This window comes from Ammodytes marinus, assembly GCF_949987685.1.
Source record: "Ammodytes marinus genome assembly, chromosome: 10".
Taxonomy (NCBI): domain Eukaryota; kingdom Metazoa; phylum Chordata; class Actinopteri; order Uranoscopiformes; family Ammodytidae; genus Ammodytes; species Ammodytes marinus.
Window position 1 is genome coordinate 8,361,988 of NC_137214.1, and position 72,089 is coordinate 8,434,076.

The following is a 72,089-nucleotide window of genomic DNA, read 5'->3' on the forward strand; positions in this document are numbered from 1 at the left end:
AATGAATAGCATGATACAAAAAAAAAACGTTTTCACACCCTACCTCCGGAGCGTATGCGCCCAAACTGCGTCGCAGTGGGATCCTTTCTCGGCCGCTTATTTTGGACAGTAGATCAGAGATGTGTCTTTGCCCCGAAATGAAAACACTTCCCCTGCATGTTTCCCCCGCCCTCCCACCCTCCTGTACCCCGCCACCAGCAGCAGCAGCAGCAGCAGCAGCAGCCCGGGCCTCCAGTAATAGGCTATAGCAGGTGGACGCGCCTCTCAATGATGGAGACAGCGCGACTCTCCTCTCCCCTGCCGCCGCCGCTCCATTTTTTCAATTACGGAAGAATTCGTATTCCAGGAAAGGCGCTATAGTGCGGCCAGCATGTCCTATATTGTCGCCTTCTTCTTGTCTCGGGACGAAGAGGGGCCGTCGCCTCTCAAAACTCCCCGATTCGCGGCGGGCACCCCCTTATCTCCTGTGCTCTACCTCCTATGAGATGCTTGATGTTGCCATTGTCACGGCGTATTTTTCCTTCCTTTTCCCTTTTTTTCTCTTTTTTCTTTTTTGCAGCTGGACCTCTCCCCCTGCTTGCGGCGCGCAGTCTCGTAGGCGCGCACTTTGCTGCCTTGCCTGCTCCCCCTCCGCCGATTCTTCTCGGTCCGACCTATGAGCGCGCACAGCCAGCCCGACGCAGGGGCACGCACTGCTGAGACGGACGCGCTGAGCAAATCAGGGAGCCCACTCCAAATAGGACTGTATCATAACAGGGGCAACTGCAATGACATGAATAATGAATACGCTACTCATGTATATGCCTATGCTGGGATGGATGATAGTCCCACTCATAGGCTAACACTTACCCGGACTGGAAGAAATATTTGGATAGACTCTGGTGAGTCGCTCTCTCTCCCAGTATGAACGGGGATGTGCAAACTGCAAGAAAGAGAATTGTAAATCAATGGGAAATCGATCGAACAATGGAATTTTCCCAGCCCAACATGGGACTTTGTGGATGCGTAACTGTTAATTGTAAACGAGTCTTTCTGAAGTTGCAGTGCACAGTTGTGTTGTAGGCTGTGAGAGCTCAGTGTGCAGGCTACCCCATGTGTGTCTGACAGTCAATAAATTGATGACTCAATGTAGTGAGGGGAATCAAAATTGATCAACAACTATTCTGTTAATCGATTCATCCAATTTTTTCAAAAAATACACATTTCAAAGATATAGTCACCTAATATGCAATATGTACTTTTCATGGTTTTCAAAATAGTTTTGACTGACTAGAGACTATTAGAATAAAAACAACCCTCTCTTTATTTCTCAATCTCAACCTTTCTGAAAATCTGTGTTTCAAAACCCCAGTCAGATTGATCTCCCCTTATGACATCATAAGGGAATATGCCACTCCCCCTTACCAACCAAACTTAGCACCTCCTCCACCAGTGATAAGCATGCCACCACATACCCCTGGCAGTTAGGTTCAGGTCCAATCAGAGCAGACTGGGCTTTTGGAAGGCAGGACGTGTTTTAGCAAAGGGTTAAAAAAGAGGAGATTCAGCCATTGCACTGATTGATTGATTGATTGATTGATTGATTGCTCATAAACATTGAAAAACGGGTTTTTTCATCTTATTTAAAAGGAATTTTTAGTGTTGGGTATTTTATTGCCATCATTTCTCACACATTATGAACAAGTTCATAACCACTTAAGTGATAAAATTGCTCCAGTTAGATTTTCTTGAGTAGTTTCAATTTGTCCAGGAATGTAAAACTGGTAGGCAAGGGGACTTTAAAAAACTTGAAATCCTTATTGTAAGGTGGTGAAATTACAAAACAATATGTTGATGTTATTACCAACATTATGATGTCAACACAACTTGCAGACATTTTTTTTTTGTTAATCAATACATTTGATGGTAAACCTCGCAACCATTTGTGGTCTTCATAAACACAGACAGACAGACAGACAGACAGACAGACAGACAGACAGACAGACAGACAGAGAGAGAGAGAGAGAGAGATATAGAGAGAGAGAAATTACCTTAGAAATAGATGAGAAGCATTTTTCTATTTTATAAGCAGTGCTTTCAAGTACAGGACCTTTGCTTTTGAGCTTAATAGTGACTCAGGAGTTTGAACAGGAGTTCTATCCAATCTTCTTAAAATACCCTTTTAACAGCAGACAGTCATCATTGCAGATTTTTTAAAGTAGACACAATTTTTCTAACAGCTTCAGTAAATTGATAAGAAAACTGTCTGACAAGAGCAGAACAATTCCACGCTGGCATAATTACAGAACTTCTTCATGTCCTTACATTTAACAGAGGTAATCACTACAGCAGTGCGATGAATTTAAAATTATATAACGGGCTGAACTACAGAAAAGTAACACTGACGATGGCAGCCATCAATCATCTGCATAGTCTAAACCATTGATCACCTGAGATAATGTCATACTCTCAAAGGCTGTCACATTTGTTGCCGCAAATGTTTACCAAGTTTCACGTCCAGCCAACTGAAGACAAAGGGAAAGGAACATCTGTGCCTGTATTCGTCTCCCATTATTATAACTGTGGCATAATACGGCATTTGAAAGATATTAGAATTATCCTCAGCTATCAAGCAAAAAATACATCTCTTTAAAATGAAATACAAAATATAATTAAAGAAAAGTATATCTAAACCTCACTGCTGCACACAAATGTATAACTTTGATTGATTTGAGTTTTAAAGGTCCAATAGCACTATTTTTCATTGACTAAATTCATTTTTTCATCCAGTCCGTGCAAAAAAAAGTTCATCATAAACTGATTTCACACTAAACATACTGTATCTTTGAAACGTAACTTTTTTTTATTTCAAGGTTATTATTTTCTAGGATTTTTTTTAAAACTGATCTGTGGCACTAATTACTCTCTGACGCAAATGAGAAGAAAGAAGAAACAAAGAGTGACACATTGTTTGCACATCCTGTGTTTCAGAGAAACAGTTCCCCTAGTGTGACGCCCGTGCAGCTGTCCATCACAGCTGGGAGCTTCACAGGTTCTGATTCTTTTCACACAGATGTGAGGGGATTTGGTTGAGTTTGGGCAGTGTTACTGTTGTGAATGTGTTATGGTTCATATACATGTTGTTCTTCCTTTTATTGTGAGACAAGAGTCCCCCACACTACATTACTAACAATGTAAAGAAAGGATATTACTTGTACTTTCTTTACATTACATTCCATTACATGTCATTTAGCAGACGCTTTTATCCAAAGCGACTTACAACTGGAGCACACATTCATACATCGATAGCAGCAGCTAACACGCAGGGTGCAAGCTAACTATCTGGAGAAATTTAGGGTTCAGTGTCTTCCCCAGGGACATGTGGCAGGGAGATGGGGGAACGAACCACCGACTCTGCAGATGCGGCTCGACCACCCTACCCACTGAGCCCTACCCTTTATCATCCTCTCAATTGTCTTTGTCTTTATAGAGGAAATATTTGTGGATATCTCTGTTAAAATGTTTTGGGGTGTTATGTTGTTTCTTAATAAGCAAATACTGAAACAAAGGCTTATTGCTTTATAAAAGGGTCAGTGCACACCAACTCTATTCAGCATTAGTTATTTGGTACTGTGCTGTCTGCCGAGTTTAAGCCAAATGTTTCAAATGCAGCCACTTACTTCTGAAAAATAAACTCCCTGGAAATTGAAAAAAGATGATTGTGACAAAAGTGAGTCAAGCCTGAATTTCAAATAAAGTGAGGTTTCTTCAGGCCGAGCAGCGGGAAAGTGCATCTGAATGAAATGTGAAAAATGGGCAGATCCTTTCATAACACAGTTTCAGGTTCAAATCAATCCACAGGAGGCGTCTGTGCCGTTCAAGCCCGTGTAAAATTAAAGTCTGTGAGGTGCTGAGAGCAGAATGTTAATGCTGAGATTTCAGGCTGTGACGCTCACCGGGTCGGACAGTCGGTGTGAAATATCCAATAAGATTATGACACTTCTAACCTGCATGCATCCATTTTTTTGTATTCGCATCACCGCGCCTGACCAAACAGACGCAGGATAGGGGTCATTTTCCCTGATTTGTCGGCTCTGTCTGCGGGTGTGGTGAGCTTGAGTAAAAAAAAAAAAAAGGCTCACATGCAGGTTCACACGGATTCATGTGAATCCATCTCAAAGGTCTTACAGGCCATAACAAACATGTAATATCCTCCTCACCATGTCCTTGGCCCTCAGGCATTTGATCCAGTTTTACAGTTTAAAGAGTTCTGGGATATTTGCCAAATCATACTCACACCCGGTACACCCATGCTCTTTCAAGGTTTAATGATAATTTCATTTCGATAAAAATGTTTTACAATAGTGGGAATGGCTTTTTAAAAATCAAAAAATAGTGTAAGACATGAACACGAATTGTGATTTCAAATTGAACCCTCGAGAATATAGCCTGAAGTAGTTATTTCTCACCTCAAGAAGTCGTTTCTTTGACAGAGTCGAGAGACGGACAGTGACGATGATGTCATCCAGGCACAGACCCCAGGGTCGCTCTTACTGAAGTGAATAATGGAACAACTCCTGTGGGACTCTTTGACAGCAGCCACAGTGCTTTTTACTAAGACATGGGGACATTTAATCTCATGATATCACCAGCTCTGATTTCCGCCTTAGACAGAGATATTGTGACTTTGCTGTCCAAAATCAGTCGATGAGCACACAATTTAAAACACAGCAGGGCTTGTCTTTTTTCCCTTTTTAGTATTCTGCTTTTGAGAACTACATGCTTCAAGTATTTCATATGCTGGTTGCATCCTACACACAGAAAACAAAGGTTTGGAGTAAAGGAGTGGAACATTTTTACAAACCAATCAGTACACTCTCACAAGAAGTTACCTTATGGAACATAAACCATTTCACTTGTAATGATCACAGGTTAAATTGATTCAGTTTTTGTATTTGTTCTAAAAAGTAAGAATTCTCCCTGTGAGTGTTGAACACATTTTGTTATTATTATTTTTTTTTTTAAGATTTTTTTTTGGCATTTGTATGCTTTATTGATAGTGCAGAGAGACAGAGGTGAAATGGGGCAGAGATTCGAGTGACATGCAGAGAACGACCGTGGGCGGGAATTGAACCCGGGTCTGCTGCTGGGCCCGGCCCGGGGGGGGGGGGGGGGGGGACGCCCTACCAACTGAGCTAAGGGCGCCCCCCAACACATTTAAATTCATGAGACATTCTTATGAAATGTTGTATCTGCAGCAAGCACACTGTACATATTACAAATGTGTGGCCATGCTCTCCTCAGAAGTTGCATCATCTGCAGCAAAAGAGTGTACTTGCAGGGATGGGTAATACCACTACATCTGTGCTTATTGACATTAGAAGGCTGTGCGCGTGCGCCGGTGCACGCGTGTGTGAATATTCATTCTCCTTTTGACCAGGAGCATTGATATAGTACACGGGGATTACGCATATAAATCTACACTCCCACACAAAACGGTGGAAATAACTACATCTCCTCCGAGGCACCGATGCATATTCATCGAGGCGTAGACGCCCTTGGTCACACACTGGTTCCATTGTCTGCAGATGGGAGAGAGCTGACTGTCTGGTGCAGGGGGATGGCCCTGAGTCTCTGCCTGCTGTGCAGTGTTATCATTATGAATAAGAACTCGGTGGACTTCAGCAACAGGCCACGGAAAGGTCGGCAGGGATTTGACGTGTGTGACTCAACCCCTATTATCACCTGTGCACTCTCAACAGCTCTCTCAGGGGAACCGGGGATGTAGCTCTGTGGCCATGTTTAGAAGATCTAGACCTTAAACCCATTACTGAATCACCACACAGGTCAGAATTAGCAACATATAGACTGAAAGAGTGCGCTCGGCAAGGAGATATTCTCCTATCTTCACATCGGTGGCATGTTCTTTGAAAATCTCTCCTTCAGCAGAAGAAGGTCGTGGTTTGAATTAGGAGCCGTCTGCGGTGCTGCGGTCCATATTAAGGACGTTATTAAAAGGCCTGCAGACTGCTGCATGGTAAACAAGGAGACAGCTTCCTCATTACCTCCTCAAGACATGCAGACAAACAGCTCCCAACGGCACTAATCACATGCACGTCGCCACACAGAACAATTAAGGGTCATTGAACTAAAGATATTGCCATTCGGTTTTTTAAACATGAATAGCCAGAAAGATGTGTTAGTCCATCTCGTATTGCACAGTGTAACTTCAATACTTAAGAGCGGTATGTCCTTGACCGTGTACTGTATATCCAACACATACATTACACACACACACACACACACACACACACACACACACACACACACACACACACACACACACACACACACACACACACACACACACACACACACACACACACACACACACACACACACACACACACACACACACACACACACACACACACACACACACACACACACACACACAGCTTTGCCTCAGCAGAGAAGGGGAGCAGCAAAACATTTGGCTCCGTGGTATCTAAAGCTCTTTCACAGAACCCGTTCAGATCGCGGTGATTTATGTTCACTGAATAATTAGCGAATAACCTGTTAGGGGCAGCAGCTGAGCGTTGTTGGGAGTCGCTGATGAATAGTCTCATAAGCCCCTCCTAGGTTAGATTAGAAGGACGCCATTAACATCAACTCATCTGCCCGGACATCTGACGCATGAAAGGAGAGCCATCCAACCAGTAATCATCGGGTTGCTCTCCTTTTAAGCAGGCCTTTATCAAAGCGTACTTTCATCTATAATGTGTGACTTCCTCAGGAGGTGGTATAGGCTCCACTATGCAGCAGCAGCAGCGGGTCAATGTCTGTCACATGTTTTTGTATTTTTTATTGTCGGTATCAATTATAATCATGAGGAAAAAGGCCCTCATAGAAAGAGAGGTCTAATGTATCCGGTCCCAAAAGGAGGATCGAGGGAGGTCTCCAGGGGCATCCACTGTCACTTCTGTCCGCCAGACAGTCAACACAGTGACAGAGTGCAAGGATTCAAGGGACACCACATCAATAATCCATTAAATGCTTAATCTTAAACAATTTCCAACATATTAGGCTCATTTTCAGGTTCAATTATGTAATTTGGGTTTCTACTAGAAACTGTTTAAATGGTGTAGTGTCCAAAACATCCTTTATATTTCTCTAAGTGGCATTGATGAATCTCCTCTTTTCAGCCTCTGTCTGAAACTTAATGTCGTGACATAGGTACGAAGGCGGGGACTGCTAACTTCAGTCACTGACAGGAAGTTAGCCAAAAGAACCATTTCGCTTACTTCTCCTTTAAATACGCAGTAATCTTTCCTGTTGGGGCATCTAAAAAATGCTCAAAATATACAAAGTGAAAAAGGTAATAGTTAAGCTAAGCTAACAGCTGTATGTAGAGTTGTATCAATATTCTTATCTTACATTCAGCGAAAGTAAAGTGAATAAAAGCAACCCTACTAAGAATAACATCATAGAGAGATTATTAAACATTTATTTATCCATCTGCAATGTACTCACAAAAGTCCACAAAGCGGGTCATCCCGATGTTCCCACAGCCCTATGTTCCTGAAATTGGTGATTAGGTCCAGGCATCACAGCTGGGGGTAAGGGAAGAGGTTTAGAATAGGAGTGAGACTGACACATACGCACACTGACATACTTTTCTGTATTATATAGTTAGATAACGTAGAAATGTGGGAATATAGGGCAGTGGGAACATAAGACACGCTCTCCACAGTCAAAATAGCCTTCAATACAATGAAACACGCTTTGCATTGTGTTTATAGTACAATTGTCTTTTTATTTAATTTATTTATAGACACAACATTGTTCCAAGGTTCCTAATAAAACACATCACATCCAAATAGCCCTCGGAAAATGAGGACACACGTACATGTACTGTCAGTGTTGTTTAAATATCAACATTTACATGGTATCCTCAAGAGGAAGTCTCTATCTTCTGATCAAACACTCCAAAAAGCTGTCTCAGAACAGTTAACAATCAGATTAATAACATTTCATTAGAGGAGGCTGGTCAACCAAAGCTGAATGTTATAACTGATAAGGATATGACTGGAAAATGTTCCCAGAGGAGGCTTTGAAAATGTTGCCGAGCAAATGTGGATCCAGTAGTGGTGAAAACCATTCATGATTTATTCGAGTGTTATATTTATATGAATGTGACATACTGTATACTGTAAGTGAGTCCAAACATCCGCGTTATGTCGGGATTGGTCAATAAGACTTGATTATCTGCCAAATGGGGAAAAAATATCATGGCAAATGTGCATTATCCCATTAAAGTACGTGCTTTATGAAGATGTTCCTCTAACGATATACTGCAAAATGACACAAACTGCAAAACAATCTGTCACTCAGTGTTTGAACTGTGATCGCTGAAGCACAGAAAAATTATTATTATAAAATATTATTATGTGCACATCCTTGATACATTAAAAAAACTATTGGTTCTGTTTATTTTCAAAATAATTAAAACAATTAAATCAATACAAATTTTGCGTCAACAAACACCAAGGCATATGGAAGTTATTATGTGTACTCTCATCCATTTCCAGTGCAATTGAAAATGTCAATAAACCTGATGTCAAAACTGAGGAGGAGGAGGGGCAGCCATGTTGACTAACAGATGTCTTACACACACGTATGCGATATACAAGGTCTCTTATGCTTGGCTTCAGCTGAAGCAACTGGCATAGAAGCTCCATCTCTGGACACCAGCCAGTGCTAAACACACTTGCTCCCTGTTCTGCTTCTCCTCCTTCACTATGGTGAGCGGTGGCCTTTATTCACATTAGTAGGAGGAGATAGTCACATGAGGTGGGGGGCTTGGCTGGAGTGGGAGTAGGTAGTGGGGATGTGTCCCTACCCTGCTCCCTCCCCTTTACTGATTCCAGGGTACGCCATCTGTGAAGGGATGGCGAGACATGTCTGTGGCAGCTTCTCTCAACAGGTGCAGTTCCCACAGCCCTTCACACTGTTGACAATCTCCTCCTGTAATTTCTTCCTCTCCTCCTCCTTCTGGGAGATGCGCTCGGCCGGCTGCTTTGACGCAGGCCCATTGCTGTTGAGGATTTTGCTGTTCTGGGTGTTCCACAGTTCTGAGTACAAGCTGCCCGGGATACTGAGGAGAGTGCTGTGGTCGCCTCGCTCTGCAATTTTACCCTGGAGGAAAAATGGACAAAGGAAAAACAGAAAAGTATGAAACCTAAGCTTGGGTATTGGCAAGGACTTCTCGATACGTTACACATCACAATACATTGCGATATGCCAATGTATTGTATGATGCAATATATTGCCATATTCCACGTAGTTTACTGAAAAGGTCAAAACAGAGCTGGAATACAAGTTGCTGTGTACGATCTGGTTGATGTTAATAGATCACATTGCACTATATTGGTAATTCAGCGGACAAATTCAGTCAAAACAAGTTCATTTAAAACTTGAATTCAGATTCAGAACCCAGACATTTCAGGCAACTAGCCGTACTGGGACATCTACAGGCGCCTTGGATGCAGTTCACACCCGGTTTATAACGTTTTCTTTTTACATTTTTTACAAAAAACGATTTTTGGAGCTGACGAGCTCAGCCCTTATTAAACTAAAATATATTAAAAAAATGCTGCAACAAACATTGAAGTTAGAATGACGAGGCCATGAACACAGTCCTATAGTTAGCATCACTTCATGTCCACACAACACTGACCACACTCTCTGCGGAGAGTCAGCGCCCCCCTAGAATTCTTCCGCCTCCCCAACAACTGTTGCAATATCTCTCGCAAAAACACGACCTCGCAGACACACACAGGCATCCACAAGCAACAAACACACATCCCTCCCACACAGTCAAACACAAATGAAGCCCCCCCCTCCCTTCCCCCACCTCCCCTGAGCATGCAGAGGTGTTGGCATCATCTTTGGTGCACCCAAGATGAGCACGTGACTGCTTCCGCTCGTTATTTTAATGAGCGCCCCCCGGCAGTCCTCTGCTGGCGACACCAGCAAACGCCATGGCGACATCACACGCAAACATGCCTCCTCGCCACGACCCTCTGATCCCTGCCATCTGACTCTGGGAACATGGAACCACACATGCTCACTCGCCGTAGTTCAAAGAAGCCTCTTCTCATTTCATCCTATCTTGTGGCCTCAGCACTGGTGGAAACTGTCACTTGATCTGCGACATTACATATTAAGTCTAACGTTCCAGATCATAACCGACTTCACTGTGTCTTTTTGTGCTTTGCAGTGTCACACTCTCAGTACCCAATGCATTTGGCTCCTCACTTACTCCTCCGTGTTACAATCGGCCTAAGATATTCGGCGTCACCACATTCTGTAAAAACATTCTGTTTTTAAGTCACTTTAAGCGTGACTTAAACACATTTGTCCATATATATATATATACATATATACATATATATATATATACATATATACATATATATATATATATATATATATATATATATATATATATATATATATATATATATATATATATATATATATATATATATATATACATATATATACATATATATATATATATATATATATAACGAACGAGAACGGTGATCTCCATTAACAGACATGTTTAGTCCTGGATGAGGCCTCATCAGTGTCTGGGAAGCTGGCCCATACATTATTAGTCACCGAGACAAACAAGACACGCCATCTGACCAACACAGCCAGACCAGTCAGACTGCTTTAATGAGCCCTTATGGAGAAAATAATACATTCAATTCTACCAACCAGTGTCCTGTTGTTGTTGAGGTTAATGAGAAAAACTAAAAGTGTGTTCACATCACGCACATTGTGGAATAGGTAACTCAAGAATAAATGAGTGGCAAACACAGAGGCTACTTGCTAAATTTCTGTTGGCTGGCATATAGGGTGCACTGAAGGTCATGCAGAGTGCAGGTCACCATCCTAATTGGACTGGCAATTAACACAGCACATGTTTATACTCTGAAAACTTATTATTATTTGCTTTTTATGAACCTGACATTACAACTGGAAATGTTCATCAGGGAAGGTATTAGATATATTAAAAAAGTGGATAAGTTCTTACCTCATTGAGGACTATAATCTCGTCTGCGTCCACGATTGTGGAAAGCCTGTGGGCGATGAACATTGACGTCCTGTCCTTCACCAGCTCCTTCACCGAAGTCAGGATGTTCTGAAAGAAACAAAAGATGAATAACTGCCTCACTCTGTTGAGCTTTACAAGAGAATCCTCGAATTCAGATGAAAATAGCAGCCCGTGCCTGCAATAATGGAGGTCTGAAAATACAATAACAGTGTATGAATGACAGGATATATATGAAATGTACTCCCAAACTTTGATTTGAAGGAGAAGCTAAATCAACAGAATGTTGCCCGGCAACATCCACCTTCATATGCTTTTCTTTCCAATATTTATTTATGATAATCTGAAGACGCCATCATGGTGAAAGGCGACAGAAAAATCTCAAAAAAACAACCACAACGACTGCCCTACTCTTTTTACAAAGATTGAATGAGGGCATGCAGCATTTTCTTATTAAATGTAACAATTGCAAAGACTGTGGGGTTTAAGCCGAGCTGGAGATTAAGAAGGAGAGAACAGTAGCAGCTGGCAAGGGAAATTATGGGGGTGGTGTGTGTGTGTGTGTGTGTGTGTGTGTGTGTGTGTGTGTGTGTGTGTGTGTGTGTGTGTGTGTGTGGGGGGGGGGGGGGGGGGTGGAGGGGGTAGGGTGTTTGTCACAGCAGGTATGTGACGCAGGAGTTAACTGAATTAGCGTGTGCCTACTACAGCAGGTGACTGAGTGGGTGTTTGTTCTGCTTAATGCGAATGAGGGAACGGCGACGTGTCAGGTGCAGTACGTGCTTCAGAGAATGGGCATTTGTGGGTATGTTATGTACGCATGCCTGTGTCTGTCAGTGTGGATGTGTTCATGCACTGTCAGGCCCACCTCTTCAGTGATAGAGTCCAGGGAGGACGTGGCCTCGTCATACAGGAGGATGGGCGGATTCTTCAGGATTGCGCGAGCGATGGCGACCCGTTGCTTCTCCCCCCCTGGAACAAATCCACACATGTCATAAATAAAAGCAAAGCAGGGTACAAGCAAAAGGTTTGAATAACGTGAAGGTACAGCAGGTCTCTCTCTTGGCCCTTCTCAGAAGATAATAGCGACTTTAAGCAGCGACGTTTGAGGGAGGGTTACAGCGTCCGGGAAAGATTCCAACGTGTTGCTGTAGTAGTGAAATCCGATATCACTAAGCAATTCTCATAACTGCTACTTGCTGCAGAAACTGGCTTCTGAACATTTTGGCTACAATGTCTCTTAAAGTGGCCCGATCCAAACATCCGTTCCTCCGTTCTAGACCTACGGCGACGGGAGGTGATGACATGAATTTCAAAAGTTGTTCTCGACCACCGTAGCCATCCACTGAACTGTCGCTGCTTAAAAACCTTAATGACCTCATGGGGTAAGCACACAGACAACACCAATGCTACAGGCCTTGGACTAGTGAAACAGACTTTCGTTTAATTGAGGGGAAAAATCAGCAGGACGCAACGATTGCTCCCACTGTGTCTGACTTGGCCCTTATTACATTCAGTATGAGCTGTGTGTGGCCTCTTGAAAGCAAGCGTCATTTAGCGGATACATTAATTGCTGGCAAAGGAGAACAGCAATGAAGAAAGTTAGGAACCACACAGCCCAGACTGCCCCCCCACTTCCCCCCCTTCCTCTGAAAACTCAATGGCAGCTGTCAAGTACAGCAGCCGCGAAATTAATGAGAAGTTAGCCGTGTCTTTAATTTGTCCGTTCTCTCACTCACTCAGTCATTCCACATAAAGAAATCTGTTCCGCCAGTAATTGCATCTTGAATGCTGAGTGAAAGTGCTCTCACACTCTGCTGTGTTTACGTAGGTTAAATGAGTTGCAGGGTGGCGGTAAGAGCCAAAAACCACAGTATTGTGCTTTCTCTGCAGATCAAATAAGGTATTTCGCCGTAAAACAAGTTCATACACTAAGAAGAATAAGACAACAGCTAAAGATAAAAGAAGAGAATGCTGCAGCTGCAGATCAGACATGAGTAATCTCACATAAGGTCAAATTTGATAGTTAACTCGAGTTTAATTGTTACTTTTTTTCCTCTTTTAAGAAAACATCACCTCATAATCACAATCTCAAAAGTAATTTTCCATTGCCATAGTTACACAGAAGTTTTTAAAAGTCTAGAGCTGTGCAAACCAAAATATTCCTTTCATTCTTTTCCCAAAGCATACAGCATGGCAACTAGCATCCTGATATATATTCTGGGCACCAGATGGGGGACAGAAGCGCATTGCTTCATTTAATCTTGATTAACTGTATAGAAAGAACGTGCTGTAACAACCTGACAATGAAATATCAAAACTTAAGACTCAATACTTAAAAAGATCAATGATGAAACAATCATTTTGATAGGAATAGTTCTGCTCTCTAAAACTATTTGGCGATACCATGTAATGAAGGTAGGAGTTCAGCGACTTACAGACAGATAAGGTACAATCCAAAACAAAGAAACCATTGGAAAAAAATTAATATTCAAGCCATATTCTGTTAAAACTATACCTTAAATCTCACACAATGAACAGCCTAATATCACAACATCAATGTTATATTAATATAAAATTATCAGTTGGTTAATCTGCAACAATTTTGATTATCAATATATTGCCTAGTTAATTGACGTAAATCCATTCTACACAATCTCTAGTCCCAGCATCTATGAGAGGATGTGATGCTTTTCTCTGGTTTACTAAATAGAACATGTCTTGATTTTGGACGGGGGGGATCAGAAAATAACCTTTTTGAAGGTTACCTTGGGCTTTAGGAAAAGGGCCTTTTTTCACAATGTTCTTAGGTTTTATCGATTGAATGATCAATATAAAAAACAGAAATGTCAGATCAATGGATAATGAAAATAACTGCTGGTTGCAGCCACCTTATAGAACAACAATGTACTCAATGCACTGTATACACATTGGAATAAGCCAGTTACAATATTAAATTCTGATCTTTCAATGTTTGAGCTTAGTATACCATCGGGGGAAATATACAGAACACACAGCTCTATAACTGGCTTCTGCAGAGGAGATCATATCTAAACAGTAGTCATAATAGTGCAGCAAACCTGACAGCTTGAGGCCCCGCTCCCCAACCTGGGTGTCATAGCCATGGGGCATCTTGAGGATGGCGTCGTGGATGCCTGCTAGACGTGCCACTTGGTAAACCTCCTCTGGTGTGGCGTTGATGTTGCCATACTGCAGGTTGTAGAAGATGTTGTTGTGGAACAGAACGGCATCCTGACAACAACACAGTCACAGAACAAATAGACGTAAGAAAAATGAGGCTTCAGAGAGTAAAATTTAATGCGGCGGAGAGACAGAAACAGAAGACTGTATATGCAAAGACAAGGGAAGGAGAGGGAAGGACGCAAATGACAAAAATACTGTTCATGGACCATCTGTTCAGATCAGCCTCGGAGCTCACTGCAGTGAAAACCTAACTGATTTCAGCATATTCCTAATGCTGTTGTCAACTATCCATGTTACATTGTTCTATGCTGCCCCCTTGTTGTACATAATTATCAGTAATAACTCCCAAATAGATTACATTTTCCATTATCATATCTAGACGTGCACGTTTGCGGTAAAGAAGCTCCAAATAGTATTCATAAAAAAATTATGATTAAAAAAAGACATGTGGTTTTGATAAAAAATTTAAATAAATCCTAGCTTGTTTGTGTTTATTTGACTGTGCTGGTGTGCTTCAGACCTGTGGTACGACTCCCAAAGCCTTCCTCAGGCTATCCAGGCTGACGTCTCGGATATTCTGCCCGGCGATGTAGATGTTCCCCTGCTGAGGCTCATAGAAGCGGAACAACAGCCGCACAATGGTGCTCTTCCTGAAACCAGACGTGGAACCAATCGTCAGCATCATTCTGTCTGTGAGCCGCACCCCCCACAGTCAATCATATCTGATGATAAGAATGTCTGCACATACAAATGAGCTGACACACCTGGCTATGGCTTTGTGTGTACACACTAAAGCACAGCGTGCTTCTAGGAAAGGTGACCTACCCTGACCCGCTGCCACCTACTATGGCCACCTTCTTCCCAGCCGGCACTTCGAAGGACACTCCGGTTAAGACTTTCTGGCCCTCCAGGTATTCAAAATAAACGTCCTCGAAGCGGATGGTGGCCTCCTGTGGTGCGATGGTTAATAGAGGGGCCAGATTCTTCTCCTAGAGAAAAGCATCAGAGGGTTGAGAGAGACCAAAAGAAAAAGGAGACGGATACAGAAGAGCCGCCGGCAGCTGATGCAACGTGACTCCAACCCCTTGTAAAGAGGGGTAACGGTGGAGCACAGAGCCAACACTGCCTGCATAAAGCACAGCCATTCACAGCCAATTCCAGAGGTGGTTATAGAAATTTGTCTAAAAACCTTCACACGCTGCCCTTCACGGTGAATGAAGAATCAATAGGCGTGAAAACTTTCTGTACATACAGAGCTGAGCCATAGTGCTGAGATGGAGCCAAGGTCAGCAGTGAATAAAGCGCTGTCCTTAGCCTGAGAGGAAAAGCCTGCTCTGCTCTGTGTATATACTGCCTAATAGCAACATAATCGCCCTCAAACCACCTCAGCCAATTAATACAAATAACTCGCAGTCCATTAGTATAAACACATGATAATTTCAGACACCCCAACCTGGAAATAAGCCAAAATCATTTATTTCTTTTCGTGGAACAGTTTCAAGTGAGGGGGAGTTTTAAATTATCTTACATCTACATAATAGCCCAATGGCTTTAAAAAAAAAGAAAAGAGAAAAGTATTCAGACAGTAATGTCCTACTGGGCAGTGCCATTCCACAGGAAACACAATGGAGAGGAGTATTAGTGATGAGAGAAAAATCACCAAACAGATTCATTCCTGCGACTGTAATTACAGGCTGCTGGCCAGAATAGCATTCATATTTTTAGGCAGCAGGCGCATATTTGCACTTAAATGTGCTCCACTGGCGCAAAATGGGCTGTTGCGTTATGAATTATAAAATTCGGAAAAACTTTTGATAGCGATTAACAATTGAAACATACAATATTGAAGAAATAGAGAATGTCTAACATCTGGACCGATATGGACAATTTAGTGTCTAGACCATATAAAAGGCAAAACATAATCAATTAACAAAAAAGGGCCAACCGACACTGAAAAAGAAGGAAAGCAGCTTTTTTAAGATACTACTGGATCTGCCAAATTAAGGGGCTTTAATTAACATGTATTGTGTTCTGATCACAATTCATTTATAAGTACTCTGCATAAATGAAAATGAGTCAGAATTCCCAATTCCGGTAAACAGATCACACCGACGCAGCGAAGTAATGTCACGCTCCACAAGTGGCAAAAGATGAGGAAGCACCTGGGTCACATCAAGCATGTAATTACTATGTTACGACTGCAACCTATCATTTTCTACAGCACATGTGGATTGATTAGCTATGTCATGCAACCGAGAATAACTCAGTCCTGTGTTAAAAGTATTTTACCATTAGTCCAATTGTACATTTATGTGCTGTAGTTGGAGAAAAGTCTTGGTTAGAAGGCATTCCTCGAGTTCTAGGTTTACTTTTCCTGAATAACTAAAAACATATATATTTAAAAAGGAGAGAACACAAAACAAGTTACCTTGATCTTGGTGTCAATGTTGAGCAGGGTGAAAAGAGTGTTCATGTCTATGAGGGCCTGCCTGGTCTCTCTGTACACTGTACCCAGGAAGTTGAGGGGGAGGGAGAGCTGGAAGAGCAGGCCGTTTACCATCACCAGGTCTCCCACGGTCATCGTACCTACCCGACGGCAAAAGAGAAGAAAATGTACAGAGTTCCATATAATTAGCTCTATTGTGTCATGTGTGTGTTTCTTTGGATACGAGATCCAAGAAAAAGTAAATAATATGCAAACCATTTCTTCTTTTGAGTTTTGGAAGCAGACAAAGCTCGTAACAGTCTGAATCCATCTCCACCCACTGTGATTTCATTTTCTGCATCAAGGCTGCTTTATTTCCTATTCATGCCACTTTTTCATGCTTGCTGTGCTTTGTTCTCATTTTGTTTTTCGTATTATCCAGTTCAGTCTGGATTTTCCTCTGTCCATTTTATTTTGGGTGTTTTATTATGATCTTTCTTTTTTCCAAATGCACATTCCCCCCCCCCCCATTGTGCTTTGGACACAGATCATGGGCATGAAGAAGTAAATTGAGGTTAGAGATGATTGGTATTTTGCATCTCATCAGATATTTTCATGGTTTACATTTTTTTTTAGAAATTCTTTCCACCGTCACCTAAAACTCACTCACCTGCCATAATGCCCTTGCTAGCCAGCACCATCATGCTAGTGAGGCCGACACTGAAGATGGCACTCTGGCCAAAGTTGAGCATGGCGAGCGTGGACGTGGTTTTTAAAGAGGCAGCCTCGTAGGACTTCAGGTAGCCATCGTACCGTTGGGCTTCATACTTCTCATTGTTAAAGTACTGTGGACGAGAGCAGAAATATTCAGAGGAGCGGAGGGAGCACAGGGCAGCGGGACAACAAAGTGTAGAAAAGAGAAAGAGGGAGAGACGCAAAATATGGTTAAGGAAGGAGGTTAAGAAAGCATGGAGAGCGGTGTCAGGCAGATGGACACTTTAATGCAGCCTGCCTCTAGGCTGCATTTGTTCTCAGTGACCGCTCTGGGCATAGTATGGGTCTCGGTTGGCCTCTAAAGCACTTTTCATGTTTGCATCTTCATCTCCTCCCCACTGATGTTAAAGGGTGCGCAGGGCCATAAAATAAAAATCTAGCATCTGCTTTGCTGAGCTGCATCTGAAGCATTGCCCGAGGATGGCGGTTATGGCAAGAGAACAGTTTAGAAAATATTATGCAATTATAATTGTAGCAAAAGCCTAAACATCCCTCACAAGTCTAACAAGAACGAATCAGTTCTCATCATTGGCAGCATCATCGGCATGCGTTGTTACATCTGTAGCAGCTTACACTCCTACCAAAAGAACACAGAGAGCTATGAAGTGTTACACCACACAAGCAGCACATATTTAAGATTAAGACATACAGCATGATCATCATCATTTAGAGGAAGAAAAGCCTTATGAATGAGCAACTAATAGCATTATCATAACAACAACCCCTCCTCAACTCTGCTTCCAATTACCTAATATTGTTGCTTGTTTTAGTTTGCACTATTGTTCCCCTGCTCTGGTTAAGTGGGCGATTTGCTTCTCTAGCTAACGGCAGTGGTGCCATGCTGCTATTGACTTACTACTGATTTGCATATAGGGAAATGCAGGAAATCAGAGAGCGAAGAAAGTAGCACATGGAGGACAAACAGAGCCAGTGCAAGGCACCGTGTACGGGTTCTCATACAGCCCTTTGTGAAAGTGGAACGGATTTCTGAGTGGGCGGAGATCTAATTACATATGCACACTCACAGCTCAGTGTGATGCTAAATCCGGCCGCATTGGCACAGATGACACAAAATAACACAGAACAAAATGTTGACGAAAACAGGATGCAAAATAATAAAGCGAAAAAAATAAGATAAAATAAAACAACACAGGTCCCAAAATATCTAGAACAGCATACATAGATCCCAAAACTGGATGGTGATATGTTTGTATCTGTAATGTAAAATGATACTATCTAGAAAGAGGATTGAAACAGCAAGATGTGTTAACCATGTCAATGAGAAAAGTGTTCCATGGCTCGATGCTCTTCTTCTAATAGGTCCATGCTCTGACCCATATTGCGGTCATGGCTATCGTCATCTGGCATAAACCCTGCATTAGACTAGCCAGCTCTAACTGTGCTGACCCTAACCGAGCCGCACCACTCAGTGGAAACAAGGTCAGAGAAGAGGTGTGTTTGCATTCAAGTTACTATCTATGAAGTTTACCTTCGTTCAGAAAGACAACACTTTATAGCTAAACAATATGGAGGTAGAATATTCACAGTCAACCTTATTGTTTATGTCGTTTAAAAACTTGAAATCTCACCAAATACTTAATCCTTGCATAGCAAAAACACTGCATTTTGAACATCATGGGTCTGTGGGCATGCTTTGGTGTGACCTTCCTCGGTAATAACTAAGGGGAATATGATAATATTTAAATAAAAGTATAGTAGGGATTGGTAGTGACTTTTTTGTGAGAAAGGCAAAGAAGGGTTATTGATTAAAAGGCACATTTTGACAATCATGCCAGTGAATATCCGTTACTAGACACAAGTAAATATTTGTTCACGTCAATGTGCCTGGATGAAGTGAAAAGGAAAAAAAAAGGTCTTGAAAGGAGGAGACAAAAGGGAAGGATTGATAAAGGGAGGGGTGTGGATGAGCCGGAGCTGTGTGTGAGTGTGTTGGGGCCGCTGGATCTCACCTTAACAGTTTCATAGTTAAGAAGGGAGTCGATAGCTGCGTTGCCAGCTTCATTGTCTGCTTTGTTCATTTCTATCCGGAATTGAGTCCTGTGTGCAGAGAGACATGCACGATCACATAAGCACTCTCTTAAGGATGAATTCAGAATACAAGTAAACATTGTGATTGTCGGCATGGAGAGACCCAGAACTATATTTGCTGAATTGATTTTTAAGTAATAAAAAACATGAGCGATATTACAACCAACTGAACAACAGACAGACACATGTCAGACGCATGTCTAGTCCAGAAATCCTCGTCGTTACCTCCACTGAGTGAAGAGAACGGTGTAGGCGGTGTATGCTGATAAGGTACCCAAGGCCACTGCTGCAAACTCTACGCCACACTTGTAATACTGCAGGAGAGAGAAAAGGCAGATAAGACACAAAACATATTTTAACTGTGACTCAACAGTTTTGTGATAAAAAAAACGAAAAAGACAAGCGACCACATCAGACAACTGGATCCCAACTTTTGCGTCACAAAGCACGTTGAAGACGTACTGTTTTTAACCATTCCACTATGAAATTGAGTGTTACAAATGAAGGGGAAACAAGAACTAATCGTGCTAATGCTTTAGCTATTTGGGCAATGGTGTATGCCCTCATTACAGGCAAGCTGACATAATGGTCTAATGGTCTAGAGTGGAATAATGGCACAATACTATAGGGTTTTAGCGGTGGCCAAAGACGGGGGGGGGGGGGCATCTGTGCAGAACATACTCCACAGGAGGAGATTAAAGCCTTGGTTCCACTGAGTGATGCGGTTCGTTTTGCTACAGCACGGCACGCGTTTATTTGCGTTTCCAATGTCAAAAGTTGGGTAGGGAACTTTGCCGTACCTATTTTAGTCACCAAAAGGGTGGAGCTTCTGTCGACAGTGGAAACACAAGAAGACATATCCGTTCCTAACCAAACCGTGCCGTGACGAACCGATCTGTGCTGCTCGAACAGGGTATAAGCAGCTACACAGCTTGGGATTCATCATTGACATTAATAGGCCCTGTGTTGCCACCAAAAGTTCCTGGGCATTCATTAAAATACATTCGACAATTTCTCTGAAATGAATTTCCAGACCATCTGTTTTGGAGAGTATCAAGCTGATGGAAGGTCCTGAGCTTACATTAAGGGCAGAAACAGTAACAGCAAATCATAAAACAAAAGCCAGAAAATTTGAAGAGGTGTGATTTCCATTGTTAATATCCGTGTGCGTGGATATAACCATGAGACTCACCAAAATAGTAGTGACGAGGCCCATCTCGAAGATTGTCGGCCCCAGGTTGAAGACAAGGGCGCTGAGGACAAAGGAGATGCCCCGTGTGCCGCGGTCGATGGCCTTGGACAGCGCTCCTGTCTGCCGGCTCAGATGGAAGCCCAGGTCCAGGTTGTGCAAGTGGAGGAAGACGTTTTTGGCGATGCGTCGGATGGAGCTCTGGGCCACCTTGCCGAACACAGTGTTCCTCAGCTCGTTGAAGAGGGCTGCGCAGGCCCGCGACACGCCATCTGGGATAGCGGAGGAGACGGGAGAGTTTAGCACACACCTGCTGTGAGAAGCAGGGAGGCTCAAACAGCGGGGACTGTGGGGAGCTATCAAGTGAGAATACATCCTCATCCTAAACACTTAGGGCTGTTATGTAGCTCTGAAGCGATATGAGGCAGCAAAGAAATAAGAATCTGACCGCTCTGGCTTGTCAAATGCAATGCAGTATTGAGACAGATGAGAGTACACAGGGTTGAGGCTTGTCAACTGCTCTATAGTGAAGGCTTGTATGAAGTGGCAGGACAGGTTTTTCACCCCATCATCTCTGGGCTGCAAGCACTGCAGTGCTACAACAACAGCAGTCTCCCCTAGCCTCTGTAATTACAAAGCAGGATGCTGTCTGAAGCCTCACTACAGTGGCAGGCCAGTACAAGTGTAGACTGAGGGGGAGGAGGGTATATGTGGTTGCACAAGGGGTGTTCGGTGTTCGGTGTGTGTGTGTGTTCGTGTGTGTGTGGTTGGGAGCAGGCTCCATGTGTGAGCAGAATACTAGAAGAGGGGGAGGTGCTATGGAAGTGTGTGTCTATTTGGTGCTGGTGAAAGGGATGATTTGATTTCACCACTGTTTGAGTCTAGACATGTTCTGGCTGATCAGTATGATTGAGCTGGATGTAAGCAACATGGCCTTTCTTTTGCAAGGATTCTTGATATGCAGCAAAAACCAAAACAGTCAGTAAGAGTGTGAGTTCAATTAAATTGGTGATGTAATTTCTAGACTTTTCATTTAGTGATAAACGAGCAGATGGCTAGCAGGACTGTCACAAATTAATATTAGTCTGGGTTTGAATGACACGTGGCCTTCATGTGGCGATTTCACCGAGTTGTGGTGAACACTTGACTTCTGCTGAGACCAAAGTCAGTGTAATAATCACTGTCTGCCGGTCTTCATGGGGCTGTAATGTGGCGTTAAATAGGAATGCTCATCTAATGAACAATGTGTCCACATCTGACAAGGTAGGATGAGCACTGTGCAAGCCTTTCAGCCAAATTACACTCGTCACCGCAGACTCCAAGAACCAGGTCCTAGGAGCCGCAAAGAGGGAACAAAAAAAAGAGAGAAAAATACAATCCTTTTCTTTGAGAGCTTCTCCTTGATTCTTTCTCGTCACATTAATTCGTCCTGTCTGGAGTCCTGTTCATGTCTTCCAATTATTAAACAGGCAGCATTAGTGTGCAAGACCTAAGTGGGCTCATTAAAATAAGTGCCTACAGGGCTAAGTGTATATCGCATCCGAGCTGATCTCACTCGAGGCCACACTGACTTGCGGTGGGTGTCAGGTTCACCACATTTATTTATTTATTTGAGCTTTTTCATCAGCAGCTCAGTGGTCAAAAAAACATGTATACTGTAATCAGGAAGAAACTCCACACGTCACCCCTGAAACCTCTTGTATTCACAGGGCCAATTTGGACATGGAGGACGGGAAGGAAAAGGAGGCGCTCTCAAAGGATCGAGTGAATGAATCATCCCTGGCCTTTGCATAAAACCACTATTTAAAAGAGAACGTAAGCAAAACTCTTCCCCACTCTTTAGAAATGTTCTGCCTTGGGAGTGCAAAGGTATCGCGCTGAAGTGTCATGTGGGTCATGTGGATTGAAAGAACTCAAATGCAGGACGAAGCACATAATGTGTGAGGTAGAGGTAGAGGTAGCAAAGTGGCATAGATATGAATGTGTTGGGAAAGGTCAGCCTGTGTAGATAATAGGCAAGTCCCACAGTCCCCCTCTGATGAGCGCGGCACCTGCCAGTGCAATACGAGTCTGGGACTTACAGCCAATCAGCACGGTCGTTGCCATGGTTGCCACGGTGCTTGGCGCGTCATTCAGGTTCAGCATGTGTCCCGACATCTGGTTAAGATCGTCCACTGCATACTTAAACATGAAGGGCACCGTCACATTGGTCATCTGGGAACGCAGGGAGGGGGGGAGGAAGCATTCAGAAAAGAAGAGGAGAAAAAAAAAGAAAAGAAGAGGGAACATTTTCAAATAGCCTATTAGACAAACATATGCTCAATGTAGTCCAATGCCATTTTTCAATTATGCTGAGGTTCCTCTTTATGCAAGTGCTTAGAAAGATGAATGTCCACTATTGTTAGGCAGCACTATATCCAACATTACCTCTTCAGGTGTCTTAAAAAGGGATATACCGTATATGCATAGTGTGTGTGTGTGTGTGTGTGTGTGTGTGTGTGTGTGTGTGTGTGTGTGTGTGTGTGCGTGCGTGTGTGTGTGTGCGTGCGTGCGTGTGTGTGTGTGCTTCCTAACTGGCTGTGCTGGTGAGGTGGCTGGTGCTTCTTGCTAATGGCTTTGGAATGGTTATAAGGGCTAATTAAAAGCACAGGGACAGATGTGTGACTCAGACTAGGCTGTTCGCTGTGCATTAGGACGACCAGAGAACACAGCAGCACACTGCGAAGCAATTTCATTTGAAACCCATTTGATTTGAACCCCTCTACCTCCTGACACACGAGTGGGCTTTTTTTCCAACCGTTTTTCATTTATATACACCTTTTTGTTCCTTTACTTCATTGACATACTAATAAGAATAATAGTAACAGCAATTATAGAAACAGTAGAGAATTAAATAATTTAACCTGTGTCGACCATGCTAATGTGAAAGGACACCTTAATAATTGACCATTTACCATGAAAAAGCCAGATCTCTTGGGTATTATACTCAGACAAGGAACAAAAACAATATATTTGCTACCAAGACAACAGAGAACAACATAAAAATAGCCCGAGCCTATTACGACAGGGCCATAACATGTCCTCGATTTTACCACTAATACATGATAATGATTATAATGTTCTCTTTCAATCCACAACTGGAGATTAAATCAGCACCATGTCAATCTGTACCTGGCCCTATGTCACTCTCAACAGTGTCAAGAAGTGAACAAGAGTCTTGAGGCTATCAATTAGTAGCTTTAGCTTATATACTCAGGGCTGTACGCTTATTTTTTTAGGTGGTAGCACTGGTGCTAGCAAGCAAAAAAAATCAGTAGCACAAAAATAAATTCAGTAGCACACGAAGTATGATCAAAAACTTGCATAACCTTAACCCATGCATTTCGCTCTAATTACCTTTTAGCCTGTCATCTTGGTCTCATTTGAAATTCTCAATTAATATCATATCCTAGTGTGTGCAGTAATAATTGTAGAAAAATTAATAGGGGTGCACTGATTGTAATTTAGACTAAAGAATATAATCTGCCAATTGCAATTTTTTGCTGATTCAGAATTATTTCTCCCCATAAAATGAATATCTATATATTTTTTGTATATACATATCATTATTATATTCATAATAATAAAAATGTTTGGTAAATGTCCTTCTGTTAATTAAAACCTAACTTTAAAACATATAGCCTATTAAATAATTAAGTATACATATTGGTACAATTTAGGATAAGTTAAATAGGTTGTTGTGAATGTGTTGGGAGTTGTTCTTCAGTGGCTTATCAGTTATTTCAAACTTTGTTTAAATAGACTACTGTTGACTGCTCTCTGCAGCTGAATGAGTTGCCTTTCAAGCTAGCGCACTGCAGGGCTGAGAAGCGCGAACTTCCTGTTCTTACCGGCTTCAAAAAAGTAAACTGACGTTTGGCTAGTAACATGCTTTTAATGTGAAGGCGCACAGGAATTTGGAGAGTGTTAATGTAGAGCCCTCTAAGCAGTGTTGTGCATCGCTCCTCTGTGTCTCAAAGAGACAGCATCTGCTCATTAGCACGGTGCGAGTGGACTTGTATTCATCATCGCATTCGCACGTGATCAATTTCAGTAGCAAATGCTATCAAAACTGTCGCACTGTACAGCCCTGTATACAGAGAGGTATAGCAGCCAATAATATAAAAAACTTCCAACAGCGTAATAGTTTTTCAGTTTTTAATGAAATAAAAGCCGATAATGTTATTGTAGTAACTTGCCACTAACGTAATTACATTTCGGTCCATTACCGTAATAGCTTTTTGAATATAATGTAATAACTGATAAGCCCGACATTACTGGCAGGTTGTTAAATTTTTGTCTGGGTTTTTAAAAATCCTAAACATGTATCAAAAGCAGTTTTACTGCGAATCATTAACATATCCTAGAGTCTAATTATCCCACTCAAAAAAATCCACTTTGCATCTATTAAATGAGAAATTTTTCAATGATTGTGTTTTTTTTAAATAAAAATGGCTCACGTCATCACATAAGCTTGCATGTAAAGGGTTAAAAGCAATTACAAATGAATGAATATTTGATATGTATGTAAAGAGGTCAAGTGGGATAAAAGGTTTGTAAAAAAAAAAAAGCCGAAAAAAATATTACTGTAGGGGAGAGTGGCCTAAGTTGTGCAACTTTTCACTGAAAGTGACTTTAAAGTAAGGCCTTGACAGTAAAGTCTCCAACTCAAATATGTACATATATTTCAGGGTGTTGTGCATCCCTGGCAATAAAAAGTTGTCTTGATGCACAACCTGCCCCCGGTGTGGTGTAAGTTGTGCGGTTGGAGAGAATACCATGGGGTGAATTGTGCCATTGATATATATCTCATAAAGTGTAATGCAAGACAAATCCATTAGACAATCACTTATTTAAGGTGTATTTAAAGTAAATAAAGTAAATAGTTGACAAAGATTGAAGGTCAATTTTATTAAACAAGGCCTAGCAGATCTAATGGTTTTACCTGCAAAGCTCACAATGACAAAGTCACCATCATCATCTTTCTGGCCATCTGAACTCTCATCAGTGGTGTCGTTAAGTGGAATTGAGATGTCACTCTCTTCTGAGCTAACTGTAGACAATCACTTTCTTTTGGTGACCAGCGTATACAGCCATGCCACTGGCACAACTCTCAGAAATGTACTTTGCACTAGTTGCTCCGTGCTTGTGGAACCAACTGCCACCTGACAAATGTGATTCCCCTACATTTCTGCCTTTAAATCAAGGCTCAAAACCCATATGTACACCCTGGTGTTTCCTCCCCATTAACTATCTTACTTCTGCACTACTATCTGTGTTTATGTGGATGTATGGGCTTTACGTCTTTTATTTTGGTTATTGTTATTTTATCTTCATTGTTTACCTACTGAATGCACTATGTACAGCACTTTGGACAGTGCAAACTGTCATAAATGTGCTTTTATAAATACATTTTACTTACTTACTTACTTACTTATAACTCACCCAGGCCCTTTGGAACAAATCACCCCATATCCCAGAAATTTGGATAATAAGCATGATGCAGCAATTTAGGGCTGACATCGTGCTAACTGTATAGACTCAAAATGTAGCATACCAAAGCACTAAAACATGTGTCAAATGTGTTCAAACTTGTCTATAATTGTTCAGACACAATAATCAAAAAACCTTGATCATGGAAATTTTACTTTGAAAGGCAAAACACAGTTTTTTTTAGCTTAAATGTGCTTATATCTCATTCCTTGTGTCTCCCTTCTTTACAGGATGAGTCAAATGGATGGCTCTTCTTAAATATGTGGTCACATTTCCAATTTCTTCCACGGTTCTAGAAACAAGGGGTGGCACAACTTCCAAAATTTACAACTTAGGCCACTCTCCCCTATAATGTTTTTATGGCAGTCTATAGGGAGAGGACGTTTATGTCCTCTAGGCCAATGAGAGTAACATAAAAGTTAAGCTGCCACAAGGGTGAAAGACCTGACCACACAAACAGCCCTACTCTACAGTATGGACAAAAAAGTAATATGTTTAGAATTGTCATTACATTATTGGCAAGTTACTTCATATTTGGCTTTTATTGGAATAAAAATGGAACAATTATAACATTATTGGCTGTTATTACATTATTGGCTGAAAAGACAAACTGGAGAAATGGAGGCTTACTCCAGCCAAGCAGGGACAAAGGAGTAGATTGGTTTGGATGACATGCATCTTCTCTCCTCCTTTGCACACACACAGCCATGCTGAGAGGCAGCAGAGCACGCATATTTAGGATGTGTGAATAAGTGATTGTTTTACAGGGTGTAAATTAGAGACCATCAACAAAGGAAGAGGAAATGCATCGTACACTGATTGAAGCTTGCAGTTAATTATTTAAAAATTGCAGTGCATACTGTTTTTAGTTTAACACAGGTTCCACACACAGTGGAACAAACAACCTGTGATGAGCACTCCTGTTGATTTAGCATAGGGTTGTGAAAACAGATTTGGTTATTTGATTGAGCAAGGAGGTATTTCTGATTACAAATACAAAGTTAGACTAATGTTGTGATGCACTATGACACTGTAATGTGACTGTCTTACACTTTGGTAACATCATTTTAGGTAATTTTCAGAATTATCAAGTTCCACGAGCAGTTTGTCAAATGGTGATTTGATGGGGAGCTGATGATGAACCCTGCTGGTTTTCTCTTCAGCTAGAAACACTGGGTAGTCTTTTCTATTGCCTCTTAAACAATAGAATCTTGAAGACACTACGAGTAACTTTGTCCGTTGGCGGCCCCTTTGGACAAAAGCGGTAGTATTTTTACGACGCCAGCTGTCGTAAAGCTGTTTTCTAGCGCGCGCTGGTCCTGCGAGTGTCAAATGAATAGGACGCAATAAAGTGCATGTCCGTGTGTTGAAAGTGTGAGGGCACCGGACTCTTTTCGGCTCTGTGAGAGTGGTTGGTGACTCTGCACCAACTAATGCCAGTCAGTGCCACACACACCTGATTGCAATGAGTTGATGCAGGTTCACTAACAACTCGCAAGGAGCTGAAAGATTCCGTGTCCTCACAGAAAGCGAATGAACGAGAGACAGTAGTTTGTATGGATCACGATGAGGTAATGTGTTTATGTTGTTGTAAATAATGACTATTTCAGATGAATAATGGTAATCTGATGATGGTGAAGATGATGTTTTTTTTAGTAGGAGTAAACACTGCAATCTAGTTCGCTCGCGTGAAATTGTGTACACGTTGCTTGGCAACGCCCTCTTCCCGCCCGTCTATCACTCATTATCACTTTCTTCATTGCATTTTCTTTTTTTTTCTTTGATGGTTCAGCCTCGTTACCAGTCATTATGACGACAAATAACTGTCTCAAACAAGGCTCCCGCTCCCCTTCCCTCACCTGGAGGGATAGGCTTCTCAAATCGCGTTGCTGCGATACACTGAAATCTGCCACCAATACGAATATGTGACTTTTGAGCCTGCATGCACTCCTTTGTTGTTAAAGATAATGTATGATTATCAGAGGAAACATGAGGCTGTTTAAAATATATTTAAATGTTACTCGTAGTGGCTTTAAGGCCTATTATGAGCAGACAGTGATCACTAATCCCAAACTATCATAATACATTGGCAGTTGACAAAGCACGATTTATTTCCTATAGTAATTTAGACACGTCAATTTAGAAGATGATAGTAGTGAGAAATAAGATAAAGTTTGTACCATCATACTGGTTTTACCTAAAGCGGACTGATGCTGCGGCCTTCTCCTAAAGCATGTAGTGTTTAAGAAACGTGTTATGCCCACTCACATTTTTCGGTTGAATAGTGCCATTCTTTATCGATTCTTTGCTTGTTTCAGAGAAGAGATGGTATGAACCTGAAAGGTTGACCTCCGCCGCGCAATAATCTTGCAGGCTTAATTTACGTCAGCAGCAACCTTGGTTTGTCACTTCTCCCTTTCACTGGCCTGTGAAAAGGCTGCTCCTGACTTTGAGGCCCAGCACAAAGAGAAGCTTTGCATCTAAACAGTCACTTACTTGATTTATTATTAGAATTGTGATGCTCTCTGAATATAGACATCTCTACAGTATACCTGTTTTATCAGAGATATACAAAATAATGATCAGTATCTTCAAATCTCTATGATGCCACACATTTTCACTTTCTTGCCAAACAGGAAAAAACAGGAAACAAAAGCAGCGTGACAAGTGAAGGACGTGAGGAGATGTGATTCAAGTTACCACAAACATAGTGATAGCCAACATTCCATCAACTTAATAATGGTAGCACTGTCTACAATAACTTTACTGGAGTTAGAGTATATGCTGTTGTTGTTGTTTTTTAACCTTAACACTGTAAAAGCATAATGAGCACTGACAGCAAAAAAAAAATCAAATAAAAATGGTGTGAGCAATATTAATTCTGTGTCTTTAAGGCAAAAATGATGATTCCTTTATTATTTTAGTCCATTCAGATTGGTGCTCTGATCAATGTGCTGAGATAAAGTTTGAATTATTTTTCTTGTCTTAATCTGTTTTGATATCTCAATACTGCACTATCATTTTGCTTTAAGTAAATAAGAGCGTTAGAATACAAGCCCAGCCTCTTGAAGTTTAGTATAAATAATCTTGCTTCAGTCATTTAGCTCAACAAAGTTACTATGATGAGAGAAAACTGTTCTTAATGTATCCAGCATTAGCTAATGTAGGAAGGTTTTGCTTTGGGGTGGAAGTCAAGTCAGGTAAAGTCAATTTTATATCACAAATTACAATACGCCTCAGGAGGCTTTACAATCTATACAGCATATTAGACCCTCTGTCCTCCTTAACCGTGGAAGAAAGAAATCAAAGCAAAGCAGAAGTAAGACTTAGTGTCACCGAGGATGAATAAAAGCAAATCTTACCTTAGCTGCTGCGAGCAGGCCCAGAGAGATGGCAACTCGTGCTCGCAGGTCTGGTCTATTCTTTGGCCATACATAAGACAGCATTGCAGACAGGATCGTGGCTGAATTCACCTCCTTTAGCTGGGGAGGAAAATATAAAAACAAAGCCTCTTTTAAGAACATAGTTATCCTGGTTGTTTAAAAAAAACAGTCTGTCTTATAAAATACAGGTCAAATGGGCAAAGATTACTATACCAAATGATTCACTTACCACTGTACCTCATGTGTGCTAATATTCTAAACTAACTTGCATTTTGCTTTCAGTGTGACAATCACAATAATGGCTCTCTGGGCACATGGAACATGGAACATCAAATGTCAATGAGAGTCCCTTGGGAGTTTTGGGGGCAGCAATGACAGCAGAGTCTCCAGGTGGAGACCAGGGATCTAGTCTGACACTACAAGTCCCAGGAGACATCTGGGCTGTCATCCCAGCTGAGTTAGAGAGCACCCGTTCCAACATGGCTGTTTACCCACGCTCCCCCACACACCTGCCACAGGGACTCTCTGCAGGCCAAAAAAGAATATGCAGTAATTCCTCTAATCCACCCAATATGGTGGCAGCCCCGTATATAGCAGAGAACTGTGCCCAACACCTGTCTTTTATCAAACACAATCAAGCAATATGTGAAACTGCAAAGACAAGATTAACATTAACAAGGGAATGAACTTCTGAGGACTCTGTGCCATATGCAGGAGGCCAGCTCATATAGAATACATGTCTGTTAGCCTAACTGTAACTTCATTACAGTTTCTTGTTACTTCTAAAAATGGCCTGACCCAGCTTTCACAGGAAAACAAGTAAAGACTGTTCGAAACTGTACTGTATATACACTGTGGAACAGCAAATACAGGTAACAGGTAAAAAAGTATTGGGTTTTGGTACAACCCAAGTCTCATTTGATATGTAAAAAAAATTAAAAAAAATAAGAAGTTGCATAAAGTGATTATGTAAAGACAAAGGCCCTCATTTATCAAACTTGTGTGGAAACTGGTGCAGATTCTGGCGCAAATACCTCCCTATACGCCAGGTATCGCGTGGGTATCGCGTCGTATCTCGCCAATCTCGGCGTACGCCAGGCCATTATTGATAAATACGGCGGCTGAAAACAATCGTACCACGGCCCTATATTTTCTCAGTTTAGAGGCCTCGCCCAGAGGTTTTGCGACATGGATAAGCGCATTACGGCACAAAAGAGGAACTTATCTGAAGTAGAAATTGACAGAATAACAGCAAAAGTAGAAAAATAAAGTTTCATTTCGGAGCATTACAAGCGGCATCGAAGAACGACAGAAGGCAGCAGTTAGGAAGAAAATAACTGCTGCAGTCAACAGCGTTGGTGTTGACAACAAACGATCTCCAGCTGAGGATTTTGCATTTTAGGTTTACATAGGCTATGGCTATTGCTCAAATGCTATAAAACAGCATATACAATTCTATGTCGCCATTTCTTTGAATAGACGAAGAAAAAGTGTTCTGACTCAGAAATCGCCACTAAAAAAAGCGTGTTGCTGTTCTGAAATGCAACCAACTGGGCTGGGGGTGCGGGCATACTATAGCCTAAGTGGTAGAGGAGAAAAAGACGCACCAACTGTCCGATAATGGTCCCCATAAAAGAAATACACGTCTGCAGAGATTTGAATGATTAAAATGTATTGGCCCTTTTAGATAGCACTACTCAAAAGGGGTTTAAAAACTAAAAATAACACATTTTGCGTTTTACTGTATGACAGCATGCGCTTGGTCAGCCCGGCCGTCAGCTGCACAAGCCGACCCGGCAACGATCAGCTGTGAGAGCGCCCACTGTCCTGCTCCACCAGCAGATCGGAAAAACGTGCCGGTTAACGGTGGAAATAAATCGCTCGCTTAAGCGATCAATGACACATTAAAAGAGGAACTAACATCTAAAAAGTGCTTCAAATAAATAAAATGTTAAGCTGAATGTTGTGCCGTGTATTTTTTATCATAAAGAGCAGTGTAGGCCTACTACATATTTAATAGGCTGCTTAGGGTAACATTTTGAATGAATGCAGCCCTCGTGTCCCCCCAGCTGCTCCAAGTCGGAGACAACTGCCCTTGCGCAGTCCCATGCAGGGCTCCTAAGTGGCCGGTGTGCGCACTATTGAATCAGCTCTCCTACTACATAAGCTGCACAATTTTAAGTGATTAATATATTTATTTTGGTCTGAGCAAACACTGCATTTGTATTATCTTCTAATAATTGTCCAACAAAGTCATCGGCTACCCGGCACAGCCTGCACTGCGAGTCCATGCTGTTTACAAACTTGCGTACACGAGCTGAGAGCTGGCGTGGGATTTGAGCGTATCCTACGCTCACGTCCATATTGATAAATGCCGAGATTTGCGTGGAAATGTACGTACACCCATTTTTCTGGTCTACGCACGGTTGATAAATGAGGGCCAAAGGGTCTATAGACGTAATGCTTAAAATGATTAGTTAAACATTTGGTAAAAGGTAAATGTTAAGTTTCTTTAAAAATAACTTTTAATTTCTTGCCAGAACCCAATTTATTTTTAAATTTGAAAGTTAAAAACAGGACTGATAGGTACTGAACTTACCACATTTTTGGGATCTGCACTTAGCCCTGCTCCTGCGTTCCCATGCCAACATGTTCTTTTGTCTGTAATCTGCAAGTGCTGTGGAAACATCACAAATTTGTCATTATACAGTTAATTTTGATATTAGACACTGACTCAAATATTTCTCAAACAAACTTACTTTCGCTGCTTCCAAAATCCGACGGCTGTTCTCGCTCCCGTTTGAGTTCCATGTAGCTGTTCGTAGGTGTGAAGGGGAACCCAGCTAAAACATAGGAGATGAATCATGTTTTAATCATCTGAAACAGTCATAACTAATAAGAAAACTACGGTAATCTTAAAACAACAAGCACATTTTATTCCAGTGCAAGCATAAATACTTTTCCCTGGGCGTTTTTTTTTTAACAAATGCTAACAATTTAAGTTCAGAGTTCAATGGTTACGCAAGGGTCGGGGACATACTGAACAAATATATGGTTAGAGGAGAAGCTGGTTAAGCATTCCATAATGTTTGCTAGCACTCTTTTTTTACCAAAAAAGATACTTGTCGTAAGTCATTAATTGAAACAACATGAAATGAATGAAGGCAATACAAGTTCAGAATCTTTCTGAGCTTGAAGTTCAGACACAGTTTTAATTAAATACCTCTTTGGTGAGCGTGAGCCTAACAAACCGTTTTAAAAAACACATAGGCCATCTTTGCTGGTGATATGAGTGGGTCAATATTTGTCACTTTATTAAGTATGTCAATGCAAGCCATCCACTAATCTATGATAGCTAGCACATTATACTACAAAGTTACAACAAATACTAATTTCATACAGTTTGCGCTCTCTGGACTTTCTATCTACCCTAGTCCCCAGAACTCGTACTGAGTTTGGGAAGAGGGTCTTCATGTACTCTGCTCCCTCCGCCCGGTCTTCAAAAAAAAAAAAAAAATTGCAGTAACTCATCACTATTAATGATATTAAAGCTCGTCTCACAAGTTTTTTTTAAATGGCAAATTTTGGAGTGTGTAAATGTTTCAGTGCAGTATTTTATCATCTTCACAAAATAGTTCTTAGTGTATCCGCCTCCTCCTTCTTCACCCTCTGGACTGTATTTGTCTCTTTTTCTCATGTCTGTGCTTTTCTTATTAGGTTTGTCTTATATTTCACTATATTTAACTGCTGCTATTTTGGCCAGGCCTTGCTCGAAAAAGAGGTCATTTGATCTAAAGCAATTCTTGCCTGGAAAAAATAAAGGATAAAAAAAATACTCAATGCATTTGAGAAAAGTGCATTTTGGTAGGAGAACGTAATTTCACTACACTACAGACTCAATAACTTCAAGTTATTAGTATTCTCTAAATAGGAAAGGCTCACTTGACAGTTTATTAGGCCCACCTTGCTTAAGCTCATTGATATAAATGGGAAGGACAAAATATTAAAAACACTACATATTGACTACAAAAGTGAATCAACACCTCACCAAAACAATTTAAACAACAACTAAACATTGAATGTATGGCAGGGCGGCTGTTGCATTAGAGATTGTATCAATGTTAGCCAAATAATAAGATTGCAGTTGATTTGCTGGATGTTGAAAGGGTACAGTTTTCAAAGGGTACAGTTGTCAAATAATCATTACCAAACATTGAGCACGTAAAGGCAGTTACCTCCGCAGTCACACTGGGATGGGACAATCAGACCTGTCTTATCTAACGTGTACTGACACTCACAACACGTGACTAAGTTAGCATGATAAATAGTGACTTCTATTATAATTCAGTACGATGGAAGACATGGGATATCAAGGGTCAAAGAGCAGAAACTATTCACTTGCTATTCACTGCTCAATAACACTGATGTTGAACAGATAACGCAACTTGGTAATGTTAAGTTAGCCAGTTAGCTAGCTGTCGTTTAACACTAAATTAACTGACATGGTATTTAAAGTTACTTTGACATTGACCACTTTGAAAAACACACGACAAGGCCTGACAAGATCTTTGAATCCAACTTCCCTGAAAGTTAGTTTGAACCACTTTTTCTGTCCATCTCTGCCCTTGCATGGTGACTGTCAACCAAAAACACTGTGTCCTCTCCCACCGAGCCGAGTCTCTAAAACTCACCAGATATGTACTGTGGCGTTTATGCTCCGTCCCACTTTCACTGCGACTCTTATTCCAAATGTGATATGAGCTGGTCTGTCGAAGGAGAAGCGCTAATTTTCGTTTTTGCAAGTGAAACCCGCATTTCAGCGGTGCCAACATCGGCGCCATGTTGACGAAGGAGGAAGGCGGTCAGTCAATACGCCGGAAACGTCACATCCGGCATTCACGAGCGCTGTTAGTGTCACGGTTAGCTTCTCGACCAGGGCTTTACTTTTCGATATATTTTTATGGAAATATAAGCCTCTGGTTTGCTTTTTACACGACGCGTTTGAATATCTAAAGGTTTGTGCGTGTGCCCCTGGCGGTTAGTGTTTATACGGTGGCTGCGTGAATCGGGTAAATTCACTTTAAAACAGCAGTGGAAGCTAAATGGAAGAGCACGTTCTCTTCTTTGTCACACAGCGGACAGACAGTCACTTTGCGGGGTCGCGCGGGCAAGTTACAGTTTTATGAGAGAGATAACACTCGACCTCGTACACAGGATGCCATGCCACAATCAGCAACTGAACAATGTGAACAGTGGCCAGGAGCCCCCAATGAAGCAAGTACGATTTGCAAACAACAGCAGCGGCAGCACTGGTAGTAATAGCAGTAGCAGCAGCAGCAGCAGCAGTAGTAGTAGTGTCCCTGCAGTGCTGTCCAACTCTGAACCTACTGATGCCACCATACTGCCTGTCATCCAAGACAACCTGGGACCTCAGCTTAAACTACTCCCCCTGAATGACCAGATCCGAGAGTTACAGACTATAATCAGAGACAAGTGAGTCCCTACTCTTCTCCATCTTGAAATACACACACCACATGAAAACGTTGGTAGGCTATTTTATCTAACCAGGGAAAACTTCCTTGAGATTAAAATGTCTTTTTCAACAATATCCTGGCCAAGACGGACAGAAGTAGGCCTGCACAGTCATACATAGGCCTGCATATACTGTAAGCATAAGGTACACAAATACACAAAACAACAATGAAAGCAGCAAATATTTCTTAAAGTTGACTACAATCATAAATATATCAGGCAAAACATCTACAGCCAGATGTGTCTGGGTTTTTTGGTAACTTGTTCCAAGTAAAGGGAACGTCTTTTTGTCCCAGTTCAGTTCTGACCTTTGGAACAGACAAAGCTGCAAAAGATTTCGAGGCCTACAATTGTGAGTCCCTGTACTATTTTGTGTGATGTAGGTCTGAAAGTAAAAAGGCAGTAATCCTAAAATAGCCTAGAAAATTAGGATATGCCAGCGTTTAAGACTATGTGTTGATAAAGAAAACCATCCAACACATACATTCTACAATAATGAGCAATGGCTTTAAAACTAGTTATGAACCTCAAAGCTCCATGATACAGTGTCCAGACTAGATCATGTAAGCTTTGAGACAAGGCTTGCATGTATAAAAACACCTCCATTGTCCTGTCCACAACAGAGATTAAAGTGGCAGCCACCACCAGTCTCTTTTTAGATTCAAAAGATTACTGCATCTTATTGTGTGCCTGCCTGCCTGAAGCAATTCGCCACATGGTAGCACTGTTATTTAGCTTAGCTGCTAATTTGCCATATCTCTTTGACCAATCGTCTTTTACCAAAGCACATTTTGAGCCCGGAAGCCCATTTTGGGCCCCGAATTTCAGGCTAGATTTTAGCACACTAAACATTTCTCAGAAATGTTCTAGTTGACAAATATCATCAGGTAATAATAAAGATCATTTCAACACAAGTACTTCAGTTCATGAAGCCTCTAAGTATATTTCAAAGCATCCAAAGAATATTATAGGTTTATACTTTTCCACCTATTGTTAAGAATAATAATTTTGGACTTGAACTGAAAGAGGTTTTGTGTATTAACGGTGTTCCTCTTACCTTACACACAGAGGAATGGTCATTATTGGTTTCTCACAGTAAGGTAGAAGATTTTCAATTTAAAGAAACCAGTATCACTCTAGTACAATATATACATGTAGGTATTGTAAGTAACAGGGCAGGAAAAAGTGGCTTTGCTGCATCACGCTCTGAACTATCTGACCAAATGTGTATTTCCTTTTTTCAGGACAACCAGCAGAGGAGACTTTGTGTTTTGTGCTGATCGATTGGTAAGATCATAAATGAATACCACTCTATGCACGTTTGTGTTTGTGTGTGTGTGTGTGTGTGTGTGTGTGTTTGTGTGTGTGTGTTTGTGTGCGTGTGTGTGTGCGTGTGTGTGTGTGCATGTGTGTGTGTGTGTGTGTGTGTTTAAGCTCTGAGTAATTCATTTCCCCCCCACTCAACAACAACAGATCCGACTAGTAGTTGAAGAGGGTTTGAATCAGCTCCCGTACTCGGAGTGCACGGTGACCACGCCAACAGGTGAGCATCTCTTTGTCTGCTAACAAAGTCAACGTGTAGGTGTACAGGTTGGACTCAGACTGCTCCAACATATAGGATCCCCCTGGACCAAGCTGGATAGAGATGACAAATTATAACAGCATAAAGTCATAACATAAGAGCTGGGATCTCACTCTGTGTTTCATCTCCAGCCTGGTGACAAAGACCTTGTTCCCACTTCATTTTTTTCCCCCCTCAGGCTACAAGTATGAAGGTGTCAAATTTGAAAGAGGAAACTGTGGAGTCAGCATAATGAGGAGTGGTAAGTCTTTTCCTTTGTAAGGGCTCGTATTATGTCTGCGTGCATTTGTGATTTATGCCAACCGTGCATAACATTCTGTTCTGCACATATTCATCAGGTCAGGCTATTATCTGCCCTGTATCATAGAATTTTTTTGTTTAATCAGCAGTCCGTTCTTTTCTCCAAGTGAAGCTGATTGATCACTTCAACACTTAAATAAAAGGTTAGAATAATGTTACATTGGGCATCGACAATGCTACATCTTCTCAAATCGGGAAGTGTGTGACACCTGTTGATTTTTAGAAAAGTGCACGCACAGGTGGCATCTTGACGCACGTCCCTGTGCAATGAATGACACTTGTCAATGTGTAAACATAGAGTGCTCTCCTATTTTCTTATGGCACGACAGCATTCCAGAAAGGCAGAAATTTCATTACACACACACAAAAACCTTATGTAGTTATTGGAAATAGCTGCATTTTCCTGTTATGACAGTAATGCTAAACGAAAATGTGAAATGTATGCCTGTTTGACACATAATGTAGCTCAAATACTAAGGGCAATTCACTATGAATCATGTTTTGATTTCAATCCAAGTCCATCCAACAGTGACATCTTGAAATGTCCACGTGGGTTGTACATTTATCCACGTGTCGGGAGGATATGATGCTGTTCTCGATGACACGACAGCATCCCAGAAAAGACTACTGTACCTTTAAATACTTATCTGTAGTTTCTGTGGATTTAAAATGACTCAGCACTTCACAAAATGGCCAGTGCGCATTCAAGTGTCTGTTAAAGCAAACAGTAATTTATGAGGTAAATGTGAAGGGGAAATGAACATAGCCAACTATTAATATATTAATCAATGTTTAAGTAAAAGATGAATTAAATAGTTTTTTTTTTCAATCTAAGTCATCAGAAAAAACAATGATTTCTATTTCACGGATTCATCATTATTTAAAGTCAAACAAGCTTTAATTCACAAAATTGCAATATCATAATATTCACCATGTCAAAAACTAATAGGGAACGGTGTTGTATCAATAGGTTCCTCCATAATATATGGTGTGTAAAAACGAAAAAGGGCCTCTTGTGTGTCTCATTGCAAGGTGCATATGCATATCAAAAGGTCAGAAACAACACATGTAATTGAATTAGCGGTCAAAAGATATGGGTTTTTTGCACTGATGGTCTCGTTCACTAGCCCCTTTTACACAGCCAGTGAAAGCCGGGAATATGCCGGCCTTTCGGCCCTCCCCCCAGCTGTGTAAATGCGACAGTTGCGGAACGAGGGAAGAAAGGTGCGAGTGATCGTTCCGGGAATTTTACTACCTCGGGGGGTAGTAAGATTCCCGACACGATCAGTTCCGCCTCTCTGTTTAAATGCTCCAGCTTGTTGTTGCGGAACAGGGGGGCGTTTGACGTTCCATAGTCTACGTTCTAAACATGCGACCATGTTAGCAGTTGAAGGACGTGTGTTTAACATTAACCACGGCGGCCTGATGTCCCGTAAAAATCACCAAATAAAAGGAACGGTGTATAATCTAGCTGATCATAAGGTCCGTTGCTCAATCCAAACCCCCGCGCTTCATTTTGCAGAGTGTTTGAGTCTATTTCTGCCCAGGAGAAGTTGTACAATGGAAAGCTAGGCTAGGCTAAGTAAGGGATAAAGTATAGCGAACGGGTCACTTGCTAGAAATAAAGACCGACAAGCTGAAGCAGGAGCCCGACGCGCAGCGGAGGGCGGAGGGCTCTTGTTCAGCTTGAAGGTCGACCTAGTAACGGGGGAATAGTCTGCTCGCCCCGCTAGACTGTCTGCTTCAGCTGACTGAAGGCTCCGGCTCAGCTGTTAGCCACAGAGCTACTGTTTTGCTAACACATTCCGCCGCCGCTATCTGAGCGTATATCCACACTTTATTTCTGTCTACAGTAACGTGACTTCACACACTGTGTGTATGTGTATGTCTGATTGACAGATCGCTGCCCTCACAAAGAGACTCGCTCACAACCAACCTGTCACACACACACACACACAGAGGTGAAGCGGTCGGATTGATTTAGTCAGTTTGGTTAACTGTCCCAGTGATGTTGGACTCAGCGCGTAGCGAGATCAACTGGCACATCGTGGGGACAGTAAAATACGGCCCTCTTACTGCAAGCTCCAGCACTTCTGCTCTCAATTCACCGGCCATTGTTGTTGTTGTAAAGCAGCTGACCGGCGCGGCGCTAAATGTTTACGTCACACCTGACGCTGTTTACAAGCACCTCTTTCATTCCGGAGCGCTGTGTAAAAGGGACTACTGATGCGCCAGCAGGCCAGCGTTGCTTGGTTCTGTGTAAATAACACAGAAGCAAGCAAAGCCGGCATATTGGAGTGATGTTGTTCCGTCAATATGCCGCAATCTCTGTGTAAAAGGGGCTACTGTTACATGTTATTTTTTGCCTCCCTGGTGTTGGTACTGTAAAATATTGCCACAAGTGAATTCTGGATAACTGTCTAACTGTTTCATTATTGTATCATGGTAAATACTTGGGTTAAAATTTAAAAAACGTTGACGCTCAACAGCAGTCACGCTGATGAGGCTGCCTGCAGTGTCTGCACATATGTTTATCTTTTTAATCGGCCTCTTCAACGCAGGTATCAGCCGATGCTGATTATATCATCAATCGGCCCATGTCTTATGTGAATGGACAACAACATATTGATCCCATTTGTGTTCTCTGCGTCTCCACAAAGGTGAGGCCATGGAGCAGGGTCTCCGGGACTGCTGCCGCTCCATCCGGATTGGCAAAATCCTCATCCAGAGTGATGAGGAGACACAGAAAGCCAAGGTCTACTATGCAAAGTTCCCTCCAGATGTGTACAGGAGAAAAGTGCTGCTCATGTACCCCATCCTTAGTAAGTAAAACAGGGCTGAGCAAAGTGTGTCTTCCTGATGACTCCAGTTTACCTACCCTTCAGTTGCACTAAAATGTCAAGAGATGCTTATGTTCGTGAAAAAAAAGACAATTTCATGTATTTATTCATTTTGAGAAATCTCCCTCGGGTTGACCTTCGTCCCCACCAAGTCTGCATTTCCACATCAGACCGGCCCATTCACACTGTTGTGATAATTATAGCTCTCATTGGGGAAATTATACACTGCCTGAGAGCTGCTAGCCGTGAGCTGCTAAATAGCATAATGATGGCCAACAAAAATAGTATCTTAAAAGCCCTGGTTTTTCTTTTGTCACTAAAGAAGCATTTTTCTGCATTCAGGTTTTGAAAAGAATGTGATGGCGACCAGGCCAGTTTAAAGGTTTGTTTTTTATGTCAGAGTAATGGAACATATGGGTACACTAAGCATGCTAACAGGATCAGAAATTACAGCCTGCCAAGTGCCCAGAAATCAATCGGCAGAAAGCTCAGTGCCCTTTTCGGATACAAAGAGTCAATTGAAAACCACAATTTAACCCATTTTCTTTTTCGTTTCTGTAAATAAAGTGTCATTGTAAACAGTGGATTGTGAGTCCAACTTTCTAATGTTCTCTGTCTGCAGGCACAGGGAACACTGTGATTGAAGCAGTGAGGGTGCTGATAGAGCACGGAGTCCAGCCCAGACACATCATCCTCCTCAGCCTCTTCTCCACGCCTCACGGTACAACCAACTACCCCATCCACCTTACTGCAACTTCAGCTCACCGTCCATTTACCTTTGTTTACCAGCCAGAATGCACGCTCAGTCTCCACTCTCTCAAATGCAATCTTCATAAAATACACTGCTGTTAACCACAATGCTGGTCAGTGGCACAGCTGATCATCGGTGTTGCTTAGCCGTTCAATGGGGTGATGTGTGGAATTGTAAAAGTAGTTTTGTTCTCGCCCGCTTTCTGTAAGATTGAATGTGCATGTAAGTGGTTTCGCTAGGGATGGGCGCGAGTAATCGAGTACTCGAGTACTACTCGTTTGAAATGAACTCGATTGGTGGATGAGGAAAATCGATTTTTTTTTAAGTGTCTGTATAGCCTTTAGGCCGGCGCTATTTAAAAATGTTATATACGTGTAAAAAACGACACAAAACGGATAAAATATAGTTTAACAAAATTAAATATTTTGATCCAAGTGAAATAAACTGAGCGTTGTGTCAAACAGCAACCGCAAATAACTGCCACCTCCATGCAGCGCAGCCAGTGTGTGGTCTCCAATGCGGTGCTGGAAAACTTGGAAAGTCACATAAAGAAGCCAGGCTGACTTCGGGCACATTCGCTCCGAGCCAACGACAGTTAAGAAGCCTTTATTATGGAATATGGGATTGAGATTCAAAAGCCGACCGGTGTAACGTTCCGTTAACGAGGAATTAGTCGCGGTAGGCTAATTATAGTCACGGACACGGAGTGAGCATTACGCGGTTGGATATACAACTACTAGTTCTACTGCTTTGGTTGAGTTATTTATCCATGTATTTAAATTGTAGGACAATAATTTTATTGTATTTGCTGCCCTTCTTATTTTAAATGGTGTCTTTTTTGATTGTTAGCCATCTACAGCCCGCTTTTTTTTCTCTTTTTTTTCTCCCCACCTCAGACTCGATCGGTTTAAATTGTGGCCCGCCTATTTAATTACTTTCAGTTAGGAAAATGTGTTTTAAACAAATAAATCCTTACAATCATATGGTAACTGTGACTGTTTTACAATAAGCATTAAGCGCTGGGTCTTGGCATTATTGCGCTGCACCGTTATTCTGCAGACAGGTGCGCTGCGTTCTAAAAATAGAAAAAAGTTTAACGAGGAATCGATCGATCCTCGAGGAATGCAAGCGATCACTCGAGTAGCAAAAACACTACTCGTACCCATCCCTAGGTTTCGCAGAGAAGGATTTCTAATGTTTTGTTTTCTAACACTTTCTCTGCCAACATTGAGCCAAAATGTCCACTGTAATACAAGACTGATAATGCTCCTAAGAGGAGGAAGCCTGTTTATTTCAGTAACCTTACAGACTTGACTGTCACACCAGCCTCAAGACAAACTCCCTTTTTTTTTTTTTATGGACATTGTGTTGGCATGCAATGTTGAGGGGATAATGTTAGCATGCCTTAATACTAGTGTAGTTGTGCCTCTAGTAGAAGGCTGTATTTATACCTACATTTAATTTTTTTGAATTGTGTGTGCGTGCGCACGTGACCATAGAAAATAGGTTTTGCGGGTGGTTTCTCAATCAGTTTTGGCAACCACTATGTTTACTTATTCCTGACAGCAGCAGGATATCTTTGGATGCCTTTAATCATTTCACTTTATTTCCTTTCTCCTAGGAGCCAAATCTATCATCCAGGAGTTCCCAGACATCACCATCCTGACCACGGAGGTTAATCCTGTGGCTCCAACACATTTTGGACAGAGGTACTTTGGCACCGATTGAACCAAGGACAATCCGAGGAGCATGATCTGCAAATTGCTTTTGAGTATATTTTGTCTCTGTTTATTTAAATGTACGTCACGTTCTCCATGTTTTGCCAAATACAGCTCCAAAGTTCCTCAACTGATAAAAAAATCAATTAATCTGATAAATTGTATTTATTATCATGTGTTTTTTTGCCATGTATACCTATGCTAAAGAAAGAACACTGAACCGTATAAAGAGTTCAACTTGGATTGTTTTATTTTGCATGTTACAACAACTGACGGAAAATAAAGGATTTATATTTGTTATTAGACAGAACAGCAAATGAAACGGTATCAGTACTTGAAGTGGTTCAGAGGTATCGGAAAAGGGGAAGCGCCACAGTCACATACTCCAAAAACAATTCAAAATTCTTATTTTATAAATATCCTACAATAAGATAAAAAGCACATTGCTTCAATAGTTTATTTGAAGCATCTCATAATGGAGCAAAATATACAGACACAAAGGAAAAAAATATGAGAATTATAAAAATAAATAGACACGAGACTCCATGAAACAAACATCCACAACTTTCCTAATGTTTTTAACATGCTTTCAAACACTGAATCGCCCTGAAAAAGGATCAATATATGAGTTATGATGTGAATTTCTCAGACAAGCTGCATTTGATTTGGCTTACCCAACATATATTATAAAAAAAGGATCTGATAAAGCAAGTGAAAGTGCCAAGATCTAGGCCCAACGTTTTACTCATACTTAATAAATTGATGTGCTTAATTACATAAACGGTTTTCAACTAAGTACACTGGCTAATAAATACAGAATTCCATAACTCAAAACAGTCTCCATGTGGAGAATCTGTTTCATTGGTATTAAACATTTCAAAATACATAAACACAGGTAGAAAAACTTAAGAACATCATATTGCAGAAGACCACTGACCCGTACCAATCGTTTGTGTGTATGTATGGTGTACTGTTAGCTGTGATTTTGAAAAGATCAGAGGTGAAAACAGACATAGAAGAACCCATATCCTCCTATGAATTTCACACATTCCTACAGTGTTATCGTTCTAGGGCTGGCTGATATAGTAGATAACAAACATTAGCATATGTTCCAAAAAATGTTAAATATCACAGCATGCCTCATAGGCTCATCCCAGACTATAACACAATCAAACTGATCACTGCATATTTTTTCATCAGCAATTAACCCAACACCATTAAAGTCATGATATACAGTATATTCATGATATGACTCCACTGAAAGACAATAAACATTATTAAGTTTGCCATTAAGCTAATTTTAAGACAATGCGCTGCAGCTGTGAGCAGAAGCTACACATAAATGCTAGTTTGGTTTTTATTACTGTCACCAGCTTGATCAGACATTAATAACGACATTTTAACTCAATATAAATGCTGAAATTCTCAAAGAAAAGCATAATATGAGCGGTTCTTTCATAAATAGGTGGCACAAAATGCTGCCACAGTCTACTCACAAGCAGGATGCTTGATACATTCTTTGGAAAAAAGGATTCCCAAAACACCAGAATAAATATATTTATAAGGCGCAGGTTTAAGTCAGGTATTCTAATATGCTTATTTTCATTCAAGAAGAAAAAAATAGTTATAATGTTAAAATGCTGCAAGAGCCAGACGGATAGAGGCAAGACAACTGCATCACTATAAGAGGCTCTGCAGCATTATGGGTGTGATATAAATGTAGATACTACCCTGCACAGAGCAATCTCGACGGGGCAACATTGTAAACTCTCAGCCCAACACTGAAACAGAAGCGTATAAAGTAGTACATTGCCAAACAGAAGATTCCCAATTAACAATAATTAATAACCCCAAATAGGCCAGAGCCTTGAGATGAACAATAGGGTGAATAACAGCCCACAGTTGTCTTTTTGTATGTGAGGTAACATTGGACCGCTTTTGTTTTCCTAATCAAAGTGATACCGTTGTCCACGAGAGGAGACGAGGTGCTCCCAGTTGTCAAGTCTCTTCATTCATCATAACAGGAAAAAGTGGCAATGCAAGTCCAAATGCAGTTTTTAAATCCACACGTTTGGCCCCCTTTGGAATTTTTGGTTCAGAGTGTCTGAACATCCACATGATTTGGAATGCATTCTCCTCGCAGTGTGTGTGTGACATTAAGCCAGAGTAAATTGTCCTTACATGAAATTGCTATTCTTCCATCTCTATGGTGACGGAGGGGTCATGGTCCTCAACTGGAATGAAGGAAAGAAAAAAATATATATTATTAAACAATTTTATTTTTTTGAATGGAGTGTTTCTTGTAGCTCATTCAGCACATACATTAGTTGCATACGGCCACCAGGTGGAGGCAGAATATTCAGGTTAGAGATCCAAACAGTAAACTATTATATTGTACAGGGGGAGATCGGTGCCTCCAGATCACTGAATTTGAACACACAAGGTTTGGATTGGATTGGTCCACTTTGTTTGTTTCACTTTCACGTCTCTTAGCCTTTTTGTTAATAACTAAGGCACTAATGTTGCAGTGTGATCAGAATGTATACACCATACCTGTGAAGGAAAAAAAAGTCAAACTTGGGAGGAAAGTAAAGAGATTACAGCCTTTGACCTCTTAATTCTACAGCCTCGCTCAATTCAGTAACTCAGAGGTGGAAATTGTCAAAAATAAACACGTATTAACTGCATGACAAGGCCATGCCTGGAAAAATGGTGTCTCTGGAACGTATGTATGTATGGTGGTCCAAAATTCAGAGACCACTTCTATTTTGCATTTGTGCAGGTGCCCAACTCCAAAGCACACACAACTCAGACTTGGATTTATAACTTAATACGTTTCTTTGTAAAATGCTGCTATGTCTTAGCCTCAATCTCAAGCCATCCTGAAAAGTTTTTTTTTTGTAAAAAATTTAATAAAAGTTTGGTTTGTGCCACAATAACTATGTTTTTATGTGTTTCTTAATCCTCAAACTATCTGATTATTTCCAGGTTAACACATTAAAAAGTTAAATAGATATTTCCGATGTGGTCCCAGACTTTTAAACACCACTGTTGAAACATGCATATGACAAAATTAAAGTGATTCACCCAAGCTTCCTTCCTCGGAGCCGTCGTCCGACTCCTCCCACATGTCCTCATTATCTAGTAGGAGGTTTTGGGACTCAGAACTCCGATTCTTCAAGGGAAAGTAGTGGCCATTCCCCTGGCTGTTCATTGCACAAAAGGAAGATGGAAGCTTGTTAAGAAACCATGACTGTTACATTGTCAATCCCTCATTCTACAGCTTGTTCTTTAGCTCCAACATTGCTAACAGTCAAATTTATTTGTGTCCATCATATAAAACTAGCCATGTCCACTGTAAGGTATTATTGTTCACTGGTTCCAGTCCAAAATGTAAGAAGTGCATTTGAAATACTACATGAGCAACACCAGAATCAGCTTATAAATGTACTCACCTTGTGAAGACGGGGATGAACCACAGCCTCCGATCCTCTCCAAATACCTGGTGCAGGTTTCTGCGTATGCCGACATTGAAGCCATTTCTATCCGGTCCACTGACAAAAGATGGAGCTGAGAAGGCCTCTAGAGAACAAAAAAAACAGCAACTATGGGTCAGAATATGTCCTGCTTCAACTCTACATTTACCTTTACAAGGACCTACATTCATGATACAAGAGTACCTCTTCTTAAGTGGGTTTTTTTTCTATTAAGAGAATGCAAACCCTCACCTAAAGTGGATCGGTTCTTGGCCACCAACCAACAATGGTAGCCAAAGAGGAACATGAGGCTGACGAAGAACATGAGCGCCACAAACATGAGGAAGAGGACGTGGAACTTTGCTGGCCCATTTGGCAAGTCCCCCTGGGAGAGAGAAACCGGAGAACTTGAACCTTTGAGGAAGATTTGTGGCTTTAAAAAAGTCATATATTATGCTTTCTTTCAGGTTAAAAATTATAATTTGGATTTCTACACAAAGCAGTTTTCATGGTGTAGTGTCCATAAAACCCTTTATATTTTAAGTGCTGTTGGTAAATACCCTCTTTTAAATCTCTATCGCAAACTTCAGTTATCACAGGTGAAGGTAGTGCCAAGTTAGATGGTAATGGTAGGGGGCTTCTACCCTTGTGACATAAGCGGTGCTAAATCTGACTTTTTTTTCCAGGAAGGTGGAGAAAAATAAAGGGTTGTTTTTTGCATACTCCAGTCTTTACTCACACTGGGGACACATATTAATGTTGAAAAAACATGAAAAACATTTTGCATAATAGGTGACCTTTAAAAAAGGTGTAACTCAATATGGAGGATTCACTTCTCTGTGGTTGTTGAAATTGCAACAGTGCTGACTATGGGCAACTCAGAACTTATCGTATGACTCCACTATCAGATGACGAGCATGAGTGATGTGTTCATGACACTCACCACCCAGAATTTGAGGAAATACTGAAAGACTGTTGCCCCAATGAAAACACAGTACACCATGGAGTAGGACAGGAAAAGCAGGAAAAACTTGTAGTTGGCGAAGCCCACACAGTTGTTCACCCTTAAAGAAAAAGAAGGTCAGGTCAGGTCAGGTGTCGCCATTAATACATATATTCCTTCAAGAAAAAGGGAAATAAAGGCTGCTAGGAAATTCTACTTACCACGGACAATGATGGTCCATCTTCAAGACACATCTTTGAAAGAAAAAAACTAAATGTTTAGGATTCCAAATAATTTTGACTGTTGAAAGCAGTAAATACCAATAACATTTATCACAACAGAACACTCTTTATTTTACATACATTTTTCCTACAGTCCAAATTTTGAATACAACCATTTGTACATATACAGTACTGTATACTGTGACAGCGGTCTGCACTTTTTCTTTTGGTAAACCTCTGCTCTGATTGACTAATAGGATATTCCTTTTGAGAGATAGTATGCCAACAAAAAGAAACCCCTTCTAATTATCACAACAGTGTCAGGCCAACCAATATCTCCTTGCCTGGTGCAATCTCTCTCTGGATGAATGGATTGAGGAGGAAAGGGGGACTTACGTTTCACAAACCGAACAGTGGTGACAGCGGTCAGGCTTCAGTACCTGGCAGCGGTCGCAGAACCTGATAGCTAGAGACAAGAAGATGGACAGTTGAAGGATGGACATGTGAGCTGAGCGTGTATACCCTTCACTTAACTCCCTGCAGCCTAGAACTTAAGTCATAGCAATCAGCACTAATGAAAAGGGATACAATGGCTGCTGACTGTGGGTGGGGATGCTAAGGAGCAAACACAGAGCTAATTGCCCTGACCTACTTGCTTTGAAAGCACACATACTATGTGAATGACAGCGGATTGTGGCTAATGCTTCCACCTTGTTACCCCCTGTGGTTTTTTAGATACAGCAAACGTGTGAATAACACCACAACTTGCAGATGAAAAAAAGATACATAAATGACTTGACAGGAACAGCTTACCTCCAGACTGAGCCCGAGTAAAGATGGGCAGTTTCTTTGCAATCTCAACCAGGATTTGTTTCTGAGCGTCTGGTCTCTCCTCGTACTCGTATCTCTCCTTGTCTGAGTATGACAGCTGGAACTACATCAATCAAACATGCATGAGATGATGGGTTTATACATTACAGTTAAGTTGTTTAGTACCATATAGTAATGGTAAATATGTTAAGCCTGTTGTCTTTTAACAATTCCGGGTTACCTTTTTGCATGGTGATGCCGGAGGGGTAAATATGGACTTCCAGTAGGTCCAGGAGAACATCACAAAGCAGACATGAAATACCAGCAGGTAGGCAACTGCAAGCACAACAACAGGCTCACAATAAAACAACCTGCAAACTGTGGGGCTACTATACTGTATTGTTTGGCAGCGCACCTGCTTTTAACTAAACAAACACTGGGAAACTCACCCTTTTCCAATGTGTTGGTGAGTGTAACTGTGAAAACAAGAATTAAGCATAATAAGTACACAAGCCAGAGACTAGCAAAGGTGAAGCAAACCGTTTCTGACTGAAACTAGTTTGAATATTCGACATTTACCGGCTAACACGACTAGCTAAGAGCCTCAACAATAGCCTGTCTTTGTACGAATAATAGATTCAACACAGACACACTATTTGTGGCAATGATAAATTAATTTAGGCTACGTGTCGCTTTTTTTTAGTTACGTTAACCAAAAAAAAGCACACCTTTAGAGCACTTCCGCATGGTTTGCTAGCTCCTGCTTGTCTCTAATCATATTTTGTGTCAACACTGCTGTGCGGCAGTCCGCGATGTCTACAGCTAAACACGTCCGAATCACAACAAACGACACGCAGTTTCTCTCGTACTTACAAAGACAGAGCTCAAAGACATATGCGTAGTACGACCACACCATCACTGAGGCGATTATAAGGACAGGTATCCAGGAGAAAACCCTTTGACAGCATCTTAACCCTCTGGAGAGAGCCATATTCCATTTAAGCTCTGCTCTTCTCTGCGCTCCACTACCATTCCTGGGGTTTATCCATCGGTGACATCGGCGAGCGATTCACCGCACTTACCAGGAACAAGAACAGTATCCAGGTAAAAAAAAAGATCATCTAAAATGATACTTTAATAACAAAATTATCAACTAAAATGATACTTTTATTTCCAACGTATCATCTAGATTCTGATACTTTTGCCACGAAATTACAGTAGCAGAACTATTAACATGTAGTAAGATAATAGGCTATGATGAAAAGTGATACAAGGATTTTTTTTTTATATTTCTGAAACAGTCAATTTTTTTCATCTGACGATTATAAATGTCATATAACAGCAAACAAGGTAATCCGTGCAAAGAATGCTATTTGTATATAGTTTTTCTTAATGCCATTGTCATGGGCAGGCTATGCGCACCCAGGAACAACAGCTGGCGTTGTAAAAACACTACCGCTTATGTCCAAAGGGGTTGCAAGAATAAACACAAACTGAAAGTTCCTCAGAGCACCTTCATACTTACATAAAGCATAACAATTGCAGAATTGTAGGTAAGCCTCAAACTGCAGACGCAAAGCCCCGTGGTAACAAAAATAAATAATAATAATTGTAAAGAATTTTATTTTAACTGTCTGTTATTGAGTCAGGAATTTTCCATTGAGAGGCAGGATCTCTTCCTCCAAGGCCAAGGCAGCAACATACAATAGGCCAGATAAAAAAATATACAAGGGAGGGAGTAAAAGAGTTTTCGCAGTTTCACATTAAATAAAAAAATATTCCACAGAACACAGTTTACAAGCTACACAAATGATTTACAAATTGAAGTACATTGTTTTGTATTTGTATTGTATATACAAGTCCTGTGGGCAGGGGGGCCGCCAGGGATTTATTTTTATTTTGGGCCCCATGAAAATATATAACATTAGGGCCCCGCCCAGGAAGTAGGTTTAATGTTGTAATATGGTTTGGGCCCCTGTCAGTCACTGGCCCTTAGAATCTTCTTAACTTTTTACCCACTTACGGTGCCTCTGCCTGTAGGCAGCCAGTCAGGCACACAAAACCAAGGTAGTCCTACAGTAATTAAAGGTAGGCTGTATTGAGCTATACATATTTCAGCGATGGCTAAGTTTTATTAAGCTGCTCACTGTCACATTGTCATTGGCAGGATCCTTGAATAAAAACAGAACCAATTTTAATGTTTGGAATAATAATCAGAAATATCTATATGTAGTATTTTCACAAGGGTTTCAAGTTATATACTGCTATATACTGTATACCTATGATCTGTGCAAGCAGTATACTGCCTTATGCATGGGGTAGTTCATCTTTTTATAAGTAGCTGTGTCAGCTCCCCCTGGTTGCTACAATGGCTTCTTGTCACACCTTTGAAGTACAGTATGAGGTGAATGCTGCTGGGGCTTCATGCATGAGCCCGTCACAGAGGGAGGTAAAAAGGATTGGGTTTTACAGTCTCCAGTGTCAGGTTCAGCACTGCTTTGTTTATGCTGTCCGCCTCCACCTGTCTCCATGCTGCCTTCCCTATACACCAAAGGTTAAAATGCTCATGGAACGATTGATATTGTACTGTTACATGCTATTAAACCCTGAGACTTAAAATAAGAACATTCTGCTGTGCTTTTTCCTCTGCTCTGTGCCATTAGGAGGTTTAAAACCAGCTGCTCGCTCTGTATAGTGACAGACGTCAGCTCTCTCGCTCTGCTGGAAATTAACTAACAGCTTCTCCATTCTGCCGAGGCTGAGCGTCAGGTGCTGTATGAACAGCAACTGATGTTAGGTGCTAGTATGAACTACTTCAGGAAAAATAAATTATCAAAAAAGTTCATATAACTTCTTCAGAAATTGTAAGTCAGTGTTGACATATCATGGTTGTGACACAGGACTTCCAAGATTCGGAATGTAAAATATTCTAAAACTACAACACTTATCAGAGCCTGTCTGACTCTAATGTACTCTGCAGAGGTAGAATTTGACAAGAGGTCCTTCAAAGTTACAGCTGCCCCTTATTTCGCATGATTTTATTACATTTTACATAATGAAGTGTCTGACGGTGTTGACTTACAGTAAAGTGGTCCCACCACTTAGAGTCCTTATAAAACATGAATGTGTTGTAGAAAACTCTTTTCATTGATATGAGAGATTATTTACTGTTGCTTTTGATGAAAAAAACTCTTTTTAATCATTGAAGTAAATTTTTAATAGGTTTAATTGCATATGAAAGATTGAAACCTTCTCTGAGGACACACTGTTTTGGACGGTGTGAGAAGATAACAAGTGTCATATATTTGACATAATAATGATAAAATTAAATTTAAGGGGATAATTGTGCTCCAGCCATTCTATTCTTCTTCATAACATCTACAATTTTAAATATTTTTAGTTTTAAACATAACAGCAGTTACATATGGAATACGGCCTTTTGTCCCAGTTCTCAAGAATCACTGATATTTACATTTCTTAGTTTTTAATAATTATATCATCATAAATCAAATAAACATTATTTTGAGGCACCTGGAACCACATTTAAGACTAGAATATGTATTTTAACAAAACTTGGGCCATCCTGCTGTATACAACAACAGCGAAACTTTAACTTCTCAGGTAGCGCTCTAACTTCAAACAGTGTTCCAGGGATCCAATTTTCCCGAGAGGAAAGTTTGTTTATTCATATATGAGAATATACCTAAGAACATTTTCACTTCTCTGTCACATCCAAAGTTACATGGTGCACCTTTAATTTCTGTGTTCACTTTAAATGAACTACACCACACTGTTGGGGTGAAGCGACGTCAACAACTCGTGCACTTTGCAACAGTCACCTATGGGAGGCAGTGTGTGACTGTTCTAAAACCTGAAGCCTTTAACCTGCAGCCTTGCAGCCGCAGACACCACCAGAGCAGCTTTCAACACACCGTTTACCACCGCTCTTCAGAGATTTTCAACTTTGACCATGGATGTGGTTACATAATCAAATGATTAGTTCAATGGGAACTCATTAGCAGACAGCACACTGCAAGTTTTGATATCCGCATCAAAAGGAGATTGAGGCTTGTGTGAACATCAATGGGCCTGTCCAATTAGACCGGTAATTATACTTGTTTGAACACGGACCTGTGTGTTTTATGGCTGACATTTATCTTCGTAACTGCTGATGTCTCTATTAACATAGATTGTTTTTTCTTAGAGTCTCTTTCCATTAATACACGCCATTAATTCCTTCCCCCATCCCTTCAGAGAGATGATGCTTCGTCCATTTATTCCTTTTGTTGCGAACGTTTACGACATGCCGTCATCCTCTGACGTGGCCCGTCTAGCACAATGCGTAGCAACCGCCGTAATTGTCTCCCCATTACCAAATGCTGTGAAACTTTTTCATCGTGTCATGGGACAGACCAGAGTCAACGGTGCGTTTGACCGTGGAGTCTTAACAGCCCACCAGGATTGTTGATAGCAGGGCTTTTTGTAGTGAGGCACTACCCGTAATGCGGACTCCCTTCTCTGCTGCAGTGCCTTCTGGGATAGGGGTGTGAGGTGAGCTGCACCCAGTTCTGACCAACACTCTCTTCCATCACGCATGTTCTCCAAGCCCTGCTCCTTTCCCTGACATCTTCTCCCACCTCAACACATCGTCTGTCGCTGGCTCTCCATCCAAATCCCCCCACCCACCCCCACCTTCTCCTCTGCCTTTCTCTCCCACTTCAGGCAACAGTGTCGGCAGCTGGGCGATGACAGCTCCTCTCTCGTTCAAGCGCTCACTGGAGGCAGGGAGCGGCCGTCCGTCCGTCAGCACGGCAGCAAAACCCCTTCCACTACAAAGCCATTGTGACTAGCAAAATAGTAACGGCCTTTTAATCAAAACATTTACCCCCACAAACAGCTCACATCATCAGCAGGTTGAGGCAGTGTCCTCATCTCGCTAGATGTGTGCACGTTGGTGGTAGCATTCCACGCCGCCCTGGTAGTATAGTCTACATAAACAGACAGTAGGCGCTGGATGAGAGCCCATTTTTTCACGGGGGGAGAGACATGCGTGGCTGCAGAACAGTGCGAAAAGATCCTGGCTTTTACAATGCACCAGCACGCAAGCGAGAGGAGCACAATGGCCCGACACAATCTGTTGTTATTTGAGTTTGCTCTTCAGCCCGCTTAACGCTGTTATGCCTTGAAGATGAAGTGGCACTTAAAGTGTGCATTTCATTTGTCCCCTGAGACTCTCATGTCATGCAGTTGTGCTTGGCAGTACATGGTTGGTTCAGGGAATGCCGATGATGCTATGCTAAGCACTTTGGGAGGGTGATTCATTCTTGAGGATTTTTGCGGGCATGGGCGTAGGTTTTGTTTCAACATTGGGGGGACACATTAAGCAGGGGGTCTGTCACCGAAAAAATTTGAGCGTCAAACACTTAATTTCCTGCATTTTGGGGACATTTTATGCACCAATGTGTTCCTATTCTGCATCAATTGATGGTGTAAATGTCTTTATTTCTGTAAAGCAAAAGACAACATTCAGGTACCCTTTGACACAAATATAATAAAAAACAATGCAGTAAGGCATTCTGTATTGCTTTCAAATATTTATTCTTGTGTCTTCTTCAAAACTTTCTGCACTTTCAAAACATAGCACACGTGTTTTGGGATGTTTTTTAGGAATCATATCTTAACAACAAAATCTGTTAGATAATGAGACATTGTTATAGGCTCCAAAGTTTAAATCCACATAAAAACCGGTGGTACAATGGTTTGGTCCAATCAAGAGTGTCTGAAATCGTCTGAAATCTTTCAGTTTTTAACTGTTATTTTTACCTCTTTTAGGGAGACAGGGGTTTTCTTTCATATTTAAAATTTTTATAAATATTGAAAGGGGTATCACCCCTGCATCCCCCCCAAAATCTATGCCTATGGCAACAGGGCACAGGATGTGTACGTACGTGTGTAACAGACAGGAATGGATGTATTGTTTGTTTTGTGTGTTTGCAGACCTTATGTTTATCTTTTTTTTCTTTTGCAACACCGCAAGATGATGCAGTATTGAGTTTGATAGGATTTCCATTTCATTCCCTGCATGCTTCAGTGTCTGGACGGGGGGAATTCATCAAGCGTGCATCCGTTTGAAGTCAATATGGAGCACATATTGGAAAAGTCTGCATTCATCTTCGCATATTATCATTGGTGTGCGTCCAGGTGATCAAATAGTCACTATTCTGAGACGCCCATGTATATCCAAAGGGTATGCGTGCGAGACAAATCAGACATGAGCACCCGCACAGTAATTAGAGAGACAAACCAGCGCGAGAAAACACCGCTTTGGTCACGTGTCATAGTAATTTAGCTTAAAACACAAAAAAATATTTAATGCATTCTATCATTAACCTATTAACACCAACGGGTTGCCCCAAAACCTGTCTAGAAAGGTATTTTGGTGCACTTCCACCATCCATAATTTATGAATATGATGGAATCGGGGACAATAGTACATGTATTTTCTTCATTCTTTACTGCCATACGGCCAAATGTTCTGACTCTGGGGAGGACCGCAGAGCCTCAAGGTCTGGTTCTCACCCCACCGGTGGACGTTGCAGACTGCAGACGTCTGGAATGCTGTTGGCTAAGTGTGACATCAGCAAACGTGCTCGGCAGAGCAGGAGAAAGCAAAGCTAAGTTTTTTGCCCAACCTCTGCTCATGTTCACACAGAACAGCAGAGCAAACAATGACAAGGCCAGGAGGAATTACAGACACCTCACCCAGCATGTGTGAAAATAAATCTGCTCAAGGGTGGAGACCTGTGTGTCTTCAACAATCACAGAGATTGCAACGGCCACGCCACGAAGGAGGGCTACATGCGTTCCATTTCATTACTCCGCATGCATGTCATGCACTCGTGGGCCATTACTGTATCATATTCCACAAAAAAAAACTACATGGAGCTCTTTCATTGCAGGATCTAAACTGATAACATATTTCATCAGTGTCATTGTTCTTGATCTATGTGCTTGATGTCGAAACAGCTTAATAGCGAAATTTCCAAGTGATTAAAAGGACTACATTGCGTCTGACAACATGGCAATATTTGGAGTGAAACAATTGTAGCAGCAGCTTTGTCGCTGTCAAGGGCCCTTTTGAAAGCTCAAACACTGCCTCTGCTGTATCTAAACCTAACCACCTCTTCATTTCCAAAAGTACCCTGTGGAAAAAGGGATCTGGAGATAACCCTTTTCTCCTCTGAGATAGCGGGAACAAAAGGCAATCCCTCTCACGTCGACTCAATTTCATCACCTCGGAATTGACTTTCCCATGTATACTATGCGTTGTATCAATATGTGTTATTTGGCTTGAGTGAAAAGGGAAGCGGTTGTTAAGTGCCATTGGTGTGATACAAATAGAGGCTGGGGAAAAGAAAATAGCGCGGCACTGGACATGGAGAGAGCAGCTGGAAAGTCTATCATCTCACAGGTTTAGATGCTGTTTGCCTTGTATTGTGCGCCAGCCTTTCAGTGTCTCCCAAGGACACTCCTCTGCAGCGCTGCACTCTTTCCACAGACACAGTCACAACAGAGACATTACCATTACCACACACACAAAAGCACACACACACACAGGGAAACATTTACTGATGAGCACAGTCTCCCTTTAATTGTTTTGCTGCAGGATATGAATTCACGTAGGCGAACTCTGCCGAGACGGAGCACGCAGCGAGAACACATGACAGCAAAAACCAGAGCAAGAATGTGTGAACATCCCCTTTTTCCCATACAGCCTTTAGAAAACAGATTACTCACTGATGGTGCAGCGGGGAATAGACTGAGGTACTAGACAGCGGAAGGCCTCATTGGGTTCTGATGGTCCAGTCCTTCTGACGCAATCATGTCAGGTTCACATGGGACTAAAGCAGTCTTCTTCCGACATGGGTGTCCGTCACTCACCCCCGTGAATACACACCTCCGTGTCTATATGCACGCAGAGAAAAAACTCTATGTATCAGTCAGTCGCTCTCAGGATTAATGACACGGAACTATTAAAGCACACATAAACTTTAAAGACTTATTGCCTGCTCTATGAAAGGCAATAATGAAAAATCCAGGTGGCACTCAAAGAGTTGTACTGTATATTATACCTGTCCTTTTAATGGTCATCCATGACATGGCACTGGTTGGAGAGAATACCGAGGTTAACTCAAGTGTCAAGACTCTGGTAGCAGATGTGCGCAACTCAATCAGAGCCAGATCATGCAAAGAACTGAGCTCTGACAGAGCAGTAATGTGGCATTAAGAAAATCTGGCTGACAACAGCACATCTGTCTCCTGCTATGGCAGTTTACAGAAACCATACACAAATGAATGCTTTCCCAGATTACATGCTCATAAATATTCTGTCGAACTCCTCAAGTATACAGAGGCGACCACATCGGTGACAATAAATTTACATTTCAAAGGTTGGGAAAACACATTTTAATGGCATGTTTTTTCTTTTCCCTGTCAGTTGGACTTGACTGTGTTCCCAGTTATGCATGGAAAGGGTCTGGAGTTATCATCGCTACAAGGAGATTCCACAGCAGGTTCTTGAGGGAATCTGTTTCCATGCTCCAATTTTAACACACTGGGACAGAGAGTCAGACTGCGAACGAGAGTGGAATAAATAGAACAGATTGTGGGAAGGGAGAGGGATGGAGAAAAACACGAGAAGGCTGAGGAGTATCAGACAAGATGGTAAAGGAAGCATAGGTAAAATAGATTTAGAAGATTCAAAAACGTGGGGGTGTGCCGACGATGAAAGATCTCGGTATAAGAAACAAATTGAAAGTGTATGGGGGTTGGAAGTGGGCTTATTGAGTTTGTAATGTAATCAGAGCTCCCAGAGCTGAGAAAGAAAGCAACCAAAGGTGGCACAGTCACTGAGTTATAAACCACATTAAGGAGAGCCAACATTTAATTCCCCCATGATGTAAGCACTTATGTGTGTTCTATCCTCCAGGTTACCAAAACAAACGGGGTGACCATGTTTTGTTCTATTTTTCAAAGAATGTAACAAATGCAGTCTTGAGCTGCAGGGGGGCTGGTTGGTAGTCATAGCACATGTTGTTGACCTTGTCTGCACCCCCAAGAAACCTGGACCACTGGCTGCATCTGATACATACATGCTTTGAAGTGCAGACAGACAGACAGGCAACCGTAACAACAGGGCACACCATTTTCAAATCCCTATACCTATGCCAGCAGAAACACTTCATTAGCTGACTTTGCTTATAACAATAGAATTATACATAAACCATGTGTCTTGCAAGTTGTTGTACAGTAAATACATTTCCTCCTCTCGTGCCTGACGGTTCACACTGTGTAATCAGTTGTGATGAGAGATATGAAAGACAACAGACAAAGAATGCATTCAGGTAGATAGTAGTTTTGTCACAAAAGGAAAGAGCAGAGATGTGAGACTAAACAATGCTAAAATTCTGATGTGTATCAGGTCTATGTTTACCTTGGTCCTCGTCTTAGGTAAGTGTGTTAGCATGCTAATTTTTGCTTATTAGCACTAATAACGCTAGGCTGGGGAGAATGACATTATTTTGCATGTATTTGGTCACAGAACCAAAACATATTAAAGTTTGGATCTGATTTGCCACTAGAAGAAATCTTTGAGGATCACAAAAGTGAGATTTAACTTCTGGGGAACATGAATGTCTGTACCAAGTATAAAGGTGGAGTCAGCATTTCTGGAGAATGCTTGTTGTCAAAATCACTTTTTGTCAAAATCAGTGAATATATTCTCACGACATACTGTTTGGGGTTGATCTACTAAACGTTTGTGTGTATAAAAATGTGTGCTAACTGGTTTTCACCCGCCAAAAGCGTGCAAGTTGGTTGCGTGTCAACAGACGGCTGCAGTTATTCCAGTAGCGCGGATATCCCTCATCGAAATGTGGCAGATGCCACTGCGACATGTGGTATGCCATGGCATATGCCGCGGTATGTGCTGCGCCCTTGCGATTGGCGCCACCCACTACATGTCCAGTCAAACTGTCACTAACAGTTTATTTGAGTAATAATAAGGTTGATTTGCTGTAACTCAACAATCTGTGTTTTTGCCTCTTCCAATAACAACTCTTATGCAATGGCATTAAATGTATCTAAACCCGGCTAACTGATTGACTGGCCACTACGAAAAAGACAGCTATGTGAATGAAAGAAGCTAAAAAGAGTCAGGTGATAATTTTTATGTTTTTATCACTTCAGGCAACCCAATTCACATACACAATGTCTGGCTCTGTTAATAGGCATGTTGCTAGCTACAGTGGGCCCCTTTTTTTCTACATACCCTTTGTTTTCACAGCAGTTTACAGAGCCTACAGTAGGTTGTGTATTAACTGCAGTTAATTTTTTCAGCCTACACATACGGACAGGTAGCAGATCGCGAAGAGATATACATTGAATTTGACAAAAGGTGATTTTGACAAGCGTTCTCCAGTCTCGCTGATTCCTCGCTCTGATTGGTCAAAGTTTACCACTCATGTACACTTTGACCAATCAGAGCGAGGCTCTGATTCTCCGTTCTTAATGGCTGTTGGGACTGTCCATTCACTTTGGCACAGACGTTGTTGGTGTAGAGCGTGTCAGGGAGGGACCAAGTGGAAAGGTTAAGGTATTTAGATTAGAATCTCTATCCCAACTGCTATTTTCTCCCAAATCAAATACCCCAGCTTTAAACCCAATAGGTGTTGAGATATGCCAGTCTGGACCAACTGGTCTACTGACATTTTGTGTGACTAACAATGTGTTTGAACGAAGCTATTTATCTACAAATGTGATATTCTAAGGTTATGACTAATTTGATATTTTCAGCATTAAAGCCTTTCTCTGACCTAACAGTTCAGTTCATCCCACGTTAAGTAATTGCGAAGAGGTTTTTTTCTCAACAGCTTCTTTTATCAGCAGGGAAAAGCTGCTTTTATTGTAGGTCTTTCCACTGATGTATATTCTGAATGCTCCATCTTTCCATTGGCAGTGTCATGTAAGCCTGGCAGCTGACTTTGTCTGCCCTGCATTGGATCCAGCGTTACAGTCCCACTGCTGTCAGGAGCCACCGGCCAGACCGACAGCTGCCTGGAAAGAGATTCTCCTGGGTCCAAACAGAACCTTGGGGAGGGTCCCTTGGGTTTCAGCGTGAATGGTAATCCTCATCCAGTCTGTAACTTCCCACATGTTCCTAGTACACACTCCACGTTGACTCACACAGGCTGCAGACTACACCTACAGTGACCCCAACGCCTACTACGGCATGCCATTCCTGGGACTATTATGAATTTGACAACATAAGTAATCACTGTCGAAAGAGTGCAAACTCAAATAGTTCTTAATGTGTGTGTGATTCATTGATGGGAAACAGTAACTGAACGGGTAGAAACATGTTTCTCTTGGATAGTCATGTCGGGTTAATATTATGAGCAACTGTTGTACGTCTGGCTTGGATGGAAGTCAGGCTAATAAGAATTGTACTACTGTTGTTTTGCTTCAGCTAATCGTCAGCAGATTTTGGTCATTAGCTATGGTGTCAAAAGGTAAATTACCTGATGTAAAATACATGCATTTGTGCAAAATCCACGCTACAAGAGCATCAATATAGAATCTCACTGCCAGTGAATGTTGTTTCCCCCAGCAGAGAGAGAGACATGCATTGTATATACAGCAGTGTTTCCTTCACCATGACAACAAATTCAACTTGCCCCGATGTCGTCAGGTGGCTGATAATGGACGTGTCTTTTAGTGATGAAGTCACTACCTCCATACAAAGGAGAGCTCCAGCATTAAATAGAGTGTGGAAGAGACTTCTCATTGGCAAAAGAGCTCTGTGTTGAGTTAGGGATTAGAGGGGGGAGGGGGGATTAGAGTGCCAGTGTCACCTTCAAATAGTTCCTCCATCTTTTAAAGTCCTATAAAAAAGTTAAATCTATGCACTTGGGCCGCAACAAGCACTTTGTTACATTGTATTTTCCATTCGGAGTCAATGGCCAAGAAAAATATGGCATAACCAGCAGTGCTACATCAAAGTCAGGGATTGCAAAGGCAAGAGAAGGCGACAGAGAGGAAGGAGGGGTCTGGTTCGTACTGCTCCTGTGTACCCAGACTCCCTGTCCCCACCCTCTGCCAAGTAACAGCCACAGTGCACCAGCCCCAAAGCTAGGAGATGGGACGGCAGCCTAACTACAGTATTTAGCCTCCGCAGCCATGCAGCCTTCAAGCTTGACACATCTCCCTGCGGTCCCTCAACACATTAGCATAAAAAAAAAGTTTCCACTTGAGGTAGTTCTCTCATGGTTGTCTATGGTTAAGCAGGTATGTCTGTTTTCTAGTGGATGGACGACCACTGGTAGGACAACTGGAGTGGTAATTGTCTGTGGCCCGGGTGCCTTTCTTGTCTTGAGTGCTTTCATAAAGTGTAAAAGGACCTTTCATGTTACCTGGCTCAGAGCAGTGCTCAACACATTTTCATGTTCATGGGTCTTGCTATTTTCACACCTTCACCATGCTGTAATACAAGACCTGCTGCTTAATTATTTTGCATCTTATCTAATTATACATTCTTACTCTCGATGTGAGTGCAGTAAAATTTGATTTGTATTAAAACTGCTATAATCTTTATATTTGCAATAGATCACATGACATCTTGTATGTGAAAGGGGTTTCCCCTAGTGATAAAACCATAAAAATGATCTCTTTTTAGCGTCTTTTATTCACGTAGTTTAGTTTTTTCAAGTGGCCCAAAACAATCAGTTATCGCAGGTTAAAAGATGGAGTCAGGCATTCCTAAAAACACTTTTGTTCCAAATCAATGAATATCTCCTCACGATCTGCTACCTGTACGTACTTTGCGTGTGGTGAAATTTTTTTTCTGTGTTAATAGGCTAAAGTCCTTAAAGGGGCATGTTGATATCTACAGTGGGCCCCTTTGTTTACATATCCTTTGTTCACATACCAGTTTACCTAGGCAGTGTACTTACACCAGATTTTTTTTCAGCGCACACACATTATGGTCAGTTAGCGGATTCACTGATTTTGACAAAAAGTGATTTTGACAACAAGTGTTCTCCAGAATCACTGAGTCCACCTTTAACTGAAGTGCAACTTAGTGTATCAACTTAATATTACTAACAATGATCTGGTTGAAAATGTAATGATAGTAGTGCAACACTCACAGCTGTCCAGACAGCCTTGCTCAAAGGAACGGTATTTACGCCTGTTTTCAATCTAATAGACGCTCATATCTTCTGCCCTTCAAAGACAGTCCTTCTGCTGTGTCTAAAGCCTGCATAAACCACACCCCCTCCTTCTGATTCATATAATGCAGCAAAGAAATTGCATTTAGCAAGTTTTCTTCCTGATGTCCTCAGCTTTGTCGTTGCACCTGCAGGTGTGTGTCCCGTTCACTGTAACCTTGAAATAAAGATATGAGTCTCGAATGTTTGGTTTTTGTTATTGTTGAACTCTGCTGCACACTTCATCGTGAACTTTTTGTGTCTGGTCGTGCAGAGGACAAGTGGGGTCACAGCACCGACCAGATAATCCCTATCCCCACGCACGTGTTACGTCTGCGTTCTGACCCTTAATAGAAAACAGACACCATTAATAGCATATTCCTAGTAGTGATTAATGATATTGATTCAGTTTCCCAAGTCTGTGTTGTTCTCCTTCTGAAATGTTTCATCAGTGTTGCCATGGTCAATTAGTCTGATTGCTGTGTACTGGCATGAAAGACTGGCCTGATGGGCTGAGTGTTCGACATGCACACAGAAGAACTGGAAAACAAGCCCATTGTCCCTCATTAGAAGATTTCTCACGTAATCAAACAAGACCAGGAATGAAAAATGTCAGCTATTTCAGCTATGCTTTTACTTCTGCTTGCATAAATGGTTACGAGGACTCAAATCTGCCCTAAATAGCCACCAGGGGGTTGACACATGGAAAGATCTTGCGGAGGTACAGAAGGATGAGAGGCCTGTTAATGCAGGTGTCCTCGCAAATCACGCTAATTCAAATGTATGGTTATGGTTGATTGGGAGACATTGTCACATGGCTGGAAATGGAAATTGGAAATGGAAATCTTTTCACAATTAAATCCCTCAGGAGGAAATGTCATTCAAAAAGCAAATGTCATTTCATAAGGGGGTGTACAGACGCAGCACCAGAAGTGGAAACAATCAGTGTCTCAATCAGGAAAAGGCTGACCAACCAAATACAAACCTGCACATTGTGTTGAGCAACTGGACCGGCGACACCTTTGGACACCTGATACAGATACACACTCTCCTTCATCCAACCTTTGCCTATTCCGTTTAGTTCAAAATGCATCACAGACATTATAAAATATAGTCTGTGGGAAGACACTACTTTATTTATTTTTTACATATTTATTTTATTAAATTATTAAAAATATGTTTCACTTATTTGGCCTATTTCTATTCTCCCTGTTTTCAGTTCAATTAGGCCTTTGTTTAAAGTCCAAAGTCATGGTGTTATTAGAAAAAAAACCTTGTTAAAAGTAAAATAAATGCATAATGTTCTTAAATCAATGATTAACTGTCATTAATAATCGTGATAACACAATGTGATTACTCAAAATATGATTATGATTGTTTCTTTCTTCTTGCAATTTCCATGGTTTAGATCAATTAGAAACAATTAAAGTATTAAATAGGTAGGCCTAGTCATTATTAGTATTTTGACTTCATATCTACAGGTTGTTTATTGTGATTTCATAAGCGTCAGTGAGCTCCATGGTTACACAGTGATTGACAGGCTGACTGAAATGCTCTTGAGCTGGACAGAAACTCCCCCCTCCCAACCCCACACCCTCTTAAAATACATAAACCGTTTGCCTTTACTGTTGCACATAGTCGCGACTCCAAAAAAAGTTGGTCGCGTACTGACCCCCCAAAGGCCCATTCTGAGCCAGGAAAAACCCTGGGACTATGCAGATATGTAACCTTAAGAAAACCACTTATCAGTGGGGCTTATCAGGATGAAATGCTTCAATTTGCCAGGGAGCATACAGATTGGACTCTGGAGCAATGGAAAAAGGTTGTGTGGTCTGATGAGACCAGATTCAGACCTGCAAACTCATAGGAGGTGAAAAAGGTGACAAACACCCGTCCCTTCTAGGGGGGTCGGGTGTTTTTCGCTGTCCAAACGATTGGCTATTGTTAAATATCATTCACACAACCAGAGTTCTCCACTATTGCCTCCAATGTCCAGCTGGGTGAAAATAATAGCCAGCTGAGATCCTGACCCTCCTAGGGGGGTCCGGGGGTATGCCCCCCCGGGAGATTTTTTTTAAACTTTTTAAAGTGAAATGCATGAATCTGGTGCACTTTGAGAGGGAAATTAAGAGGCTAAATCTGAGGAATTTTGTGTGAACAAATAATTTGGAGACACTGGGTCGGATGAATTAGAAGCTTCTTGGATTTTCCATTAAAATGTTCATTTAAAATAAAATATTATGCAGGGTCCTCTGGGTTGGGCTTGGTGCTCTTTTTCTTTTATGGGACATATTTCTCTGTAATATAATGAATACATTTAAATGCAGTGAGAGGAATGAAGCAGAAGAACTCTGTTGTCCAGCTATCTTTTTTTCCACAGACGAGGCTGAAATAGGTTATACAGTGCATGGGCACCTGAGCCCCATTTCCAAATGTTTTTAAATAAACTCAATACACACTGGACGTGAACGTGACGTGATCAGTTAAACTTGGATTACCTCCCAGATGAACTGATTAAATTATTGGGCTATTAACTAGGCTATCTAGATCAAAACATTGTATTCATTTTTTTGTATGATATAATAATATGATGTTAATATCAAACACACAAACTAAAAAATTAAAATAAATTGGGGGGGGGGGGGGGGGGGCTGTCGGTCGGCTCTGATTGTGAGCGCACTGCAGACACTTCATTTCTGCAATGTGCGCTCATTAAACTGTCAGCTTCACTTAAGAGTCCTGTGTGGGTCAACAGTGCAGTGCAAACTATGCAGCATAAAGTTATAACATTCGTCTACGACCGTGATGTTAAATCACCTTCACACAAAGTCTCCGCCCCAGCAAAGCAGCGAGTCGATCGCTGTGACGGTGAAAATCACCGGGACCCGGGAGACCCAGTGAGCGAGTGAGACGCCGCTCAGAAAAAACTCTGTGGTTTGATGGATGAAATCAGTCGGGGATATCCTGCCCGTTAACTTTGTCTACGGGAACGGCTTCCGCAATCTTTTTCTGTCTCGAGTCTAACAGAGAGCCATGTCGGCAAACTGACAGCGCGACTAAATAAAGGGACTGTACCTGTAGCTGCGTCCCTCCGTATAGTTTCTGTTTCAGTAGGCTGTTACATTAACCTCTGAAGCATTGACAGTGTTTAATCAAAGCCTCTAATTTTTTATTATCAAAAGGGCTTTGATTGAGACTTTTAGCCAATTCTAAAGTCTGAACACACAGCGGCAGCAGTGATGCTTTGCCCGATCTTAACGCTGATTGGACAATACTCATGACGTCTACCAAAGATGTTTTATTGCCAAGATAACGATATTCCCTTGTCTCACACTACGGTAACTCGCCCACACAGTCCAGTCTGGGAAGCGCTGGCTGACTTCTCTGGCAGCTGCCGCTACCCCCCCCCCCCCCCCTCCCAAAAACAAAAACTCTTCGGATCTATACGATTCACGTGGGTCATATATTTTGATTCTAAACGGCGATTTTCGCCGAAAAGCGACAAGTTTGCAGGTATGCAGATTGACCCTGTTCCAGAGTGATGGGTGCATCAGGGTAAGATTAGAGGTGGATGAAGTGATGCTCCCATCATGCCTAGTGCCTACTGTACAAGCCTGTGTGGCAGTGTACAGTAGGATCTGGGGTTGCTTCAGTTGGTCAGTTCTAGGTTCTAAGCAACCTTATATGCCAAATAAAGCTTATCAAAATGTGTTATGTGCCGTGAGCAAAGCTCAGAATGGTCCAACAAGATATTTAAGTGTGTGACTCTTTTTTTTGGCCAGGCAGTGTAGAATGAGACTGGAGAGCATGTTTGAGGCACAGCAAAATTAGAAGCAAAAGTTATTTATTTAGCTTCCATTACATTTCGTTTTACAAACTAGTATAAACAGTAGTCCAAAATGTAGATGTGGGTGATTATTTGACTAAACCAGGGGCCGCTTGCACCAGCTGGACGTAGTACTACGTCTGAGACTAAATATTATGCCTAGTAAGAGGTAGGTGTAAAGTGATAAGTTCTGACTAGTTTCCAAGGTGTAATGACAGTTATGACAGTAATGACATGAATATGTTGTCATTTTAACCCTGGCTTTATCCAACATTCAGATGTGTGTTTCTTAAAATGATGCAAACGTCTGTCTCACAGTACAACAAAGAGGTACAGTACATTAGATCTTCAATTCATCACACAGCATTGTCCATCAAAGTAGTAACTGAGATAAATGTTATCTACAAAATGAGTAGATCTAAAGGGAGAATGTAAAAGTTGTGTTATGTGATCCTGCCAACAGCTCAACCAGCTAATGGCCCCCAAATACTGCGGACGACCTAATCTGCTGCTTCCTGTGAAAATGGTCTTTGGTTTTACAGCCCAAGTGGTAACAGAGAGCAATGTAATGTAGTGCTGAACGTTCACCAGTAACATACCAGAAACAAGAGCGGTGGTGAGGTCACAGGCGCTTCCAAAAACCAAAATGATGCACAGTCATGGTACAGCGGCTTCCTCTGAATGTGAGAACATGCATCCTACTGAGAGATTTGAGTGTCTGTTGCACACCGTGAGCCCCAAACTGCTAACAAGGCTTTATCGATTCAGTAATGACATTCCCATCGACTCTATCTCCACAGGGTGCCCCACCCAAACTCAATCCAGATGAGCTCCATCATGTCATACTTGGAGGGGAACCAATCTTACATGACAGAAGTGGGTGGGTATTTCTGTACTTCTGATAAAAACGGGGGAGAGTAGGAAAAACATTTCTAAGGGGACACTCTATTAAAGAAAAGGCATGAGGCCTTTTCCACAGCTGTTTTGCACATTGGCCTGGGTTAAGCAGCGCGGCCGGTAATGGAGTGATAGGCAGTGTGGAGGCTCGCTCCACTGAGGGCCATTTCATGCTTTTCAGGGTGTAGAAGAAGTACACTAGCTGGACCGCACACACTCACAGCTTTTTCTGTTTGTTTCTAACACAGATACAAAGCCAGCGTCCAAACAGCATAAAGGCACTGACACATACAGATATGCTAGACACTTAGCACCTTGAAATTAATCTGTATCAGAGTCAATTAACATCTCCCTAAAAAACATTTGTTCTTGCTGCGCAGTTACAGTTCAGCGTTACACCTTGCTGCGTGAAAACAGGTGTACTCTAGGGCCCCATGACGTCACTTGAGTTGGTTGGTTACAGATACAACAAAGCATACTTTTAACCACAACAAACCACCACACACAACGACCACAGTGATTCTAATCATAGGAGAAACTGTCCTGAAAAAGTATAACTTTCAGGAGGAAATTAAACTTCTTCTTTTAATCTAGGGTTTAAGTTACTCTTTAAAAGGTGGAGTCAGTAATTCTGGAGAATGCCTGCCACAATCTGTACCTGACCATACTGTGTGTCCGCCGAAAGAAAATCCAGTAAACCAGTTTGCTAACCTGTTAGAAAACAGTTGTATTATTGCATGCAATGAAAATGTTGCAGCATTATCATAATTTATGCTCATGTTTCAGTCAGATATTCACTCTTGTTTTTGCTCTTCACCAGCTGCTAAATGCTGTTCACCAGCTAGTTGCTAACTTTCCATTTGCCAGTTGGTGTTTGACAGGCACTTCACAGTCGTACTTTTTTCGCTTAAAATGACAATGATGCATTGACACCGAACCAAAACAGTAAAGCAGTCAGGTGATAATTCCTGCAAGCCTCCTTTCATAATTAATGTAGCCATATTGTTAGTTGTTCATAAACAAATATTGATCATATAGTTGCTTTATTTTCAGCCATGAAGTCTTAAGTCAGAGAGGTAACATGCTTTTCTGCTCAATCCCCAGCCCATACAGCCTGCATACAGTCGCTCTGTCCACCCATTCCCACAATATAACTGCCTGGCGTGCAAGAAATCTCATTACACAAACGTGCACTTCAAAGTTAATTTGGATTTCTGAGCTTCACGTGCACTGATTGCCTCACTCCTACTTTAGAGTCATGAGCAATACTAAAACAGGCTGTAAAATTACAGTGTGAGTGTAATGTTTTATGCAGTTTCTGATGTTTGCTGTGCGGCGCAAGACTTAATGTTTCCTTTCCCCACAGCCAAGCCTTATTCCAGTGCATGCTCCAGTGATCACTTTGCATTTGCACTCGGCAGCGCTCGGTTCCAAACGCAGACATACATCCAGAATCATCTGTGTCACATGTGATTATGTGAGCAGATGGAGACAGGCTATGCTTATTTGCTGCAAAGGTAGAGAGAGGGAGGATAGCATGTGAAACAGGAATATCAATCAATAACATCAAACAAAAAGGGCCTAGGTTAAGGCATCAGAGAGTTGCAGGCTGGTCCTCAGGGGCCTAGTACACCTCTGCTTGTACCTCAACATATTTGGCAGCTTCCACTGCTCTCTGAATGAATTAAAAGCTTTGTGTGTGTGTGTGTGTGTGTGTGTGTGTGTGTGTGTGTGTGTGTTTATGTGTCTCGCCCTCTCTTTTCTGACTGGATTGTTATTTATTTTGCCTAAAGCTCCAATTGTCTTCATTCTGTACTCTTGTTACAGCTTCTACTGCGAAAACCTTAAATCCTTCATTTGTGGCACAACTCCACCTACTACAAAGATGCGTGGGCAGGTGATAGTAATAAAAATTATGTTTATGTTATTAAGTTGTCAAAAGATTTTGATCTTGAAAAAGTCCATTTGAGAGGGTAAAGCGAGTGTAATGCTGGAAAAGGGTTTTTCACAACCTGGCAACCCAATGGCTTGTCCTTGGAAATAGCTTATGACTGATCTTTAAAGCATGAGTGAACAATCAGTTAACCACTATTAAAGTTATTAGTTTCTAACCTTATAAATCCTCTATAAAGGAGTATAAAAAGTGATACCAAAAACACCCTTGTTTTAAAATGTCAGTTGAACTTGTACATTATCCAAAGCATTTAAAATGGTTGAACATTGCTCTCTCCCTTTTGACAACAATAGAATCGGATGACTAAACCAAGAGTGTGAGAATCGTTTCAATTGAAAATAAAGGTTTTAATGCGGTGGGAGTTAAATATATTCATGGACACACACTACAGTAAATCTCTCACTTTGTTTCTCTCTCTTGCACACATTTGCTCACAGAGACTTGAAAAGTAAACTAAATTAATATGCGTTTTTTTCTTATTGTCATTGTATTCACCTCATGATGGCAAATTTATACATCTGTGGCTATTTCATTTGACTTTATGGTGCCCACGGGAGCAAGTCAATTAATAAACTGAACAATAAAGAGCTTCCATTCAAAGGAAGACTGTGCCAATGGCCTTCATCAGTCCAGCACATAAAACAATGTAAACAGTAGGTTTCACAAACCATTTCCGACTCCTGGGTAAAAAGTAAAATACCAGACAATTATCTGCTTAGGTCCGTCCCGTGAGGTCCACTTTTCTCTGTTGCCAAACACTAAGACTCTATTAGTTCGCACCTTGTAGTGCAATGAAACATGCTTGCGTTAGTTTTACAGGTTTTGGCCAGAGGTACTTTTTATCCACACTGACCAGTAAAAATCTCAGAGCGCACAATGGAAAGTCAAGGTAGTTGGCCCATGTGTGCAATCAGACAAAGACAGTGGGGATGGGAAAGATGCAAGCTCTCTCACGCCTCACCAAGCGCACAATAATGTCACAGAGCGGAGAAATGAATGCATGGAAAAGACACATAATCCTCATTACAAAGGGTTTGGCGTCTCATTTTATGACACATGTGACTGGCGAACAATTATGTATTCTCTAATCCCATCAACCAGGCAGCAGCCAGCCTTCTGGAGGTTTAACCTTTGCAGATATAATGGAATCTCCCGATCTAAACAGGAACATGTCAGCTTTCTCTCTGTCTCTCCCGCTCACACTCCGTTCACACCAGCTGTCCTTATTAGGTTACATCAAACACCAGTCTGACAAATTAGCACATTCATAGAACAGTAAGTATGTGGAGAAAAAAATCACATACCTATCTATGTGAGTTCCTTAATGTAGTCCGAGAAAGCCTTTTCAGCATTTTTTTTTTGGTTTCTATGGATATTTTCTTGTCAGTGAGTATCTTACCTTGTTTTAAATGTCACCTTCTTTGTTTTAAGGGTCACCTATTCCGCAAAGTTTTTGTGGTTTTTAGACATTAAAGAGGACCTATGATGCTTTTTGACTTTTATGACCTATAAAGGTTGTTATGATGATTTATAGTCATGCTTAACCATACTAAATTATCAAATAATGACTTACATGCATTTCGACGTATTCCCTGCTGACCGTCTGGGGTGTCTGTGCAGAGCACTAGACACTATTCTAGCCAGTCGAGAAGTCACGTGTTCAAAGCGGCTTGACGCTTTGTAACTTTGTGATGTCGCATGTAACTTCGTGAAGTCACCACGCGGATGTTTCCATGTATGGTAATGCTGTCACTTCCCTGTTCGCGTCTGCCTCGCGCCCTTATAGGTCCATGCTCGCGCTTCCCGCCACTGAAAGTGTTCCGGAAGGAAGGTAACCAATCACAACGGAGTGGGGTTTGCAGGAGGGGGGGAGGGGAGCGGAGATGGCCGAAGCACAGGCAGAGGGAGCGGAGATGGCCGAAGCACACACACTCAACAGGACGTGCTGGATCGCCAAAATAAGAGAAAGAGCTTTTTTGTGATGTGATTCGTGTCAGGTTGCTCTATAGCAGTGTAAAACAAGAAATTAAGACCAGAAAAGTAGTATAATAGGTCCTCTTTAATATGGGTCCATGGTGTGACTACAGACTCCTAAAGTATGAGAAAAAAACAACCCTCTCTCATTTTCACCACCATTCACTATGTGATGCGCACCAGCCGCAGCCCTTAGAAACATTTATCTCATTACGCCTATCCTGACTGGTACCTACAGTGCTGTACCAAAACAAGTACTGTCACAATTTCTTAATATTGGCGTCAACCGGTACCAAAACTATTGGTTCTTGTGACGTCCCTAGTGTCATTGTTCGATATTTTATTTCTTCATAGACAGATGTGAGCCTCCGAGTTTCCAAAACCTCCTCTGGTGTGAGATGAGGTATCAGTCTCCATCTCCAGTTAGCTGGTGAGCAAGCGGGGAGACAGCACAAGGTCTGGAGGGATGCTTGCTCTGCTCTGTGCCACTGAGCACCATCAGCTCATGGCTGATCGATGTCAGGCCCCTGCACAAGGTCAGAAGTTTGGCTTTCCTCAAAAAACATTCCATTTAACACTTGAGTCTAAGAAGTTGTAGACTTGTCAAACCACAGGACTCTGTTCCAATTTGCGTCAGTCCATCTCAGATGAGCCCAGGTCCAGAGAAGTATGCAGCATTTGTGGATGTTGTTGATATATGGCTTTCACTTTGCATAGTAGAGTATTATTTAGCATTTGTGGATGAAATACAAACACTGACATGGGGGTATAAAGCATTATGAATGCTGAACTTATAATACGTTATACTATAGTTTATAGTAGTTTAAAGGGCTGCAACAACGAATCGATAAAATCGATTAAAATCAATTACTAAAAGCGTTGGCAACGAATTTGGTCATCGATTCGTTGAGTCGCGCGATTAATAAGTCACTTGTAGGCGCGGCACTGTTTACATCAAGCCGCCAACAGGTTCATGCACGCCCACAGCGAGCCTTCCCCACCTGAAGCGGTGCGGGAAAGCTATAGTGTGAGCGGCCACAGCTTTTATTTTGGTCATATCTAACACTGGACTGTAGGCCTATATAAAAGTGTTGTACCTTTGCTGTCTTTGGGTTAAAAAAACTCCTTCAACTCAGTATCCGTCTAATCAAAAAAAAACTCTCAGCTGCTGCTGCTGCAGACGGTGTGCAGACGGGCTCAGAGAGTCGGCATCGGCGCATCAACAGTCATTCAAAGCAGCGGCAGTAATCACACAACCGAACGGTGTAGAAAGTCCCGTCAGTTAAAAATAGTAATCCAGTTTTTAAATCCATGTTAAAATCGGAAGGATATAGAGCTAGTTAGCTTAAAAAAAGTAGCAAACATGTCAAATGTGATGTGTTCAGGCCGGCTCAGTGATATGATTGATGTGTTCAAATGCAACAAAAAAAAAAAAATTAGATTTTGTCAAAAATTTGTTTTCCCAGCAATATAAAATAGATAGTAAAGATGGAATTATGACCTGTTTAATGTCCTATCTTGAGCTATGATTATATCAGCAATTAAAGCAATAATACAAGTTCTATTTCAACAAAATAATAGAAAAGTATCAATAGTGATATCAAAGACTTCATCATTAAGGAGTTCCGAAAATTGTATCAATATCAATAAAAATTCACAATCTCCTGTCATCCGAGAGAAATTAAGATGATTTAATTGTTTTAACCGTTGGTATTTACCGGTTAAAAATCTTATCGGTTGACTGGTTTACCATGGACATCCCTTATATACTGTATAAATGTATATCATACATTGTATGTTTTTTTTGTGTTAGGGGAGAACGGGGTAATCTGAGCCACTTTTTACATTTGCAAAAATCCCTCCCTCTAAGGGAGCTAAAATGATTTATCACTCAAATTTACACATTTCCCATTCATTCAGTATGTTTCCTAGAAATGGGCATTAGCAGAATTTTTTCAAGACAAAGGGCAGTGAAAATATGATAGTTTTAAAAAAAAGTTGTCATGTGGCTCACTTTACCCCAGCTGTGGGGTAAACTGATCCACTTACTTTTTCCACTCTGAAACTACCATAACAACACATATTGTAACAGTGAGAATCCTGACTAACCACACATTCCAGAACTAATGTCGGACTAGTAAAAGAATGATGGGGTTTGGTCAATTAAGCAAAGCAAATTTTCTAAACACTTGAAAGTAACTCTGAACAAAATCAAATACAACATATTATAATTCAAAAGGTTTTAATAAGATTAAAATTAAAGATAGAACCAGTTAGATTAGAACACAGTCTGGGGGTCAGAACACAGGACCCTTAGAGCCAGCTAGTGTCTGGGGGTCAAAG

The 72,089-nt window shown here is 41.4% G+C and overlaps 3 protein-coding genes across 3 annotated transcripts; 1 reads left to right on the forward strand and 2 right to left on the reverse strand.

The window, feature by feature from the left end:
* Nucleotides 1-7,797: 7,797 nt before the first annotated feature.
* abcb7 (ATP-binding cassette, sub-family B (MDR/TAP), member 7) lies at nucleotides 7,798-34,507 on the reverse strand. Its single transcript, XM_080035940.1, has 16 exons — nucleotides 34,349-34,507; nucleotides 32,417-32,500; nucleotides 32,257-32,334; nucleotides 29,637-29,756; nucleotides 22,824-22,956; nucleotides 20,746-21,014; nucleotides 19,779-19,867; nucleotides 19,475-19,562; nucleotides 17,401-17,575; nucleotides 16,734-16,891; nucleotides 15,131-15,294; nucleotides 14,826-14,955; nucleotides 14,182-14,353; nucleotides 11,970-12,073; nucleotides 11,087-11,194; nucleotides 7,798-9,177 (listed from the first exon to the last, which is right to left on the reverse strand). The coding sequence occupies exons 1-16, from the start codon at nucleotides 34,496-34,498 to the stop codon at nucleotides 8,959-8,961; spliced, it is 2,241 nt and encodes a 746-aa protein (XP_079892066.1). The 5' UTR covers nucleotides 34,499-34,507; the 3' UTR covers nucleotides 7,798-8,958.
* A 51-nt stretch (nucleotides 34,508-34,558) lies between these two features.
* uprt (uracil phosphoribosyltransferase (FUR1) homolog) lies at nucleotides 34,559-45,305 on the forward strand. The gene is made up of 7 exons (XM_080035067.1): nucleotides 34,559-35,150; nucleotides 36,434-36,476; nucleotides 36,663-36,732; nucleotides 36,950-37,012; nucleotides 39,732-39,893; nucleotides 40,534-40,632; nucleotides 42,284-45,305. The coding sequence occupies exons 1-7, from the start codon at nucleotides 34,840-34,842 to the stop codon at nucleotides 42,388-42,390; spliced, it is 855 nt and encodes a 284-aa protein (XP_079891193.1). The 5' UTR covers nucleotides 34,559-34,839; the 3' UTR covers nucleotides 42,391-45,305.
* zdhhc15b (zDHHC palmitoyltransferase 15b) lies at nucleotides 44,475-48,839 on the reverse strand. The gene is made up of 11 exons (XM_080035066.1): nucleotides 48,704-48,839; nucleotides 48,280-48,306; nucleotides 48,072-48,166; nucleotides 47,834-47,954; nucleotides 47,417-47,486; nucleotides 47,021-47,053; nucleotides 46,800-46,920; nucleotides 46,109-46,241; nucleotides 45,836-45,962; nucleotides 45,468-45,586; nucleotides 44,475-44,614 (listed from the first exon to the last, which is right to left on the reverse strand). Exons 1-11 carry the CDS (start codon nucleotides 48,819-48,821, stop codon nucleotides 44,571-44,573), a joined length of 1,008 nt encoding a protein of 335 aa, XP_079891192.1. The 5' UTR covers nucleotides 48,822-48,839; the 3' UTR covers nucleotides 44,475-44,570.
* Nucleotides 48,840-72,089: the final 23,250 nt, after the last annotated feature.

What these genes read in the sequence shown, in the direction of transcription:
- abcb7 (XM_080035940.1), bottom strand. Translation starts at nt 34,498, where the DNA reads ATGGCGCCGATGTTGGCACCGCTGAAATGCGGGTTTCACTTGCAAAAA. An exon ending in TTAACTATGAAACTGTTAAG is followed by an intron (nt 17,576 to 19,474) that starts GTGAGATCCAGC and finishes TCTCGTCCACAG; the next exon opens with TACTTTAACAATGAGAAGTA. An exon ending in AGATTATAGTCCTCAATGAG is followed by an intron (nt 9,178 to 11,086) that starts GTAAGAACTTAT and finishes TTTTTCCTCCAG; the next exon opens with GGTAAAATTGCAGAGCGAGG.
- uprt (XM_080035067.1), top strand. Translation starts at nt 34,840, where the DNA reads ATGAGAGAGATAACACTCGACCTCGTACACAGGATGCCATGCCACAAT. An exon ending in CAGACTATAATCAGAGACAA is followed by an intron (nt 35,151 to 36,433) that starts GTGAGTCCCTAC and finishes TCCTTTTTTCAG; the next exon opens with GACAACCAGCAGAGGAGACT. An exon ending in TGTTTTGTGCTGATCGATTG is followed by an intron (nt 36,477 to 36,662) that starts GTAAGATCATAA and finishes CAACAACAACAG; the next exon opens with ATCCGACTAGTAGTTGAAGA.
- zdhhc15b (XM_080035066.1), bottom strand. Translation starts at nt 48,821, where the DNA reads ATGGCTCTCTCCAGAGGGTTAAGATGCTGTCAAAGGGTTTTCTCCTGG. An exon ending in CGGCATCACCATGCAAAAAG is followed by an intron (nt 47,955 to 48,071) that starts GTAACCCGGAAT and finishes TGATTGATGTAG; the next exon opens with TTCCAGCTGTCATACTCAGA. An exon ending in ATGGACCATCATTGTCCGTG is followed by an intron (nt 46,921 to 47,020) that starts GTAAGTAGAATT and finishes TTTTTCTTTAAG; the next exon opens with GGTGAACAACTGTGTGGGCT.